This window comes from Rutidosis leptorrhynchoides, chromosome 9 (genome assembly GCF_046630445.1).
Source record: "Rutidosis leptorrhynchoides isolate AG116_Rl617_1_P2 chromosome 9, CSIRO_AGI_Rlap_v1, whole genome shotgun sequence".
Lineage (NCBI taxonomy): Eukaryota > Viridiplantae > Streptophyta > Magnoliopsida > Asterales > Asteraceae > Rutidosis > Rutidosis leptorrhynchoides.
Genome location: NC_092341.1, coordinates 371,474,351 through 371,546,439, shown reverse-complemented (window position 1 = coordinate 371,546,439; position 72,089 = coordinate 371,474,351). Strand labels below are relative to the sequence as shown.

The following is a 72,089-nucleotide window of genomic DNA, read 5'->3' as shown; positions in this document are numbered from 1 at the left end:
TCATATAGTGAATCTTCATAATGAGTTCTTGACAATAAAAAGAATTTCGATCATAAAATGAACAGGAAAGATAAACACATTGTTGACACATCATTTATAATTAAGCTCATCCACATCGAAGGTAAAGCCGCGAATACACACAAACACATCAGAAACTATGAATTATGATACTTGTGTGTACAAATTAAATGGAAACTATCAGATCAGTTAACCACCACAAACACATTCAGTCTGGAATCTGCACCCAATTTGGGCGCAAGGACAGATATGCATCAGCTGCCTTTGCTTTGGGTTTGGGTTTTTGTACACCTAGAATGCAAAAAATGACCATGCACAAAACGAACATAAATTATTCGACCAAATTGAACATAGCATGCCAAGCCCTAAATTCTCAACAATTTCGTAAAGATAAACCCTCATCAGCATGTTCAAATCGACAACAAGAGGCAAAAAAAAAAAACCGTTAATACGCATCGATTACAGCATATCCAGAAACCTAGAAGCTAAAATTTGAAAGAAAAAAAAAAAAAAAAAGTTGAGGAAAATGTTAGAATTGTTGTTAATTATAATTGATGTTTAGTTTTGAATGTATCAAATTAGTGGTGATATTGGTTGAACTATTATAAATGAGGGGATGTTTTGTAGGATATGTAGACTTAGTGTTTTGAAAGGAATGATTTTATTGCTTCAAATTTTTTGGTACTTCTACTTTGCAATACATGGTGGCTATTTATAGCCATCTTAAGTTGGCTAATGATCAAGCTAGAATCTTCTAGCTAATCTAGTGATTTCTACATATTATCACTTACTAAATATCTATACTTAAATATCTACTATCTATAATTAATCTAGACAATTCTAGAAAAACATTACATTTTAACACTCCTCCTTAATGTTTTTCGATGTTACTCCGAGCATGTTGCGTAGGAACTCGAACTTTGATCTTGGGAGTGCTTTGGTGAATATGTCTGCAATTTGCTCTTCAGTCTTGCAGTATTTTAATTCAATCTCTTTCTTAGCGGTGACTTCTCGTAAGAAGTGATATTTGATATCAATGTGTTTTGTTCTTCCATGAAACACAGGATTCTTTGCCATTGCAATTGCAGACTTGTTGTCGCATAATATTTGAGTAGCTTCATCTTGTTTTTCGCACATGTCTTCAAGTATTCTTCTTAGCCATTTAGCTTGATTAGCTGAGTTCGCGGCTGCGATGTACTCGGCTTCGGCTGACGATTGTGCCACCGTTTCTTGTTTCTTTGATGTCCATGAGAATACACCAGATCCAAGTGTGAATGCGTATCCGGAAGTACTTCTCATGTCATCCACAGATCCGGCCCAATCACTATCAGTGTATCCATGAAGCTTCGAGTCTATAGTGGGCTTGTACCATATTCCATAGTCCATGGTACCTTGCAAGTATCTTAAAATTCTTTTAGAAGCTCCGTAATGTATTTGAGTAGGGTTTTTCATGTACCTGGATAATAGACTCGTTGCGTACATAATATCTGGTCTTGTTGCTGTCAGATAAAGTAGACTTCCGATGAGACTTCTGAATCTTGAAGCGTCTGCTTTCTCCGATCCATCTTCTTGTCTCATCTTCTCATTGGCAACTAGTGGCGTCGCGACGGTTTTACAACCGTATAGCTTAAACTTTTTCAGGAGATTTTCTGTATATTTCTTTTGACAAATGAAGATGCCTTCATTTTCTTGACTGATTTCGATGCCAAGAAAATAGCACATCAATCCAAGGTCGCTCATCTCGAACGTTTTCATCATGTCTTCCTTAAACTCTTGTATCATTCTCTCATTGTTTCCCGTATATATAAGATCATCAACATACAAGGAAATAATGAGAGTGTCAGAGTTACCTTGGGTTTTGATATAGAGTGTGGGCTCACTTTGACTCCTCCTGAATCCTGTACTTGTGAAGTAGCTGTCAATGCGGCTATACCAAGCACGTGGTGCTTGTTTAAGTCCATATAGAGCTTTCTTTAGCTTCAGGACTTGGTCTTCTTTTCCTTTCTGAATGAACCCTTGTGGTTGCTCGACGTATATTTCTTCTTCGAGAAATCCATTTAGAAAGGCTGATTTTACATCTAGTTGGTGAATCTTCCACCTTCGTTGAGCTGCTAATGCCACAAGTGCTCTTATAGTGTCTAGTCGAGCTACTGGGGCAAAAGTTTCGTTGTAGTCGACTCCTTGTTGTTGTGAGTAGCCTTTAGCTACTAGCCTTGCTTTGTGTTTTTGTATAGAACCGTCAGGGTTGAGCTTTGTTTTGTAAACCCATTTAACTCCAATGATTTCTTTATTTTCTGGAGGATCAACTAACTCCCATGTGTTGTTTTTCTCAATCATTCTTATTTCTTCATTCATAGCAGCCACCCACTTTTCATCTTTCGATGCAACTTCATAGCTTTCAGGTTCTATAGTTGTGAAGTTGCAAGTCTCGTACACCTCTGCTAACTTTTTAACTCTTCCAGGTGTTGACTCTGGACTTGAATCGTCTTGCGCTAATGGTATTGTTACCGACGGAGAAGTTGGCGTAGCAGGGCTCGTTTCTCCGGTACTTTCATCTTGTTCAGACTGCTCCATTTGTACTGGTTGTTGAGCTGGAGTTTCTATAGATATCCGCGGCAGATATGTTTGCTTTTCAACTTTGTCTTCCTCCCAGTTCCATGAAGCGTCTTCGTCAAACTCCACGTCTCGGCTAATCACGATGTTATTGGTCTTCAGGTTATAGACTCGGTAGCCTTTTGATTGTGTGCTATAGCCCAAGAATATTCCTTTTTCTGATTTTTCTTGGAGTTTGTGACGTTTCTCCTTTGGAATATGAATGTAGCAGATAGATCCAAATACTCGTAAATGTTTTGCCGACGGTTTCCTTCCACTCCATGCCTCAATTGGAGTCTTGTTTTCAACTGCTTTCGTTGGACAACGGTTTAATATATATACAGCCGTGTATACAGCTTCAGCCCAAAAACTGTTTGGAAGGCCTTTTTCATGTATCATTGTTTTGGCCATTTCCATTACAGTTCTGTTTTTGCGTTCAGAGACGCCATTTTGTTCAGGAGCGTAACCAACAGTGAGTTGACGCTTAACTCCTTCATCTTCACAGAATTTATTAAACTGTGTAGAGGTGTATTCTTTTCCTCTATCACTTCTTAGTGTTTTTATATAATGGCCACTAGTCTTTTCTACGTAATTCTTGAACTTCTTGAATATAGTAAATACTTCAGATTTTTCACGCATGAAGTACACCCACGTCATTCTAGAATAGTCATCGATAAAGAGAATAAAGTACCTGTTTTGGTTAAGTGACGGGGTCCTCATTGGTCCACAAACGTCGGTGTGCACCAGCTCCAGTATACCTTTCGCTCTCCAAGCTTTTTCACGAGGGAAAGGTTTTCGATGTTGCTTGCCCATCATACAGCTTTCACACGTGTCAGTGATTTCTTCTATGTTAGGCAAGTCTCTCATCATATTCTTCTGTTGGAGGATTTTTAGTGCGTGAAAGTTAAAGTGGCCAAATCTTCGATGCCATAGCCATGATTCTTCAACTTGAACTTTCATGGCTGTGTCTTGGATATACTGCCAACGAAGCGGAAAGTTGCGGTTCTCCATTGGCACTTCGGCTATTAATTTATAGTTATTTTTCTTATCACGAATAACGCATGATTTGTCTTCGAAGAGTAAAGAGTATCCGTGCTCCATCATTTGACCAACACTTAACAAGTTACTTGCTGGGCTTGGTACTAGAAGAACGTCATTGATAGATCGAGTGACGTTATTAGTTTGAACAGTAATAGTACCTTTGCCTTTAGTATCCACGAGTTCTCCATTCCCTAACTTGACACGGGACTTTACGGAGGTGTTGATACTCTGAAATAGCTTCTCATCTCCTGTCATGTGATTGCTGCACCCACTGTCGATCAACCAAGTATCGTCCCTCTGTTTATTTGCGACATGACAGGCATAGAATAGCTGATTTTTGTTCTCCTGAATATCTTCACTTTCTTCAGTGAAGTTAGCTCGATGATTTTGTTTTAAACGACAATCTTTTTCTATATGCCCAAATCTTTTGCAATTATTGCATTGTGGCTTCCCTTTGTGGAAACAATCTTTCTCCAAGTGGTTTGTCTTTTTGCAGATACCACATGGAGGATAGTTTTTTCTTCTCTGATCAAACCCGGTTCTGGGTTTTTCTCCTCCTCTCGGCTTTTCTTCGAGATTTCTTTTCCCCTCATTATTAGATTTCTGAGACCTTATTTTGAGTTTAGACTGAAAGGCACTTTCTAGTGAGTTTTCACTACGCCGACTCAGTCTAGCCTCATATGCTTCAAGAGAGCCAATTAATTCTGTTACTGACAGAGTCTCAATGTCTTTTGACTCTTCAATAGCGGTAATTACATGATCGTATTTCTCGGTCATACTGATAAGTATCTTTTCTACGATCCTCTTATCAGTTATGTTATCTCCATAGGCTCTCATTTGATTTACTATTTCTTTAATTCTAGAATAGTAATCTTTTACGGTCTCAGTCTCTTTCATATTTAAATTTTCAAAATCTCTTCTGAGAGTTAGAAGTTTGACGGATCTCACCTTGACATTTCCTTGAAATTCTTCCTGAAGGATCTTCCACGCCTCTTTGGCTGTCGTAGCTCCCATGATTCGTGGAAAGATAGACGGTGTCAAGGCTTGTTGAATGTAGCCTAGAGCAGCAGCATTTCTTACAACATTTTTGTTGTATTTTTCTTGTTCTTCTGCGGACAGAGTTTCGACGTCTTTTGGAGTTGTAAACCCGACTTCGACAATATCCCACAAGCTTTGTGCTTGGAAATATGTCTTCATTCGGATACTCCAAAAATCATAGTTGTCGCCATCAAATATGGGGACGGGAATATTATATGCACCAACGGTAGTCATGGTGTATTCGAACAACGCCCAATATGGCTCTTGATACCACTTGTTAGAATTGTTGTTAATTATAATTGATGTTTAGTTTTGAATGTATCAAATTAGTGGTGATATTGGTTGAACTATTATAAATGAGGGGATGTTTTGTAGGATATGTAGACTTAGTGTTTTTAAAGGAATGATTTTATTGCTTCAAATTTTTTGGTACTTCTACTTTGCAATACATGGTGGCTATTTATAGCCATCTTAAGTTGGCTAATGATCAAGCTAGAATCTTCTAGCTAATCTAGTGATTTCTACATATTATCACTTACTAAATATCTATACTTAAATATCTACTATCTATAATTAATCTAGACAATTCTAGAAAAACATTACATTTTAACAGAAAATATGAAAGAACGAAAGATAAGACGTACCACCGTCGGTTGAAGCTTGCCCCGGAAACACCAGTGGAATAAATAATACAGTGATGATCTTTTTATTTTTTGAACTGAATAAAAAATGAATTTGAACGGACAGTGATATTTTTTTTAAGGAATTTTGTGATGAAACTAGGAACTCGGAACAATTGATACATTTCATATAACTAGTGAAATGACCTGTGAAACCACGGGTTTGTTTAAACGAAACAGTTTATTGATATGTTTTAGTTATTAATTAAACGTAAATGCTAAAGTCATTTAATTTAATGACCCGTGAAATCACAGAGTCCGACTAAAAAACTCGTCAGCTGAACATTTCATCAAACACCAATGCATATTAAACAATCCGCATCCAATCATAAGAGATAATATTGATTGTTATTTTATTTTAAAATTGTAAATTAAAATATATATTTAGAATTGATTTTCTTCAACCTAGCTTTTATATCTTCTCATACTCAATTCAAAATAATTAATTAAAATAATTCAAAATTATTTAATTTTAATAATAAAATAATTATTAATAAGATTTAATAATAATAATTAATTAATAAGATTTAATTTTAATTCAAAATTATTTAGATTAATGACATCATCCACCATACTTTGATTTTTTTCTTTTTCTTTTTAATTTTTTCTTAACAAAGGAATTAGCAATAATAATAATTAATTAATAAGATTTAATTTTAATTCAAAATTATTTAGATTAATAACATCATCCACCATACTTTGATTTTTTTCTTTTTTTTTTTAATTTTTTCTTAACAAAGGAATTAGCGATAATAATAATTAATTAATAAGATTTAATTTTAATTCAAAATTATTTAGATTAATGACATCATCCACCATGCTTAGATTTTTTTCTTTTTCTTTTTGATTTTTTCTTAACAAATAAATTAATCTAATTATGACATCATCATTGTAGAATTTTAATATTAACTATAGATGTGAAAAAAATATTTTTTTTCGTTCCATTTATAAAATAAATAAATAGTTATACAAAAAGTTTTAAGCTTTCAATTTTCATTTTTAAACTCGTGTTTCTAATTGAAGTTTTCAGATTCACGAATCGAAAACGCGGTTCGAAAATGCGTGTCTAAAACGCAGTGCGAAAACAAGCATTGAAAACACGCTGCGAAAACGTGATGTGAAAACGCGAGTTGAAAACTCGCATCGAAAACGACCTTAAGAAACGCGCTGCGTAAATGTGCGGCGAAAACGTTTTTCGACGCCCAATTTCGACATGCGTTTTCGACGCGCCTTTTTCGAGGCGCATTTCGACCAGCGTTTTTCGACGCATGTTTTTTGAGGTGCGCTTTTCGACTCTCGTTCTCGATGTGCCTTTTTCGAGGTGCGCTTTCGACCCGCAATTCTCGACGCTCATTTTTTACGCGCGTTTACGACGCATGTTTTCAACCGACATTTCAACACGCGTTTTTGCCCGCATTTTCGACTAGCATTTTCGACGCATGATTGCGATGTGTGGATTCGTCACGAGTTTATTGAGGCACATTTTTCGAGGCGTGTTTTCGACGCACATTTTCGGTGCGCTTCGGAAAAGACACATCAAAAATACAAACAAGAAAATTTTTACTAGCCCAACCCAACCAACTCGGGTCTTGACCCAACCCGACCCGTCTCTCGACCCAACCCGCTCGACCCATTTTAATTCTGACCCATTTCTACCCATAACTGTTTCGACCCAAACCTCTTTGATCTTTGACCCAACCCGACCCATTTACCAGATATAATTAACATAAATGTAAACACTCACACTTTTTAACCTCTTCCACTCGCGACGTATGTAACGACAAGTAAACGTTGATGAACCTTCATCATCTTATCTATTTTCTATATCATCTAACAACTGATGATAGTGTACATTGTAAATTCGTCGTTAGAAGAAGATGGAAAAGACATTGTATTGAAATTTATAAAATTTGATAAAATGTGAATGAGAAAAATATTGAGAGAAAAAGTGTGAAAAAAAGAAATTGTGTGATCTATATAAGAAAAAAAAATGCTTATTTTAAAATTAATTAATATAACCGCTACAAACGGTTATATTTTGAATATACCGGCGTTACCATCGTGGATCACGTCGTTGGCCGAGCAACTTTGGATCCACGACGGCGGAATCGACGCCGGCCAGGTATTGCACCGACGGTCGATCTCGGTGTCTTTGGATGGCAACGACAGAAAGCTCAATGATACCGCGTGCTCTAAGACATAGTTACAAGCACAGTCCCGTGGTTTGCAAGGTACAGAATTGTAACTTCCAGACCGAACTTTCTTTTGACGAAGTCACTAAGTCAGTCACTAATTTACAACTATTGCATAGTCAGTCCTTCATTTGACGGACGTTAAATAATTTCGTTAGTATACACATGCCCTTGCACATGAGAATTTTTTTGCCTTATCTTCATCTTGTCTTTGTGTTCCCATACCAAAATATCCAAACAATAAGTTCAATAATTTATTTTACTTTCCATGCCTTGCACAGTACGCCATTAATCAACCAAGTGATTAAGGGGTGGAATTGAGATCTGAAACTCATTTTGCTAAACACTTCGTCATCATCTTTACGATTTACATTTTTACTTTTTTGTTAGTATTTCAATGCATTTCTTACAGCTATAGTTTGTGTATGGCTTTGAAAACTTAAAGGCGTCATATGTATGAATAGATATTTGATCAGTGTCACAAAAAACACAACCACTCAAGATAACCTAACCATTAACAGGTACTGATCCTATCCGATTATCAATGATTCAATTCTTTATATAGATCAATAATCAAAATTTCGTAAAGGTTAGCATATGCACCATGACTTCAAAAATTGGTGCAACCTCATTAACATCAATATGGTAATCCAATTTTATCAATTACAACACAAGATATGTTGGATCTAATCGGTTAGGGTGTCCCACAAAGGAAGCAGAAAGGATAATATGTATGCATGTAAGGCACTTGGGAACCTCTCTCTATCATCAATTGGTTTTAGAGAAAAGAGGGACTCGTGAGCTTATATGCATGGCATGTTGGTGCACCTAAATCGATCCTACCAATGGTATCAGAGCGGGTGGCACGGGTGTAATCATTGTGGCAGCGGCAGTTCATATCGGGGTGACTGTGGACGTGACCAGGGGAAGAGGTCGGGTGTCCAGAAAAGTCGAGATGTAAAAGTCGAGAGAGACTCATGAGCTTATATGCATGGCATGTTGGTGGACCTAAATCGATCCTACAAGATAGAAGTCTGTTCGGAATTGTAAATTTACAAATACAAGGAATCGTTATCAGGCTTCGCTGTCACTCTTTGCAAATAAATAAAATAAAAAAATTACTGTAATAAATAATACAGTAAAATGAAATAAAATCTACTAGATATAATTTCTCTGTTATGATAATTTATATTTTTAACAACATAAAGAACACGCCGGAAGGGAATCAAGATGTCATCCCAACCAAACAACAATCGTAGACTAAACAAACAAATTTTATAAGGCAAAAAAAAAAAAAAAAAAAAAAAAAACCACTTTTAGACCACAAAGCAAAATTACAAAAATCCGATTAGTCTATTTTGATATATAGATTAATTAATTTTTATAGCTATTCCATAGATGCACCACTTGAGCTTGTGAGAGCGGTCTCAACGGTTGCTTCCTCGATCCCGCCCTGCAGGGCGCTGATGGCACCAAACCGCCTTGCAGGCTGCCCTGCTCCGCCCTGCCCCTTGTTGGGTTTATTAGTGGGTTTCCAATATGATGAAACTTTAACCCAAAGTCTAAAGCCCAACAATTTAGGCCCAAATGGTTGGTTGACTTGGTCAAACATTTGAGGGCATTATTTTGAATTGTGTCCAGCTATCTTCAATTGATACGAGAGAGAGAGATCAGATAGAGATCAAGAAAAAGAGTGAAAAACACATTTACCGTCTACAGTGACAGCAGGCCAGAAAAGAGACGATCCCCGGAGATCTCACCGTTGAATCTTCACGATATTTGGGCTGTGTCTTCCTGACATCAGTGCCAACATTTTCAACCGTTGAATTCGTCTAAAAAGGCTTGTAGCTAGTGATTTTGCTGCTGGAACAGAGGGCAGTTTATTGGTAGTGTTGTTCATCTTTTGTCTTTAATTTCTTCATATACTTGTTGATTATTGTTGTTCAAGAGTATGATGATGTTGTATACCTCTAGTTGATCTAGAGAAGGATTATTGTATTGCTCTCTTTGTTGATGATAGTGGAATTTAAGTGGCTTACGAGTCCCGTGGTTTTTACTCTCGATTTTGAGGGGTTTTCCACGTAAAAAGTCTCGTGTTTTAGTGTGTGCTTGATTATTGTTTAGCTACTGATTTAGAACAGATTTGAGTTGGTTTTGATATAGCTTGTTTGTTAGTTTCCTCACGGGTTCATACGGGTCGAGAAATGCTTGTCAAACGGGTTTGTTTCCGCTTTGTAGATTGCCCGTTGTGACTATTTTCCCATCAAATTGGTATCAAGAGCTAGGTTATTTGATTTGACTTGTGTGAAAGATGGAAGCTAATACAAGTAAAATGATTAGTTTAAATGGTTCAAATTATCATGTTTGGAAAGGCAAGATGGAGGATCTTCTTTATGTGAAAGATTATTATTTGCCTGTTTTTACTGAGGATAAACCTGAGGAAAAATCTGATGCTCAATGGAAAATTTTGCATAGACAAGTATGTGGATATATTCGGCAGTGGGTTGATGATAATGTTGTGAATCATATTACTGGAGAGACTGATGCTAAAGCCTTGTGGAAAAAGCTTGAGCAGTTATATGAGCAAAAGACTGGGAATAACAAGTTGTTCTTAATTAAGCAGATGATGGCTTTGAAGTATCATGATGGGACTCGTATTACAGATCACCTAAACGCATATCAGGGTATTATAAATCAGCTTGCAGGTATGGGTATCAAGTTAGAGGATGAGATTCAGGGTCTCTGGTTACTTGGTACATTACCGGACTCTTGGGAGACTTTTAGGACATCTTTGTCCAACTCTGCACCGAATGGTACTATCACCATGGAATTGGCTAAGGGTAGTATTTTTGTGATGACCCGGAAATTTCTGATCAAATTTAAACTTAATCTTTGTATGATTAACATTTTCGACACGATAAGCAAAGTCTGTAATATTGATTCTCAAAATTTTTGAACTAATGTTATATATTCAGTTAACATTTGACTATTGACCAACGATTCATGAACATCTATTTGAAAATAGATATATATATATATAAATTGGAATATTAATTATTCATAAATAACTTGCAATGTGTATTTAAAAACTGATTTATGTATATTAAAAAGATATATACATATATATAATTTCAAGTTATTTAGTAAACGATAGTAACATTCGTTTATTGATTCGATTGATATTTAGATAAGTTAACTAAAGCGTTTAAGATGAACCAGTAAAACACTAATTTGCTACAGTATTTTCAAATTGCTACAGTACCCAAAATGCTATATTGTTTTCGAAAATCACTATTTGCTACAGTGAAATTGACTTTGCTACAGTAACTTTGCTACATTAAAACACTATTTCAAAATGAAAATGTATGTATTATATGTTAACAAATAGCGAGACGATGATTTATAGAAGTAAATGACCAAAACACTCAAATGTATAAGTTATACCTCGAGTGGTATAGTTTATGGATGATTTAAGACTATATTTTGACAAAGGTACGATTCACGAAACGTAAAGTACAAGTTTTCTCAGTATACGATAGGACGTTCGAAAAACCGGAACCGGGACATAAGTCAAGTGATGACGTACGACTTATCGGAATAAAAATTACAAGTCAACTATGCACGCGAATTTAATATAATATATAATTAATTATATAAATTATATATTATAAATATAATATAAATAAATATGTCGACAAGAGTCATGACAAAATCATATGTGAGCTGGAAAAGCTTCCCATGCGATCGCATGATAATTACACTGTCCAGCCATGCGATCGCATGGCAACCCTGGACAGGCCACATCTATAAAAGCCGATCATTTCTGGTTCTGAATTCATTTAAATTACTCCGTAAGTATTTATTTTATTTATATTATTATTATTATTATTATTATTATTATTATTATTATTATTATTAATAGTCCAATATAGGGTAAAGGAAATCATGTAGGATATTATATTATTATTATTATTATTATTATTATTATTATTATTATTATTATTATTATTATTAATCTTATTATTATTATTATTATTATTATTATTATTATTGTTATTATTATTATTATTATCATTATTATTATTATTATTATTCCTAATATTATTAGTAATATTAGTGTTATTAGTAATATTATACATAAAATACTACGACGAGGTCTTGAGCGTGTCACTTTCAAAATGGTTTTCAAGCGGGATAGAGCTAAGGAAATTATGGGTTATTGCCAAGGAGGTTATGGGTAATGTTCGGGGGTATATTTGTGAATCAAACCTAGTGTTTATCATCTCCGTTACTTCTACGTACTATCCTACAATATTGAATCTCAATATTGATACATAAGCACTCATATTTTATCTTTTATATATTAATTGTGTATCCATGTCTAGTGCTCGAGTATATATATTTATACATACGTGTATGCTAAATTTCGTCGTTAAATAGTTTATAATAGATCACGAATTAAATACATATATTACTGGTAAAAGGTATATGATATACATGTTTTTGGAAAGCTGGTGAAAAATCAATAACTTTTCATTTAGATATCGAATAGTTTCGATGAACGGATTAAAAGATATGATCAACTGAATTATAATTGATGTTAATTGGAATTGCTTTTGAATCTGCAATTAATATTTAAACAACTTGGTTGTAAGATTGATAAATTGAATTTTTGAGTATTACCAACCGAGTAAATGAATCCTTATATAAGATACGTCTCGTTTTGTTGAACTATTGTCAAAATTGACTTTTTGAAACAACTTTGGATAACTTTTGTATGTCGATCTCGAGCATTAGGATTGTGATACACTATGACCTGACCTAACTTGATAGACATTTATTGACCAACATATGTTCTCTAGGTTGAGATCTACGGTTATTTGGTAATCCGTGTTTCGGTCACATTTTGGTGAACGACTTTATATGCTGCTAAGGTGAGTTTCATTTGCTCCCCTTTTACTCTTTACATTTTTGGGCTGAGAATACATGCAAATGCTTTATTAACTGTTTTACAATAATTATATGCGTGAGTTTCATTTGCTCCCTTTTTAAATGATTTTGCAATATATATTTTTGGGCTGAGAATACATGCACTTTATTTTAAAAACAATGGACACAAGTACATACTAAATTCTATACTGAGTTTGAACCGAAAATCCCTTAGCTTTGGTAACTAGTAACTACCAGTTATAAGAACTGGTGGGCGCGAGTAGTAGTATATGGATCCATAGGGCTTGATATCCCCGTTCGAGCTAGAGCACTAGCCTTTTAATGGACGTATGCTATTTGAGAAGCGTACACGTTGGTTTGCGTGTATTATTAAGATGATTATACAAAGGGTACAAATTATATATACGTTAAGTTTAGTTACCAGGGTGCTCAATTTCGTAGAATATTTTGATAAACGTTTCTGGATGAAACAACTGAAATCTTGTGATCCACCTTTATATACAGATTATACGAAACATTAAAACTATGAACTCACCAACCTTTGTGTTGACACTTGTTAGCATGTTTATTCTCAGGTTTCCTAGAAGTCTTCCGCTGTTTGCTTAGATGTTAGACAAGCTATGTGCATGGAGTCTTACATGACATATTTTTCAAGGAAACATTGCATTCACCAAATCATCACCATGTATCTTATTTTGACTGCATTGTCAACGGAAGTACTGTTGTAAACTATTATTTATGGTGATTGTCTATATGTAGAAATCATCAGATGTCGAAAACTTTTGATTTAAATATTCATTTATGGTGTGCCTTTTCAAAAGAATGCAATGATTACAAAACATATCATATAGAGGTCAAATACCTCGCAATGAAATCGATGAATGACGTGTTCGTCCATATGGATTTGGAGCGATCGTCACAATTTTGAATGAAGAGATGAGAAGAAAGTCACAAGGTTCCTCTTCACAGTCAGATATCTTGGTCACAGAAACGCGGGGGAGAAGTCATAGTAGAGGTCAGGGTAAAAGAGGTAATCATCGTAGCAGCTCACGCAAAGGCAAATTTGCTAACATTGAGTGTTATAATTGTCATGAAAAGGGGCACACAAAGTGGTATTGTCCAAAGTTGAAGAATGAGAAGAAAAAGGCATATGACAAGAATAAACAAAAGAAAAGTGATGGTAGTGATGATGATAAGGTTGAAGTTAAAGCTATCACAGATGAGTTCTTTGTTTGTATTGATTATGATATGATCAATCTTACTCATGATGACACGAGTTGGATTGTTGATAGTGGTGCTACATGTCATGTTGCAATTTGTAGAGATCACTTCTCATCTTACACTCCAGGTGACTATGGATTTGCTAGGATGGGTAATGCCGGGTTATCAAAGATCGTTGGTATTGGAGATGTTTGTTTGAAATTTGACACGGGAATGGAGTTAGTTTTGCATAATGTAAAACATGTTCCGGATATGAGACTTAATGTTATTTCAACAGGCATTCTTGATGATGATGGTTATTATAACGGTTTTGGTAATGGTATTTGGAAACTAACTCTTGGTTCTATGATAGTGGGAAGAGGCAAGAAAGACTCGAGATTATACATCACGCGTTCGAAGATCATCCAGAACATTGTTAACGCAGTGGACAATGTTGATTCTACTGAGTTGTGGCATAAAAGACTTGGCCACATGAGTGAAAATGGGATGTCTATCTTGTTCAAGAAGAATGTGTTGTCGGGTGTTAGTGGTATTGATTTGAGTAAGTGTTCTCACTGTTTGGCAGGGAAACAGACCAGAGTTGTGTTTAAGAGTCATTCTTCTTTTCGAATAGATAACGTACTTGATCTAGTTCATTCGGATGTTTGTGGGCCTATGAAGACTAGAACACTTGGTGGATGTTCCTACTTTGTTACATTCATTGATGATCATTCCAGGAAGGTGTGGGTTTACACCTTAAAGTCAAAAGATCAAGTATTTGAGAAGTTTAAGGAATTTCATGCACTAGTTGAAAGGCAAACGGGGAAGAAACTCAAGTGTATTCGGACTGATAATGGCGGTGAATACATTGGCAGATTTGATGCTTACTGTAAGGAGAATGGTATTCGGCATCAAAAGACTCCACCAAAGACACCTCAGTTGAATGGCTTAGCAGAGAGGATGAACAGAACTTTGGTTGAGAGAGTTAGATGTTTGCTTTCACATGCAGGGTTATCCGATTCCTTTTGGGGTGAGGCTTTAAATACGGCAGTTCATATTATTAATCTAACCCCTTGTGTTCCTTTGCGTTTTGATGTTCCTAACAGGGTTTGGAGCGGCAAAGATGTTTCTTACCGCCATTTACGAGTTTTTAGATGTAAAGCTTTTGTTCATGTTCCCAAAGATGAGAGGTCAAAGCTTGATATGAAGACTAAGCCATGTGTATTCCTCGGCTATGGTGAAGATGATTTTGGGTACAGGTTATATGATATAGTTCAGAAGAAACTTGTACGAAGCCGAGATGTTGTTTTTACAGAAGATCAGATGTCAAAAGATGTTGAGAAGACAGATTCAGTTCCTCAACCTAGTACTGATCTTGTTGATTTGGATCCAGTTAGTCCACAACATGTTGGAGATGATGTTCAGAATGATGAACATGGTACTGATGTTGGTGATGCTCCGGAGCAGGTAGAGATTCCAGTACCAGATGTGCCCCCATTTGTCCCACTTAGGCGGTCTACTCGAGACCATCATCCTTCTATTAGATATTCTGCTGATGAGTATGTATTACTCACTGATGGGGGAGAGCCAGAGTGTTATTCAGAAGCAATGAAAGATGAGCATAAGAAAGAGTGGGGTGAAGCTATGCAAGATGAGATGAATTCTTTGTATGAGAACAATACTTATGACCTGGTGAAGTTACCTAAAGGCAAAAGAGCTTTGAGAAACAAATGGGTATTCAAAGTGAAGACAGATGAGCTTACTTCACAACCAAGGTACAAAGCTAGGTTAGTCGTTAAAGGATTCAGCCAGAAAAAGGGTATTGATTTTGATGAGATTTTCTCACCGGTTGTGAAGATGTGATCTATTCGAGTGGTTCTTGAGTTAGCTGCTAGTCTTGATCTTGAGGTTGAACAGATGGATGTCAAGACTGCTTTTCTTCACATTGATTTAGATAAGGAAATCTACATGATGCAACCTGAAGGTTTTCGGGTTGAGGGTAAAGAAAATTATGTTTGTAGACTTCAGAAAAGTCTATATGGGTTGAAGCAAGCACCGAGACAGTGGTATAAGAAGTTTGAGTCGGTTATAGGAAAGCAAGGCTACCGAAAGACAACTTCATATCATTGTGTTTTCTTTCAGAGGTTTGGTGATGATGATTTCATCATATTGTTGTTATACGTTGATGATATGTTGATTGTTGGTAAAAATATTAAAAGAATTGCGCAGTTGAAGCGAGAATTGAGCAAGTCTTTTGCTATGAAAGACTTAGGGCCAGCAAAATAAATTCTTGGCATTCGGATTTATAGAGATAGAGGTGCTAAGACGTTACATATATCACAAGAGCAATACATTGAAAAGGTGCTTAGTAGATTCAACATGGAGAATGCTAAAGTGGTTAGTTCCCCTCTTACTAACAACTTTAGGCTAACAGATAGAGATTGCCCTTCTTCAAAGGAGGATGTTGAGGAGATGGATAAAGTTCCATATGCTTCAGCGGTTGGTAGCTTGATGTATGATATGGTGTGTACTAGGCCTGATATAGCTCATGCGGTAGGTGTTGTTAGTCGGTTTATGTCAAATCCGGGTAAGAAGCATTGGGAAGCGGTTAAATGGATTATGAGATACTTACGAGGTACTTCAAAGTTAGGTATCACATTCGGAAATGGAGAGCCGATGCTTGTTGGTTATACAGACTCAGATATGGCAGGAAACAAAGATAACATGAAATCCACTTCTGGATATTTGATGACTTTCGCAGGGGGAGCAGTTTCATGGCAATCAAGGTTACAAAAGTGTGTTGCATTGTCTACAACCGAGGCTGAGTATATGGCAGCAACAGAAGCGTGCAAAGAACTATTGTGGATGAAAAGGTTTCTACAAGACCTTGGGTTTAAGCAACCACGATATGTGGTTCTTTGTGATAATGAGAGTGCGATTCATTTGGCTAGAAATTCTATGTATCATAAGCGGACAAAACATATAGATGTGCGGTATCATTGGATTAGAGAACGTCTTGAAGATGGTTCGTTTGAACTTGATAAAGTTCACACCGATGATAATGGTTCCGACATGTTCACAAAGGCTTTAGCAAGTGAGAAGCTCAAGGTATGTTACTCGATCGCCGGGATGGCGATTCCTTCCTCATAATTGGAAAGGGGGAGATTTGTTGGGTTTTATTATATGTTTCCAAATATGAGGAAACTTATCTCTAGCCCAAGCCCAACAAATTTAGGCCCAAGACGAAGTTTGACCTGGTCAACATCTGGGTGCATTATTTGAATCAGTTGTGTGTAGCTGTTCTTTATCTATCAAGAGGGAGAGAGATCAAAAAGTAATCAAGAAAAAGAGAGAAACCTCAAATTCCCGTTTTTATGTACAACAGCTCAGAAAAGAGACGATCCCCGAAGATCCGACCGTTGAATCTTCTCCAATTTTGGAATGTGTCTTCCTGACATCAGTGCCAAGGTTTTCAACCGTTGAATTCGTCTAAAAAGGTCTGTAGCTCGTATTTTCGCTGCTGGAACAGTAGCAGTTTTTGGGGTAGTGTTGTTCATCTTTTGTCTTTAATTTCTTCATATACTTGTTGATTATTATTGTTCAAGAGTATGATGATGTTGTATGCCTCTAGTTGATCTAGAGAAGGATTATTGTATTGCTCTCCTTGTTGATGATAGTGAAGTTTAAGTGGCTTACGAGTCTCGTGGTTTTTACTCTCGATTTTGAGGGGTTTTTCACGTAAAAAGTCTCGTGTGTATTGTGTGTGCTTGATTATTGCTTAGCTACTGATTTGCTACTGATTTGGTATTGTTTAGCTACTGATTTGGGTTGGATTTGGTATAGCTTGTTTGTTAGCATCCTCACGGGTTCATACGAGTCGGGAAAGTATTGGTCAAACGGGTTTGTTTCCGCTTTGTAGATTGTCCGTTGTGATTATTTTCCCATCAAATAGTAGGCTGTAGAGAAAATGCAAAATAAAATAAGAGAAAAAACAAAGGTTATTATAATATGAAATAATTAAATACGTAAACGTAATTTAAATTGACATGAAAATGCCAATTGACCATTGGCATAATCTAAACATCACACGGCTCAAGAAAACGGAGTCAAAGTGATTATACTTAAGCATGCACATACGGAGTAATACAAATAAGAGAGCAAATAAGGTTTTTCTGTTCACGCTACCCGAAAAGGGAAATACTTTTACTTAGATGTATGTAGTCTAAGCGAGTTATTCTGTGAACCCCGACCACTCAAAGTATGCTGCTAGTGAGATTTGAACAAGGAGTTGTTTGGACTAATTACGTGATTATCACGACTTGAGCCATGGGTGTATTGTGTACTGGATTAACATATTGTGTCTATGATCATGGGACCTAGCTAGCGACAACAACCTAATGATCCCTGGGCAATATATAACTACATTAACATGATTTGCTTTGTCCGATTCACGCAATTAGTGACTCATGATTAAAAATGGTGCTCGTGATTAAAGAACACAATGATTGGAGTCACATAAGCTTACAAGAGTTTTAAAACACGGAAATCTTGAAAATTATTCATTTCAATAAATATATATTAAAAATTAATATTAATATTATTATTATGATGTGTGTATATTATTATACTGCGCACACAATTCTTCACCTTGTAACAATTACCACCCAATGCAAGGTCAAAGCTTTGCACATCCAATTCATCAAAAATTATACGGAGTAAATAATAATATCGATAAATTGATATACAAGATTTCAATTATATGTGTCATACATACCTATCTAATGATGAGTCATCTTCAATTGCATACAAATCACGAATAAATCAACACAAAAAAAAATCTAGGCAGAATTAATCTAAAAAATAGAATTGTATACCTGATAAATGGTATCGAATTTGTCATACATGAATTTGGTAATGATACTGGTTTTACCAACGGCTTGATCGCCCAAAAATACAAGTTTGTATTTAGCAAGAGGTGTTACCTGCGCCATTATTTTTATATTTAATTTATTATTAATTATTACATAAAATAGTTAATAATAATGATGAATTTTGTAGCACTCGTTTCGCTAAATAACCGTTTCAGTTGGCCCAAAATTACACCAGAACCTACTATGAAAACTTTTGTTCTTTCGTGTGTGTTCAAAAATTGTCTGTAATGCTGTACCACTTAAAATAGCATATAAATAGATAAAAATCAATTAAATTGAGAAGTGAATTTTTAACCATTAATAACAAATTTTGATCCTAAGATCAATGATTCAATTCTATAAATAGATTAATCATGAAAATTTCGAGGTTGCATATGAAGCATGGGTTCGAAAATTGGTCATAGCTCATTAACATGAATATAGTAACCCAATATTATCAATTACAACACGAGATAGATGTCTGCTCCGCATACGAATATCCAAATTGCAAATTTACAAATACAAGGAATCTTTGTCAGGGTTCACTGTCACTCTTTGTGCAAAATTATACAATAATACTGTAATACATGAAAACTTGCTATAATTTATCTGTTACGATAATTTGAACTCTTGAAGCTCATAGTTACATCACTTAGAGCTTGTAAAATATATACTAGATAATAATGAGACGTAATAAAAAAAAGTAGCAAAAGGCTACTTTTTTTAATGAGCTATGACAAATGATAATTGTGAAGCCAAAAAAGGTATACCGATAAATGTGTTGCTCTATAGAAATAAAAAGTGAAGCCAAAAAGGTATACCGAAGATAAATCATATCTTGTGACTCTCATGCCAATTACAAATGATAATTATCAACAAATAAAGCATACCAACCAACCAATTACACAATCCATTCTCTTTCTATAATCTTGACGTCGAAATCTCCATCACGCACAACCTCCAGCTTGCTGTTGTGACCTGTGGAGCATTACCTAAAGACTTCAAATTCAAATCAACCATGTCTTCTTGTTTTGTGGAGTAAAGAGTCTCCATTCCGGGCAATTCATAAGCGATCTTTAGAAATAAATGCTACAAGGATGATAAATATTTCGGTGAGAGATTGTTTGATGATGAGGTCAGACATGCAATGCAAACTTTTAACTAGATGATCACCGTTGAGATATAAAAACAATGATCTCAAAGATAACTTCATTTGACCCATTCATGTCACCTCTGGTTCAAAGCATGGTTAAACATATGTGACAGACGGATTCAATTGCATACATAAGTTTTAAACATATGTGATTGTAGATGTAAATACGGATCTTACACAAAACGTGTACTCAATCTAGAAGCGGAAACACTAGAACAAGCTTTAATTGAATAAACTTAACCTTTCAAGAATTCGGGATCGAAGTAACAAGCCTACAAGAGATTAGATCGGCACCTGCAGTTGCTATTCGTGTTGGGTATATTGGGGATCTAAACCCAGAGATAATACACGGCTAGGGTATGTGCAAAGTGTGTAATCTCTCAATATAACCCGTATTCAATATTTATAGGGTCTGCAGCGACAGTCGATCGACAAACTCCGTCAGTCAGTCATGTCTCCCTCAGTCGACTAGATAGTCAACATCCACCGACTTTCTCTGGCTACCGACAGAAGCTTCTCTCGATCGACCGAATTTTCAAACTTAAACAATCTCGTTGCATGACACAGGATTATCAGACCTAAACAATCAATAACCAAAAGTTAATGTACCATTACAAATGTTAAGTAGCAAATGACTGAAATAAACAAACAATACGATTAAAACTAGAGATTTACATTTATGCACCAATAGTGATTAACCCAATTATATTTTATCAATTACATAGGAGATAAATGCCTGCTCGGAAACACATATTACAAATAAAGGGAATCATTGTCACTTATCAGGCTTCACTGTCACTTATTGCTAAGAGTAGTGATAAATCTATTACTTTTATGCATTAACCAGTTGTACTTACAATTCGTTAATGTATAAATGTAGTGGATTTATCAAATTTCAAAGTGAAAATATCAACTTCCTTTTGAAAAATAAAATAAAATAAAATAATAATGTAATATGTAATAAATAATTAAATAATAAAGTAAACAAAATTTACTTGGTATGATTTATCTGTTATGTAATTTAATTTCTTATAGATATTCCGTAAATATATCACTTGAGATAGTAATAAATAATACAGAGTACTCCGTAATAATGAGACGTAACAATAATAGGAAAAAGAAAAATAAGATTATAAGAGTAAGAACACCAGGCACGCACACCCTCAAAGAATAAAACCGTCAGGGGGATTATGGTCACTTTGTTGCACATAACAGGGACCAACCTCATCATGACCGATGTTGCCTCTGTAGCTCTGCCAATGCGGCTTCCCGATCATAGTGTTGAGGTGGGTGATCGGCTCCACGAGTGTCCGAGTAATTAGGTGGATGATATGGTGTTGTCTCAAATCCCTGTTGTATCGCGAAGAAACGCTCCTGATTATGTTGGGTCCAGTCAAACTGATAAAGTATAGCTCTCATATCATTCCCCATAGCTCTTATATTATTCTCTATACGAGTCAATTGAGAGGTCAACTCTTCTTGTCGTGCATGAATGTCCTCTAAGGAAGGTTTTCTCCCAGCACCCTTGTTTGTTGAAGACTTCGGATTCTCATCAACCACATCTTCTTGTTTGTTGGAGGAAATAGTCTCCATTCCCGGCAATGCACAACATATCTTTCGGAATAAAAGCTACATATATGATAAATAAATGTTTTGATAAAAGATGTACATTTTGAGAGATAATGGTGAAATATAGATGGATGTAATATAAAAGTATTGAATTAAACCTTGACGTTTGCGCCGGTTTTCGCATCAGTTTCAACAAATATGGCTGTTAGAATGTAGTTGTTTTAGATTAGTTTAATGTGATAAAATAATGTATTGGTTTTAATTGATTAGATGACTTGTTGTTGTAAGTGAGGGGATGTTTTGAAGTATTACAAGTTGAAGACTTAGATTTAGAAATGAAAGCTTTTTATTACTTGAGTTTTTGGTGCATCAAATTTGGAAGACATCAAGCCTATTTATAGGCTTCAATGGAGGCTTCTAGCATTTTCTTGATATTTTTGACTAGCTAAACATCTACAAACTTCTAGCTATTATCTTCTTGAATATCTACTAATAAATATCTTACTCACTAATTAATTCTAGAATTATCTAGAAATACATTAACTTTTAACACTCCTCCTTAATGTATTTCGTCGTTACTCACAGCATGTTGCGTAAGAGCTCGAACTTGGGTCTTGGCAACGCTTTAGTGAAAATATCTGCAATCTGCTCTTCGGTCTTGTAGTATTTTAATTCAATATCTTTCTTGGCGGTGACTTCTCGTAAGAAGTGATATTTGATATCAATGTGTTTTGTTCTTCCATGAAACACAGGATTCTTTGCCATTGCAATTGCAGACTTGTTGTCGCATAATATTTGAGTAGCTTCATCTTGTTTTTCGCCCATGTCTTCAAGTATTCTTCTTAGCCATTTAGCTTGATTAGCTGAGTTAGCGGCTGCGATGTACTCAGCTTCGGGTGACGATTGTGCCACCGTTTATTGTTTCTTTGATGTCCATGAGAATGCACCAGATCCAAGTGTGAATGTGTATCCGGAAGTACTTCTCATGTCATCCACCGATCCGGCCCAATCACTGTCAGTGTATCCATGAAGCTTCGAATCTATAGTGGGCTTGTACCATATTCCATAGTCCATGGTACCTTGCAAGTACCTTAATATTCTTTTAGAAGCTCCGTAATGTATTTGAGTAGGATTTTCATGTACCTGGATAGTAGACGCGTTGCGTACATTATGTCAGGTCTTGTTGCTGTTAGATAAAGTAGGCTTCCAATGAGACTTCTGAATCTCGAAGCGTCCGCTTTCTCCGATCCATCTTCTTGTCTCATCTTCTCATTGGCAACTAATGGTGTGGCGACGGTTTTGCAACCGTATAGTTTAAATTTCTTCAGGAGATTTTCTGTGTATTTCTTTTGACATATGAAGATGCCTTCATTTTCTTGACTAATTTCAATGCCAAGAAAATAACGCATCAAACCAAGGTCACTCATCTCGAACGTTTTCATCATGTCTTGTTTAAACTCTTGTATCATCCTCTCGTTGTTTCCCGTATATATAAGATCATCGATATACAAGGAAATAATGAGAGTGTCAGAGTTACCTTGGGTTTTAATGTAGAGTGTGGGCTCACTTTGACTCCTCCTGAATCCTGAACTTGTGAAGTAGCTATCAATGTGGCTATACCAAGCACGTGGTGCTTGTTTAAGTCCATATAAGGCTTTCTTCAACTTTAGAACTTGATCTTCCTTTCCTTTCTGGATGAACCCTTGTGGTTGCTCTAAGTATATTTCTTCTTCGAGAAATCCATTTAGAAAGGCAGATTTCACATCTAGTTGGTGAATCTTCCACCTTCGTTGAGCTGCTAGTGCCACAAGTGCTCTTATAGTATCCAGTCGTGCTACAGGTGCGAAAGTTTCGGTGTAGTCGACTCCAGGCTATTGCGAGTAGCCTTTAGCTACTAGCCTTGCTTTGTGTTTTTGTATAGAACCATCAGGGTTGAGCTTTGTTTTGTAAACCCACTTAACTCCAATGATTTCTTTATTTTCTGGAGGATCAACTAACTCCCATGTGTTGTTTTTCTCGATCATTCTGATTTCTTCGTTCATAGCAGCCACCCACTTTTCATCTTTGGCTGCAACTTCATAGCTTTCGGGTTCTATAGTTGTGAAGTTGCAAGTCTCATATACCTCTGTTAACTTTTTAACTCTTCCAGGTGTTGACTCTGGACTTGACTCGTCTTGTGCCATAGGTATTGTTGCTGATGGAGAAGTTGGTGTAGTAGGGCTCGTTTCTCCAGTACTTTCATGAATAGGATGCTCCGTTTGTAGTGGTTGTTGAGCTGGAGTTTCTATAGATATCCGTGGCAGATATGTTTGTTTTTCAACTTTGTCCTTCTCCCAGTTCCAAGAAGCGTCTTCATCAAACTCCACGTCTCGGCTAATCACGATGTTATTAGTCTTTAAGTTGTAGACTCGGTAACCTTTTGATTGTGTGCTATAGCCCAAGAATATTCCTTTTTCTAATTTTTCTTGGAGCTTGTGACGTTTCTCCTTAGGAACATGGATGTAGCAAATACTCCCAAATACTCGCAGATGTTTCGCCGCAGTTTCCTTCCACTCCATGCCTCTATTGGAGTCTTGTTTTCTACGACTTTTGTGGGACATCGATTTAGTATATATACAGCCGTGTATACAACTTCAGCCCAAAAACTGTTTGGAAGGCCTTTTTCATGTATCATCGTTTTGGCCATTTCCATTACAGTTCTATTTTTGCGTTCAGAGACGCCATTTTGCTCAGGAGCGTAACCAACAGTGAGTTGGCATTTAACTCCTTCATCTTCGCAAAATTTATTGAATTGTGTAGAGGTGTATTCTTTTCCTCTATCACTCCTTAGTGTTTTTATATAATGGCCACTAGTCTTTTCTACGTAATTTTTGAATTTCTTGAATATCGTGAAGACTTCTGATTTTTCACGCATGAAATAAACCCACGTCATTCTAGAATAATCATCGATGAAGAGAATAAAGTACCTGTTTTGGTTAAGAGACGGGGTCCTCATTGGTCCACATACATCAGTGTGCACCAACTCTAGTATACCTTTCGCTCTCCAAGCTTTGTCACGAGGAAAAGGTTTTCGATGTTGCTTGCCCATCATACAGCTTTCACACGTGTCGGTGATCTCTTCTATGTTAGGCAAGTCTTTCATCATATTCTTCTGTTGGAGGATTTTTAGTGCGTGAAAGTTAAAGTGGCCAAATCTTCGATGCCATAGCCATGATTCTTCAACTTGAACTTTCATGGCTGTGTCTTGGATATACTGCCAACGAAGCGAAAAGTTGCGGTTCTCCATTGGCACTTCGGCTATTAATTTATAGTTATTTTTCTTGTCTCGTATAACACATGTTTTATCTTCGAAGAGTAAAGAGTATCCGTGCTCCATCATTTGTCCAACACTTAGCAATGTTACTTGCAAGGCTTGGTACTAAAAGAACGTCATTAACAGATCGAGTGACGTTATTAGTTTGAACAGTTATCGTACCTTTGCCTTTAGTGTCAACAAGCGCTCCATTCCCTAGTTTGACGCGGGACTTTACGGAGGTGTTGATACTATCAAATAACTTTTCATCTCCTGTCATGTGGTTGCTGCACCCACTGTCGATCAACCAAGTATCGTCCCTCTGTTTATTTGCGACATGGCAGGCATAGAATAACTGATTTTTGTTCTCCGGTATATCTTCACTTTCTTCCGTGAAGTTCGCTCGATGATTTTGTTTTAAACGACAATCTTTTTCTAGATGCCCAAATCTTTTACAGTTATTGCATTGCGGCTTTCCTTTGTGAAAACAATCTTTTTCCAAGTGGTTTGTCCTTTTGCAAATACCACATGGAGGGTAGCTTTTTCTTTTTTGATCGGACCCGGTTCTGGGTTTATCTCCTCCTCTCGAATTTTCTTCAAGATTTCTTTTCCCCCCATTGTTTGATTTTTGAGACCGTAATTTGAGTTTAGACTGAAAGGCACTTTCAAGTGAGTTTTCACTACGCCGACTCAGTCTAGCCTCATATGCTTCAAGAGAGCCAATTAATTCTGGTACCGACAGAGTCTCGATGTCTTTCGACTCTTCGATAGCAGTAATGACATGATCGTATTTTTCGGTCATACTGATAAGTATCTTTTCTACGATCCTTTTGTCAGTTATATTATCTCCATAGGCTCTCATTTGATTTACTATTTCTTTGATTCTAGAATAGTAATCTTTTACGGTCTCAGTCTCTTTCATATTAAAATTTTCAAAATCTCGTCTGAGAGTTAGAAGTTTGACGGATCTCACCTTGACATTTCCTTGAAATTCTTCTTGAAGGATCTTCCACGCCTCCTTAGCTGTCGTAGCTCCCATGATTCTTGGAAAGATAGACGGTGTCAAGGCTTGTTGAATGCAGCCTAGAGCAGCAACATTTCTTACAACATTTTTGTTGTATTTTTCTTGTTCTTCCGCGGACAGAGTTTCAACGTCTTTTGGAGTTGTAAACCCGACTTCGACAATATCCCACAAGCTTTGTGCTTGGAAATATGTCTTCATTCGAATACTCCAAAAATCATAGTTGTCGCCATCAAAGATGGGGACGGAAATATTATATGCACCAACGGTAGTCATGGTGTACACGAACGAACGCCCAAAATGGCTCTTGATACCACTTGTTAAAATGTAGTTGTTTTAGATTAGTTTAATGTGATAAAATAATGTATTGGTTTTAATTGATTAGATGACTTGTTGTTGTAAGTGAGGGGATGTTTTGAAGTATTACAAGTTGAAGACTTAGATTTAGAAATGAAAGCTTTTTATTACTTGAGTTTTTGGTGCATCAAATTTGGAAGACATCAAGCCTATTTATAGGCTTCAATGGAGGCTTCTAGCATTTTCTTGATATTTTTGACTAGCTAAACATCTACAAACTTCTAGCTATTATCTTCTTAAATATCTACTAATAAATATCTTACTCACTAATTAATTCTAGAATTATCTAGAAATACATTAACTTTTAACAATGACTCCACATTCTTTAGCTTTGGCATCTCCTTCGTCCGTTGAAACTTGCCTGTTTAATGATAAAATATTATATTAGACACATAATTAATTAGAGCTCCATTATATCAGACATATATGGTTCTAGTGAAACATCTAATGAGACAAACTAATTAAAATTCCAGATTGAATATACCGTAAAAAGTAAAACAAGATCACCAAATAAAAAAAAGTTGGTGTATTACTAGTTTAAAGATAACACCGAATTGAAGCTTAAAGTTCGAGTAATGCTCAAACAGTAAATCACACCTTTTGTCAACAAGTTCGGCTTTGTTCCCAACCAGAACTATTATGGCATCAATGCCTTGTTCATTACGTACTTGTTCTATCCAATTTGCAGTATTCATAAATGACTGCCAACCTGAACAATCACAAATTCATTTAGGAAACCGGCTATACCAGCATCAAAAATACATATTTTATATGAATGAAATCCTGTTTCAACCAATAATAAAGGTAGGTAAAAATTTTATGTACTAACTCCTTTGTCACCTTGTTCCGCCCATTTGAAATTGTAGTGATATCATCATTTTATATAATTTTATCAAGTGTGCGTTAACAATTATAAATTTGTGGTGGATATATATATATATATATATATATATATATATATATATATATATATGAGAAATGGTGATAGTTGTCATTCCTCGTATGAAAATTTCTACTAATAGAAAAAACGAGCGGAATATGACTTGTGCGTTGCTGCGGAAAAACTTTTTAATATATGTTTTATATTATAATATTTTACACGTAGTGTGCATAACGAAGAAAAACGGAGAGACTTCTCTATCATTTAACCTTATCTTTACTTAATAATTATGAAATGTAAATGTAAATGTAAATGTAAATGTAAATGTAATAGTAATAGTAATAGTAATAGTAATAGTAATAATAATAGTAATAGTAATAACCGAATGATATAGAAGTGTACAACGTCATTATGAATTAGATGTATCTTTACTTATTAAATATTTCTTTAACAAAAAATTTTAAAATTTTATCTATTTTAATATTATCATAAAGTGAAGACATATAGTAGTATAAATAATTGTAAATAAAATAAATAATAAAGAAAAGTCACCTATCATGCATTAGAATTGCTATACAACTTAAAGGAAAACTATAATGGATAGAGAGTGAAGAGAGAAAAAATGGAGAGAGAGTGCAGCAGGTTATGGCGCGGCGAGGAGTACGGAGGCGAAGCATGGAGGCTATGGCGGCAACGACTATGGGTATCGTTTCGAGAGAGTTTACGGTCACGGAATTACATCCTTCCTTTTCTTCAACTTCCCCTTAACGTGGGTAGTTGCAGACTTGTGGAGATTCTTTAAGAAACATGGTGTGGTCAAGGAAATCTACATGGCTAGAAAGTCGCTGGCAAGCGGATAGAAATTCGGGTTTGTAAGGTATGAAAAGATTAAAGATACAGAATCATTTGCGAAGAATCTGGGTAACATTCTAACAAGGGATGCTAAGGTGAGGGTTTATAAAGGTAGAGAAAGGGTTACCAACAATAATCGTGAATACGAAACAAGATTTCTTGATACAACAACCACCAACAACCACACAAACCGAGCGAATAACAGCAACCTCGACGGCAACAGGTCACCTTACGACCAATATAGAGATGGTAGAAGTTTTCGGGATGTAATTGGTAAAGGCATATCGAACGCAGAAAGTTCCCCCCATGGATGAAGGTAGAATATTAATAGGAGACAACAATCAAATGGTCAAGGAGAGATTGAACAAGGCCCTAATCGGTGAATTTTCATCAACCAACATCCTGTAACAACTACCGTTTCTATGTGAGGAAGAAGGCCTAGACAACTGCAAGATAAAGTATCTGGGAGGTTTAAATGTCTTGCTAATTTTTGATTCGATTGCAGCAATTGAAAATATTTTGAAAAATGAAAATCATAACATTAAACACTAGATCAAAAACCTAAAAAATTTGGGACAATCGTTCACTCAACCCAGGGAGACTAATATGGTTAATTATCAAAGGTGTACCGGTAAAATGTTGGCATGAAGATACTTTCATAAACATTGCAAGGTGGTGGGGTCCCGTTATGGATACCAAAAATTGTTCGTTCAATGAAGATGACCAAAACCTAATTTCTGGGAAGGTATTAATCAAAGTCAGATGTAACAGCCCGTTGAGTGCAGATGTCAAAGTAAAGGTGGACTCCAATATAATATATGTCAATGTAACAGAGGATATCCTGTATACTGTCGAAATTGATCTATACAATGATGATAAAAATAGTATTTGGAAATCCGAGAGAACTGATGAAAACATCATCAACTCGGAAGACGAAGATCTACCAGAATGACAATATTCCGGTAAACCAAGGCGACTCACCGGCGAACCTTGGTAATCCAAAGGAGGTAGAAGATCAATCTTTTAGATGCCTTGAAAAGGGTGAATATTTTAAACACAACAACAAAGAAGACGTTTTGATAACCCCAATGTAACACCCTCAGATCGGGCCTAGCTGTAAGATTAATATTTTGCCCTTAAGTTTGTATACGTGTTATTATGTGCTTTTATTTTAATAAAATTTTATTATTATTTGATTATGTGGTTAAGACCAGTTTGTACAAGGGTCATAGTACAAGTTTTTTCTTTAAATTGGACTCCGTTAGGGCCGCCTAACGATGCACGAAACTAATTAGATAACTGGTAACTACACGTGTGTTGTAAGGAATGAGTTTTTAACCCTTATTTGATGTTCATATCTGCTTTTTCTTTCATTTTTTAGAGATTTCACCAACACTCCGTATGTTTTTCATCTTCACCTACCAAACCCTAATTGCTAGATCTTGTTCTTGAGCTCAAATTAGTTACTTCAACTTATTTTTTTATCATCTACTGATTCTATTAAGGTAAGAATCATGAGATTTCATGCTTGAATCTTTTTCAAAAATTGAGTTTTTGAGTTAGTTTTTTATCGGTGTGATTTTGGGTCAAAACCTTTGATTTTGATGTTAAAGTTGTGGGTATGTGGTCTAAACTATGTTGTAGTCAAGTTGTGGTTAGTTTTGAGGTCAGAAACGAGCTCTAGATCAAGAGTTGGTGATTTTAGCTTGAAACCCGCCACTTTTACAGCTGCAACTGCTGATGAACACAGTCGGTCGATGGTCGTTGACCATCGACCGAGGGTCATTAACAGTCGGCCGATATACTAAGATGGTCGACTGTTGGTGTATGTTCTTTGACCGATGGAGTTTCATACAATCGATCGACAGGGATACCATCGACCGATGGTGTGTTGACAGTCGGTCGACTGTCTCTAATAGCCTACCAATGGTGTATGACAGTTGTAATTTTTCTAAGTGTTGTTTTCTAGTCGTTATGCTTCACGTGTGTCTAATTTTAATAAGAACACCTTAGCAGCTTGGATTGTAATTTTAACCTAATTTTGTATTATGTATGTCATTCATGTGTGCGTGCAATACCATTCTTTTGAATGAAAATGTGACTTCGTAAGGGGTCGATAGATGTAGACCTTTTTGTTAGTGATTCAATATTATCATCATTATTCTTGGAATAAGGTTACTGACTAGTGTTGTCTTTGCTCAAGTGATAAAGACAGTGAGAAGGCTCAGAAAGATTAGACCTATGAGAACCTTCTATTGCTGGTATTTGGTGAGTGGGACTAGCCGTTATAGATATAGTAGCTAGTTATCCTTGTGCCATGCTAGTTAGGATTGACATGCTACTTTTGTTGTTGGATATTGAATGCTAGAGTATATGTTGATACGTGTTGGCTTTCTGTGTGATAACCCTAGTACATCCCTATCAAGTTAGCGGTAGGTAGAGATCAACGGGTTCAGTGGTTGGGTTCCTTAAGGTAGAGGGATCTTTATAAATTTGAACGATGCATTCGCTGCGTATGGAGGACTTATACGATTCGTTATGGGCGGAACTTTTGGTAAACCTAGTCTGATCAACTGTGGTTAATGGCTTGGCCAGGAAGCCAGAGTCTCTTGTGACAACACTAGTGGTTTGTGTGCTTTAGTTGTATGACGGTATTGTATACTATTGTTAATTGTTAGTGCCATTCACTTAGCTTTGTGTTAAACCCTCCATCTCCTCCCTGTAGGTTGTTAGATTATCTGGTGGTATATTTTGGGGAGTTGACGGGCGTGTTGGTGTTATGTTTGTCATGAAGTCAAACCTGATGTGAATTTTGTAAATTCATGTATTTTGTAAACTGTATTTAAGTGACACTCGGATGTTTGTAATGATATAATAATCTTAATGGTCGTGTCGGTTAATTAATCATGCTTATTACTTCCGCTCTGTATTTATAAAAAATGGTCGGTGTCACACCTAATTGCTGTAATTTCGGCTGACAAATCAGTTGAAAAAACATGCTCATTGGATATCACAAAAAAGGAAGAGGATAATACTGATCCCAGTAAATTGACGAATGCTAACCAACAAGATCAACAAAAGACAAAGTCAAAGACTGCAGAGCCCAATATTGAGCCATTTAATGTCAACGACCAGGTATCGCCCACACTCGCAAATAGCCCAATCAAAGTCTCGAATATTTTTAAACCTTTTGATCTTGATAACCCAATAACCCCAAACTCAGAAGCCCGCATAGTATCCGGCCCAAATACCTCGGACTTAAAAGACTTCTCCCCCAGCCCAATACGAATTACCAGATTATTTGATGCAAATGATAACCCAATCGAGCCCATCAATGAACCTAACCCTAGCCCAAAACATAAAACCCATTCACATACTTCGAAATCTAATGGCCCATCTACCTTAAACGAGTCCATAAGTAAAGCTCTAGAAAATTTCGTTCACTCCCAACTAATCATGTCAAACACCAGGCCCCCCCATAAACTTTCCTGATATAACTACCCTCGATGCCCACTCTCAGCCCATGGGGAACGTACCCAACCCTAATAAATTATCCTCTTCACCTACACAATCATCCCCAAACTTTCGACCTCTTCCGGTGAATCACAAACCATCAACCCAACCTCCCTTCAAATCAAAACCCATAAATATTCTCATCCCTTCTAACACATATCACGATTCCCAACCAAACCCTTCCATTACCCAATCCAAGCATGCTAATCCAAAACCCTCCAAAGCTACGGTTTCTATTGTTAATCCAAAACACTCATACACAAATAAAAAATCGTCCCAAAACCATATCCCTTCGAAACATGACACTCTGTGGAACTCTTCGATTAAATGGAAAACATAATCAAGGATGCTCAGACTCAAACAATTGGCCTGAACTAAAGGAAAACCACCCCAAAGCCATAAAAATAACCATAGCAAGTGAACCGAAAGCAATTTGAAACCTTATAAAAACATGCGTGCGTCCAAAGCTAATTCCATATCCAAACTCATCAGTAGCGTGGGAGTTAATGAATTTTGTGATAGATTGGGATTACATGTCCCCAATAAATCTTTGATCAGTGTTCGATTTTTTCTATATTAATTATGAAGATATTGTCACTGAATATAAGAGGTTTCGTTCGAGATGATAAGTTGGGAAGAAAAATCGGTTGGTTCAGGAAATTAAGGTTAATGGAAACAATTGATGTGGTCGCGGTCCAAGAAACAAAATGTAAAGAAATTAATGACAGTTTGATGGAATTTATTCGGGGTTCTCCAAACTTCGATTATATACAAAAACCCATGATAGGAAAGGCAGGAGGAATGTTTTGTGCTGAGATTTAAATGAGGGTAAATACCCGTGCGAAAGACAGAATTTTGTTTTTAATGAAAGAAGAGCTAAGCTTTTCAATAGCTTCATCGATGACATGCAATTGCTTGAAATACCATTGACTGGAAAAAAATCACACGAATACGCGACGATGGTGGACTAAAACTTAGCAAACTTGATCATTTTTAGTTACCGAAAGCTTTCTCCAATCATGGGGTGATATCACAACAATTGCTTTAGGTCATGGAAGATCAGATCACTGCCCCATTATCCTGCGTGATGGTAATGTTGATTTTGGACCCAAGCCATTTAAAATCTTCTATGTATGATTCTAAAACAATGATATAGAGGCGATGATAGTTAAAGCTTAGAACAAGGAAGTTAGAGGAACAAGACCAGACTGTTAATTCCGAAATAAACTGAAAAATGTAAAAGAGGCTCTAAGAAATTGGAGCAAGAATCAGTATGGTGACATTGATAAGGAGATCGAGATGGCCAAGTCACATACCCTCGAACTGGTAAACAAAGCTGAAAACCATGAACTGTCTGAAGCTGAAAGATCTTCATGAATTAATGCTCGAAACAAGTGGATGAGAAAATAAAAAGAGAAAATATTAATGCTAAAGCAAAAGGCCAAGGCAGTGTGGGCTAGTAAAGGTAATGATAACCCGAAATTCTTTCATTCGTACATCAAAAGAAAACACTATAAAATTAACATACGAGGTCTGAATATCAAAGGAAGTTGGCAGGAAAATCCCTCATTCATTAAAAGTGTCATTTTAGATTTTTATAAAAAAAATTCTCAAAAGATCAGCAAGTTTCGTCTAGAGTACATGGACTTGAAAACCTAAATTTTAACATGATAACACGCTCAGATGTTTCCAGTTTGGAGGTTCCTTTTAGCGAGAATGAAATATGGAATGCAGTTAAGGATTGCGGGGGATCCAAAGCACCGGGACCGGATGGATTCAATTTATGTTTTTATAAAAAGTTTTGGTGGATAATTAAGGATGATCTAATTGAATTGATTGATTGGTTTTGGGAGAGAAAATGCATCTCAAAAGGATGTAACGCGTCGTTCATATCTCTAATCCTTAAAAGGAAATATGCCAGTAGTTTAAATGACTTCCGACCAATTAGTTTGATCGGAAGTTATTACAAGATCATATCTAATTACTAGCAAACCGAATCGGTAGGGTTATTCACAAGATTGTGGGGTTGGAACAAAGTGCCTTTATTAAAGGGTGACAAATTCTCGACGGAATTCTAATTGCAAGTGAGATGGTTGAAGAGCTTAAAAGTATTAAAAAGTTGGTCGGTTGGTTGAGGATTTTCTTTTACTTAACCGTTTTATTATTTCCCCCACCGGTTCTATTTCTTCATCCGGTTCCGATTCTTCTTCCGGTTCCGATTCTTCTTCCGGTTCCGACTCTTCTTCCGGTTCCTCTTCGGGAACTTGTGAATCAGTCCACGAATCATTCCAATTTACATTTGATTCTTCATTATTATTAGGTGAGTCAATGGGACTTGTTCTAGAGGTAGACATCTATCACATAATATCAAACGCGTTAAGAGATTAATATATCACATAATATTCACATGTTAAAAATATATAGTTTCCAACAAAATTTGTTAAGCAATCATTTTTCAAGTAAACACGGTCGAAGTCCAGACTCACTAATGCATCCTAACAAACTCGATAAGACACACTAATGCAAAATTCTGGTTCTCTAAGACCAACGCTCGGATACCAACTGAAATGTCCCGTTCTTATTGATTAAAAACGTTCCATATTAATTGATTTCGTTGCGAGGTTTTGACCTCTATATGAGACGTTTTTCAAAGACTGCATTCATTTTAAAACAAACCATAACCTTTATTTCATAAATAAAGGTTTAAAAAGCTTTACGTAGATTATCAAATAATGATAATCTAAAATATCATGTTTACACACGACCATTACATAATGGTTTACAATACAAATATGTTACATCGAAATCAGTTTCTTGAATGCAGTTTTTACACAATATCATACAAACATGGACTCCAAATCTTGTCCTTATTTTAGTATGCAACAGCGGAAGCTCTTAGTATTCACCTGAGAATAAACATGCTTTAAACGTCAACAAAAATGTTGGTGAGTTATAGGTTTAACCTATATATATCAAATCGTAACAATAGACCACAAGATTTCATATTTCAATACACATCCCATACATAGAGATAAAAATCATTCATATGGTGAACACCTGGTAACCGACATTAACAAGATGCATATGTAAGAATATCCCCATCATTCCGGGACACCCTTCGGATATGATATAAATTTCGAAGTACTAAAGCATCCGGTACTTTGGATGGGGTTTGTTAGGCCCAATAGATCTATCTTTAGGATTCGCGTCAATTAGGGTGTCTGTTCCCTAATTCTTAGATTACCAGACTTAATAAAAAGGGGCATATTCGATTTCGATAATTCAACCATAGAATGTAGTTTCACGTACTTGTGTCTATTTTGTAAATCATTTATAAAACCTGCATGTATTCTCATCCCAAAAATATTAGATTTTAAAAGTGGGACTATAACTCACTTTCACAGATTTTTACTTCGTCGGGAAGTAAGACTTGGCCACTGGTTGATTCACGAACCTATAACAATATATACATATATATCAAAGTATGTTCAAAATATATTTACAACACTTTTAATATATTTTGATGTTTTAAGTTTATTAAGTCAGCTGTCCTCGTTAGTAACCTACAACTAGTTGTCCACAGTTAGATATACAGAAATAAATCGATAAATATTATCTTGAATCAATCCACGACCCAGTGTATATGTATCTCAGTATTGATCACAACTCAAACTATATATATTTTGGAATCAACCTCAACCCTGTATAGCTAACTCCAACATTCACATATAGAGTGTCTATGGTTGTTCCGAAATATATATAGATGTGTCGACATGATAGGTCGAAACATTGTATACGTGTCTATGGTATCTCAAGATTACATAATATATAATACAAGTTGATTAAGTTATGGTTGGAATAGATTTGTTACCAATTTTCACGTAGCTAAAATGAGAAAAATTATCCAATCTTGTTTTACCCATAATTTCTTCATTTTAAATCCGTTTTGAGTGAATCAAATTGCTATGGTTTCATATTGAACTCTATTTTATGAATCTAAACAGAAAAAGTATAGGTTTATAGTCGGAAAAATAAGTTACAAGTCATTTTTGTAAAGGTAGTCATTTCAGTCGAAAGAACGACGTCTAGATGACCATTTTAGAAAACATACTTCCACTTTGAGTTTAACTATAATTTTTGGATATAGTTTCATGTTCATAATAAAAATCATTTTCTCAGAATAAAAACTTTTAAATCAAAGTTTATCATAGTTTTTAATTAACTAACCCAAAACAGCCCGCGGTGTTACTACGACGGCGTAAATCCGATTTTACGGTGTTTTTCGTGTTTCCAGGTTTTAAATCATTAAGTTAGCATATCATATAGATATAGAACATGTGTTTAGTTGATTTTAAAAGTCAAGTTAGAAGGATTAACTTTTGTTTGCGAACAAGTTTAGAATTAACTAAACTATGTTCTAGTGATTACAAGTTTAAACCTTCGAATAAGATAGCTTTATATGTATGAATCGAATGATGTTATGAACATCATTACTACCTTAAGTTCCTTGGATAAACCTACTGGAAAAGAGAAAAATGGATATAGCTTCAACGTATCCTTGGATGGCTCGAAGTTCTTGAAGCAGAATCATGACACGAAAACAAGTTCAAGTAAGATCATCACTTGAAATAAGATTGTTATAGTTATATAAATTGAACCAAAGTTTGAATATGATTATTACCTTGTATTAGAATGATAACCTACTGTAAGAAACAAAGATTTCTTGAGGTTGGATGATCACCTTACAAGATTGGAAGTGAGCTAGCAAACTTGAAAGTATTCTTGATTTTATGAAACTAGAACTTTTGGAATTTATGAAGAACACTTAGAACTTGAAGATAGAACTTGAGAGAGATCAATTAGATGAAGAAAATTGAAGAATGAAAGTGTTTGTAGGTGTTTTTGGTCGTTGGTGTATGGATTAGATATAAGGATATGTAATTTTGTTTTCATGTAAATAAGTCATGAATGATTACTCATATTTTTGTAATTTTATGAGATATTTCATGCTAGTTGCCAAATGATGGTTCCCACATGTGTTAGGTGACTCACATGGGCTGCTAAGAGCTGATCATTGGAGTGTATATACCAATAGTACATACATCTAAAAGCTGTGTATTGTACGAATACGGGTGCATACGAGTAGAATTGTTGATGAAACTGAACGAGGATGTAATTGTAAGCATTTTTGTTAAGTAGAAGTATTTTGATAAGTGTCTTGAAGTCTTTCAAAAGTGTATAAATACATATTAAAACACTACATGTATATACATTTTAACTGAGTCGTTAAGTCATCGTTAGTCGTTACATGTAAATGTTGTTTTGAAACCTTTAGGTTAACGATCTTGTTAAATGTTGTTAACCCAATGTTTATAATATCAAAAGAGATTTTAAATTATTATATTATCATGATATTATGATGTACGAATATCTCTTAATATGATATATATACATTAAATGTCGTTACAACGATAATCGTTACATATATGTCTCGTTTCAAAATCATTAAGTTAGTAGTCTTGTTTTTACATATGTAGTTCATTGTTAATATACTTAATGATATGTTTACTTATCATAATATCATGTTAACTATATATATAACCATATATATGTCATCATATAGTTTTTACAAGTTTTAACGTTCGTGAATCACCGGTCAACTTGGGTGGTCAATTGTCTATATGAAACCTATTTCAATTAATCAAGTCTTACCAGGTTTGATTGCTTAACATGTTGGAAACATTTAATCATGTAAATATCAATCTCAATTAATATATATAAACATGGAAAAGTTCGGGTCACTACATAGCCCCTGGGGTCACGGGACCCACTACTGATTTATTTATTTTTTAGAAAATATTCTTTAAATTAAATTATATAGGACACTACTAAATTTAACTATATGACCCATATATTTTTCGAGTATACAGGTTTTCTTTTAAGTTGTATATTACACCACTAAATTTAACTACTTGTATCTCATATATTTTTCGAATTTGTAGTTTTTTGAAGGTAAACAATCACTAAATAATATTCAGATATAATAAGTAATGAAAAAAACTTTCAGGTTCCCATTGAGTTATGATCCTGGAATCGCCGGTGATTGTTAGATATATAAACAGTGATCTCGAAACACGTAAGTTGTATGCATGCAATTTTTACCCATTTGCCTTCTAGCACAACTTACTGAATTCTCCCTTTTGACCCTATTTTGATAGAAGATAACTTTATTTGACTCACCCATGCATGCCACCTCTAATGTTAAGCACAATTATACATTGTAACTTTTTCCAACATTAGCATGAAACTTGTGAGCTAATAGAGTGAGTACAATTATTGGGGAAGTTAATGTGCAACTCTGCACAACTTTTTGTATATAACAAGATGGTGGTGAGACATAGATGAATGTAATATAAAGGTAATGTATTGAATTATATTATACCTTGACGTTCGCACCAGTTTTCGCATCAGTTTCAACAAATATGACTCCACATTCATTAGCTTTGGCATCTCCTTCGCCAGTTAAAACTTGCCTGTTTGATGACAAAATATTATATTTGACACATCGTTACAATTACTTCATCGCCTCACGCAAATTTCAACTTCATATATGGTTCTACTAGTGTATCATCTAACGAGACAAATTAATGAAATTTCCAGATTTAATGTACCGTAAAAAGTTTAAAAGATCACAAAATAAAAAATGTTGGTGTATAACTAGTTTCAAGATACCACCGAATCTTTGGATTGAGTGGTATGGGGTGAGATTCAAAATTTGGGGTACATCCCAGGTTCGATTCTCACTCCAAGCGGGGTTTCCAACATTTAATGGTTTTGTCAACATCAATGCGATTTGGGAAGGTGGGTTTTCTCAACCTTCGATGATACTGTCCACATTGTCGCGAATTGGGTTTCTTACTAACATGTGTGCGGGTGGCATATGATTACAAAGGTGGTTAAGTCCCCTCAGGATAACGTCGATATCACCGTTCGAACAAAAAAAACTAGTTTCAAGACTGAAGCTTAAAGTTCGAGTAGTGTTCAAATTGTAAATTGTAAATTGTAAATTGTAAATAACACACCTTTTGTCAACAAGATCGGTTTTGTTCCCAACCAGAACTATTATATGGGCACGAGTGCCTACTTCATTACGTACATGTTCTATCCACTTTGTAGTATCCAAGAATGAGTGTCGATCTGAATAATTACAAATCCAATTAGAAGCACGGCTATACCAGTACAAGGGTGAGAAGTTTCAAGCAATAATAAATGTAGGAGAAAAAATTATGTACTAACTCCTTTATCACCTTGTTCCGCCCATTAGAAATGGTGGTGATATCATCATTGTGCATTAACAATTTTACATTTGCGGTGGATTTATATGAAATGATGATAGTCATATCATTCCTCATATGAAAAATTCAACTATTTGCAATACTAATAGGAAAATGCCCCATAAGGGCGAGAAGTTTTTGTATTTATGAAATGCACCGTACCATATGTTTTACTTACTAGTAACGTCATAGACAATGACTGCAACCGTTGAATCTCTCGTATAGCATGGAATCAGACTCCTGAATCTTTCATGTCCTGCAGTATCCCTAAAATGTTACGAGACAAAATGTTAAAAGAAAGCACATGACCTCATCTTTATCAAAAAAGAGAGAAATTTAGAAGCTTGTGTTTAGTATACATCATGTATTTGTATTATAAGGTATTAATTGTAGTTGTTGGGCTCAATGAAAAGTAGAAGCTTCTACGTATCAAACAAGATAACCTACCAAAGTTGTAATCGTAATATTTTATCTTCAATGGACATTGTTTTACTCACGAAATCAATTCCAATAGTAGCCTGTAGATAACATCCAAAATTAGTTACCCCGTAAGAAAAAAAAAAAAAAAAAAAAAAACAAAGGTTGATTAGAATATCAAAAAATTAAAAGCTTAAATTGACATGAAGAACGTAAAAATGCCAACGACCATTAGACTAAGCTAAACATCACTCGTATCAAGTTAGGGGAATCCCAAGGGCTTATACTAAAGCAAACTAATAATATAGATAACCAAGTAAGTAGATAAAGTTTTTCATGTTCATGTTGGTAAGTACTTTTTACTCATATGTACACTGTTTAACCGAATTATCTCATGACCCTCGAAGTATGCTACTACTGAGATTTAAACATAATACGAGTAATAAGGAGTTGTTTGGACTACTTACGTAATTATCACGACTAGAGCCTCTAGTGTACTGGATTAACCGTTTGTGTCTGTCATCCTGGGACCTAGCTAGTTACAACAACCTAGTGATCCATGGGCAAAATATAACTACATTCAATTGATTGCTTTGACTCATTCACACAATAAGTGACTCATAATTACAAATGATACTCGTGTATTAAGAAGTTAACGTAGTGGTAGTGACTTGTCTTCCTATATGGGAGGTCAAGGTTCGAATCTCACTCGCTGCAAAATTTTCCTTATTGTTACCCGCCAATTTCATGGGCCTCAGAGGTCGTGGACGTCTTGCGTTCGAGCTTCACTCGAGGGGGAAATGATCGGGGTGGGTGGGTGTCGACATCGCATTCGGTCCCCCGTCAGTAACTCCTAACCGCCGTTAAAAAAATTAAAACGTTTAAAGCACTGAATTTAAGCACTCCAATTCTTCACCGATATAATTGTAACAATTACCACATACCCAATGAAAGGTCAAAGCTTTCCACATTCAATTCATCATAAATCATAAATTATAAATAATAATATCAATATATTGATAGACAAAATTTCATTAATATGTCTCATACACACCGATCTAATGATGAATCTTCTTCAATTGCATACAAATCACAAATAAATTAACAAAAAAATAAGAAAGAAAAATATCCAAGCAGAATTAATCCAAACAAATAAAATTGTATACCTGATATGTGGTATCGAATTTGTCATACAAGAATCTGGTAATGATACTGGTTTTACCAACGGATTGATCGCCCAAAAATACAAGTTTGTGCTTAGGTGGCTGTTGTTTTGTGGAGGAAAGAGTCTCCATTCCCGGCAATGCAAAACTGATCTTTTGAAATAAAGGCTACACGGATGATAAATAAATGTTTTGGTAAGAGTTTTTTTTTTATGATGAGGTTAAATATGCAAACTTTTAACTAGATGATTATTGTTAGATATAAAACCAGTGATCTCGAAACATGTGATGTGCAAGTGTGCAACTACGCACATCTTTATTGTATATAACGAGAATGGTGGTGAGATATAAATGGATGTCATATAAAGGTATTGAATTAGACCTTGATATTAAATCCAGTTTTCGCACCGATTTCAACAAATATGACTCCACATTCATTAGCTTTGTCATCTCCTTCGCCTTTTGAAACTTGTCTGTTTATTGGTAATTATTATATCAGACACATTATTAGAGCTTCATTACGTCTTAGTTCTCGCACGCAAAATTCAACTTTCATATATAGTTCTAGCTAGCATATCATCTGACGAGACAAACTACCAAATATTCCAAATTTAATATGCCGTAAAAAGTACAACAAGATCAGCAATAGAAAGTGTTGGTGTATAAAGAGTTTTAAGATGACATCTAAGCTTAAAATTCGAGTAATGTTCAATACGTAAACCACGCACCTTTTGTCAACAAGATCGGTTTTGTTCCCAACCAGAACTATTTTGGCATCAGTGCCTAATACAGTACGCACTTCTTCTATCCATTTCGCGGTATTCAAGAATGACTGTCGATCTGAATAATCACAAAAAATCCATTTAGGAAAGCGGCTATACCAGCACCAAAAATACATGTTATATATGAATGAAATCCTGTTTCAAGCAATAATAAATTTAGGAGAAAAAAAATGTAACTCCTTTGTCACCTTGTTCACCCCATTTGAAATAGTTGTGATATCCTCATTTTGATAATTTTACCAAGTGTGCATTAATTAATTATACATATATTTGGTGGATTTATATGACATGATGATAGGGGAGGGTTCAACCGAGAACCAATAAAAGGTACAGAATTGCGAGAACCAATAACAACCCTTAGATTGATTAAGATCAATGACTCACAGTTTTTTTGGTTTTTTTTTTTTTTTTTTTTTTTTTGAGCAAAAAGAAAATTTTATTAAACGATAAACAAAATAAGTCAGGGGATAGCCTAACCCAATACAAACAAATCAAAAACCAAGGAAATAAACCCTAACAAACAAGGCACCATAAACCCATTATGGACCCAAAACACAAAGTGACTTAGATCAAGCTGTCTCATCTTTCACGACACGCTAACACTAAGCCACTACACCCCAGCAAACATCCACATCAGTCATTTCCACTTAATTTTCCAAATTTCCTCAGCTTTTTGCACATTCTTGGACTGTTTGACTTTCAGAGTCAAAAGTTTGACTCGGATAAACTCAATAGCTAAATCAGCTAAATCCTTTTCAATCTTCTTTTCACCCTTGAAGATCCTCTTATTCCTTTCTTGCCAAATATAATAAACAGCTGCAGCAATTACCAGCCTTGTAATTACGCTCCAGATTTGATTTTTAAAAGGATAATTGGACATACTTATGATAATATCACCAATTTTATAAGTCAAACCCTGAAACATAATCATTGACTTCATAATCTTCCATACATTCCTGGAATAGCAACACTTAAAGAATAGGTGATCAATTGAATCAGGGGTCCTTCCACATAAAGGGCACAACAAATTACACGAAGGATTCCACTTGAATATTCTATCTTAAGTAGGTAACCTATTCCATATCACCAACCACAAAATAAAGGCATGTTTAGGCACAAGTTGCTTGAACCATACAACATGATACCAATCTTTGAAACTGCCATTAGTTCTTAAATCCCTCCAGACTTGTTTGGTGGAATATTCAACCCTACTATTATCATTAGTAATCCATTTAACCGAATCTACATTATCAGAGATAACAGGGATATGAATGTAATTAACCATAGGGTACCTGGTCCTCCACTCATTAGGCCATTGGTCTCCATAAATCTGCTTGAATTCATGAACAGAAATATGATCATTAATCCCAGAACAATATCTTTCTCTTCTAGGGATAATCAATTGCAAAGGCCCATTAACATCCCATTTATCATACCAAAAAAAGGTCTGCTGCCCATTGCCAACACAATAATAGACATGATCTCTAATTTTCTCTCTTAATTTCAGTAATTGTCCCCAATTCCAGCTATCTTTATAATCACTTTGTATGTCCCATATACTTCTACCTTTCAATTTAACAGTATTCACCCATTTATACCCCAAGGATTCCTTTCTTTCAATAATCTTCCATAATTGCTTTAAAATAAGGACCTCATTCCATTCCTTCATTGGCTTTAACCCTAGACCTCCCTCATCCTTAGGAGTGCACACAAATTTCCATGCCACCTTAGCTTTCCCTCTAGCACTATCCTCCTGACACCACAAGAATCCTTTTAGCAATTTTTCAATATCATGGATGATTGCATCTGGAAGTATAAACACAGAAGCCCAGTAAACATGCATTGAGCTTAAAACAGAATTAACTAACAACAGCCTCCCAGCATATGACAGTTTTCTGTTTCTCCAATTGTTGACTTTGACTTTGACCTTATCAATCAAACTTTTACAGTCACTAACACTCAACTTTTTTGCCAACAATGGTATTCCCAAGTATCTCATAGGTAATTTACCAACAGGGAATGGCATAATCTGCATAATTTTCAATCTATTCCCATAATTCACACTTCCAAAGAATAAAGTGCTTTTTACTGCAGTTAGGGTATAAACCAGACATTTGGCTAAAGCTATCAATAGAATCCTTAATCACCTTGACTGAGTACTCATCACCATGACACAAGACTAGAAGATCATCTGCAAAGCTTACATGTGTCAACTCCATATTTTTACACCCATGATGATATTTAAAGTGCTTTTTTTGTTTTTTTTCTATTTATTAAAAATCCAAAACACGCTGATTTAGAGTAAAAGGGTATATTGGTCCAAGTTTTTTTTTAATCATGCGTCCAAAATCCAAATATCTACTATTTTCACTTCAACAGTTATATCAATTGAGATATTATAGGGATTCATATCCAGAATTAAATAACCGTATGAATTTGGAGGAATTCAAGGAATTGTTATTTATTTATTTTTTTAACGGCATTGATATTAAAATTGATATATGCATATTAATATTAAAATTTATGATTTGAATTCCATATTAACAATTTTAGGAAGAAATTAAACCTACTCTATATATGCATCAAGTATGTACGTCATCAAGATCAAGTGTAATATTTGACCATCAAATCTGAAGCACGACACCAACCTTTTTTTAATAAAAAACCGAACAATATTTTGAATAAATTGTTAACACGACTAAGAGAAATATTTTGAACATATTGAACTACTTGACTTGAACAATTGCACACCTGAACATGTGAACATTTGAGCATATCAAAACCCGGTGAAAAAACTAATTAATACACGTGAATTTAATAATGTGAACAATTGCACTTTTGGACATCTGAACATACATATTGATTTGGGTTATCTCCATTTTAATTCACATGCTCTTGTGAACAACTGCACATTTGATCATGAATTAACTAATGAATAAGTTAACATATATACTGACTTGTGTTATCATCTTAACTCACATGGTCATGGGAACAACCTCATTTTGGATATGTAACATATCTTCATAAGTATGTTAATAACATGAACTTGAACATGAACATGAACATGTGGAATAATAGCATCGAGTTGATCTGGGTTATAAAGAATATAGAGTTCGTCATCTTGCAGTTTAATTCACTCTGTAATTCATATCTGAATCTGGATCACTAGGACATAAGATAATTGATAATAATGATGCAATCATGCAAATGAAAAATGGGAGTTATCCAATTCATGTGATGGAATGACCACTTATACGTTTGATGAGATAATGGGATTTTGTTTAAGAAAATCACGATCATGTTCATGTACATCAGCCATTTGGATTAGATGAATATTTAATAATAAAAAGTAGTGTTGAAGAAATCGTGTGTTTAATTAAAGATTAAAATTTGAAATAGATGTGTATCAGATTAAAAATGATGAAATGAGAAATTGTAGATGATGGTGGCGATATTGTAGGGTTGTACCAAAATCATGAATTTCAAATAGTAACCTATCACCACAAATTGAATTTAGTAATTTAAAATTTAAATCAAAAATAAAATAGAAGTATTTAATTACAGAATTACTCCCATGTCTTTTGGTTCTCGCAGTTCTGTACATTTTGTTGGTTCTCGTTTGAACTTTTATCCCTCGCTAATGAAGAGCAAACGGATCAACCTCGTTGCCGACTTCACTTCAGAAAGATGAGGGGCTGATCCAAGAAGCCAATGACAACAAGTGGTTCCATGATGATAATCCTATCATTGCTCATATAAAAGTTCTACTCTTTCATAATACTCATAGGAAAACTGCCCCACGAGGGTGAGAAGTTCCTTTGTATTTATAAAATAAACTTAAACCATAAACTAGTAAAGCGAAGAAGTAAAAAGTTGTGGATGATATCGTTTTTAATTTCATACGTGTTTACTTACTAGTAACGTCATAGACAATGACTGCAACTACTGAATCTCTAATATAGCCTGGCATCATACTCCTGAATCTTTCCTGCCCCGCAGTATCCCTGAAATATACCCCATGTATCTGTATTTGTAGTTGTAGTTGTAGTTGTAGTTGTATTTGTATTATAAGCAAGGTAATAAACACAGTTGTTACGCTAAATGAAAAGAAGAAGCTTCGAGTGTCAAACAAGGCAACCTACCAAAGTTGTAATCGAAATGTTCTGTCTTCAAGGTATATTGTTTTACTTAGGAAATCAACTCCAATTGTAGACTGCAGATTAATTCCAAAACAAATAAATGAGTAAGCTGAAAAAACAGAATTGTATACAATTTCATACACACCAATCCAATGATGAATCTTTTTCAATGGCATACAAATCACTAATAAATGAACACAAAATTTAAAAAAAAGGGGGAAGGGGGGGAGGGGGAGGGGTGGGTTAGAATTAATGAAAAACAGAATTGTATACCTGATAGGTGGTATCGAATTTGTCATACATGAACTTGGTAATGATACTGGTTTTACCAACGGATTGATCGCCCAAAAATACAATTTTGTTTTTAGCAAGACGTGGATCCTGTGCCATTATTAATTGCAAAAATAGTTGAAAATTATGAATTACGCCGCACTTTTGTTTCGCTAATGCATCAATAATCGTTTCAGTTGACCCATAATATGAAAACTTGTGTTTTTTTTTTATGTGTTCGAAAATTTTCCTATATGCTGCACCGCTTAAAACAACATATGAATAGATACAAAATCGATTAAATTTAACTAGACCAAATTGGAACAGAAGGCTGGAAATAACAGCAATACGTATTTGACGAGTTCAACACCTAAGACAGCCATTCAAGATTACTAATTTTAACCATTTAACATATATTGATCATACGGTCAGGGATTCAATTCTATAAATAGATCAATAATCAAAATTTCGATCACTCCGAAAAGGTAGCATATGCAGCATGGCTTTAAAAATTGGTTAAAGCTCATTAACATCAATATGTTAACCCATTTTTATCAACTAGAACACGAGACTTATGTCTGCTCATCATACTAATATCCGAATTACAAATTTAGAGTAACAAGGAATCGTTATTTGGCTTCACTGTTACTCTTTGCGCACAAACAAAAAATAACACTTTAATAAATAATACAGTAAAATAAAATAAACTTGGTATAATTTATCTCTCATGATAATTATAACTCTTATAACCATTCCATAGATAGATACGTCACTTGAGCTTGTAAAAAATAACAATAATGAGACGTAATTAAAAAAGTACTCCCTAGCAAAAAGCTCTGTTTTGTCAACCATTAATGTCTTGCTCTATAGAGATAAAAAATATAGTGAAGCTAAAAAGGTATAGTGAAGATACATAATATCTTCCAAGTCTCGTGCCAATTACAAATGATAATTATCAACAAATAAAGCATACCAACCAATTACAAAATCCATTCTCTTTTCTATATTCTTCCTTTTTTAAAGTCTCTAGCACGCACAGCCTCCACCTTGTTGTTCTGCCTGTGGAGCATTACCCGAAGACTTCAAATTCACATCAACCATGTCTTCTTGTTTCGTAGAGGAAAGTGTCTCCATTCCCGGCAATGCAGCAGCGATCTTTCGGAATAAAGGCTACAAGGATGATTAATTGTTTCGGTGAGATCAAGATTGTTTAATGATGAGGTCAGACATGCAAACTTTTAACTACATGATCACTGTTAGATATAGAGACAGTGATCTCAAAACAGATAAGTTGATTGGATGGAGAGGCGTATCTACATTGAACATTGAAGGGTGTGGGCCCACTATTTTTAATTTCAATTTACAAAATACTACTAAAATTTCAAAGGACACCACTAAATTTGAAGATAAGACCCCGTATGTTTTTATGAAGTAAACAATCATATTTTAGAAAGAAAAAAAATTATAAAGTACCACTCAAATTGTATAGGACACCTTTGAGTTTTGATCCTAGATTCGCGAGTGGTTGGATGCAATTTTTGACCCACTTTACATGTTTGCCTTCTAGCCCAACTTATTAAATTCACCCTTTTGACCCTACTATACCTATAAACGATAACTTCATTTAACCCATCCATGAAATGAAGATGTACAACTATGCACATCCTTATTGTATATAATGAAATTGTGGTGAGATATAGATAGATGCAATATAAAGGTATTAAAATAAACCTTGATGTTAAATCCAGCTTTTGCACTGGTTTCAATAAATAAAACTCCAGAATCACGAGCTTTAGCATCTCCGTCTTCAATTGAAACTTGCCTGTTCAATAATAAAAATAATTACATTATACACTTTATTAAGTCTTCATTACTTCTCAGTACTCACATGCAAAACATTATTCCAACTTCATTCTAATCTGACAAGACAAACTACTTAAAATTCCAGATTAAATACACATTAAAGGTAAAACAAGATAACCAAATAAATAAGTTAGTGTATAACTAGTTTCATTGGAGCTTAAAGTAAGAGTAATGTTCAAACTGTAAATGTCACACCTTTTGTCAACAAGATCGGTTTTGTTCCCAACCAGGACTATAATGACATCAGTTCCTCGCTCAGTACGTACTTCTTCTATCCACTTTGCAGTGTTCAAGAATGACTGTCGATCTGCATAATTACAAATCCATTTAGGACAAGGGCCATACCAACACACACACACACAAAAAAGAGTGGTGTATTCTATATCATTATAATCCTGTTTGCAGCAATAATAAGTGTAGAAGCAGAAGTAATTAAAGCTCCTTTGTGACCCCGTTCAGGCCATTTGGATAGGATGGTAATATTTTCACCATTATTTTTTTATAAATCCACCACAAGTGTGCATTCAAGTGTGGATTATCATTGCTTGTATGGAAAGTTCTACTGTTCAAAATTATCATAGGAAAAATGTCCCACAAGAGTAAGAAGATTTTGGTAATTCTGAAATGCACCATAAACTAGTAAAGGCGTTTGCTTTTTCCAAATATATCAAATTTCAAAAACTAAAGAAGTAAAAAAATTGTGGATGAGATAATTTGTAACTTCAAAAGGTTTTACTTACTAGCAACATCATAAACGATGACTGCAACTGATGAATCTCTTATATAGCTTGGAATCAGACTCCTGAATCTTTCCTGCCCTGCAGTATCCCTGAAAAGTTACGAGACAAAATGATAAAAGAAACACTTGAGATCTCAATTTTCTATCAGAAAAAAGAAATTTAGAAGTTTGTAGCTAGTATACATCATTGTTATATAAACAAGGTAATAACTAGATATGATAGCAGTTAGTTGCCGGGCTAACTGAAAAGAAGAAGCCGTAAGTATCAAACATGACAACCTACCAAAGTTGTAATCGAACTGTTCGATCTTCGAGGTACATTGTTTTAGACAGGAAATCAATGCCAATAGTAGCCTGCATATAACATTCCAACACAAATCAAGTCGTAGGTTTTAGTCTATCTGATATCTCAAAACATAAAATAGAGTATTTGAGCACGCAGTTGATCGACTGATTCACATCAACAATAATTGTACTGAGAACCAAATGATGATATTATAAGAAAGAATTAAATTGTTGACTTAAAGGGACATTTAGAACGAGAAAATGCCAATTGACAACTAAACTAAGCTAATAATCACTTGGCTTAAGGAAAGGGAATTACAAGCAATAATACTTGTGCAAGCAAAAAACCAATTAGGATATACCATTCATTCATCTTGACATAAAAATAGTTTTGCTCTCGAATATTAGACATTTTAATGTATTGATTAGATCAACCACTGAGTTGTATGTACGTGCATACAGACATCAAGATCAGAACTTAAGAGGTCTGTTACTTTTAGTTTGTCTTTGGTATATGGTTAATTGGTTACTAAATGTACATTGAGGAGCTGTTGGACTAGTTATGTGATTATCACGACTTCGGCTTGTACTGTAGTGGATCAACATCGTGTGTCTATGATCATGGGACCTAGCTAGCTACAACAACCTAATGATCAATGGGCAAAATATAACTTCATTAAGATGATTTGCTTTGCCTCATTCACACAATTAGTGATCAAGGTACTCCACATGATTACAAATGGTGCTTTTGTATTAAGGAGCACGATGACTGGAATGATACAAGCTTGGAGTGTTTTATAATTCAAAATTAAATTCACCTCAATAAAGATAGTATAAATATATTAAAATGTATAGATTAGTACACACAATTCTTCATTTCTTTAGTTATGTAACTGTAACAATTAGCACCCTACGTAAGGTTAAAGCTTTACACGTTGAATTTATCAATAATTATAGATAGCACATCGATCAATTGATAGACATGATTTAAATACTATTCTACACGTCCATTAATTTCATACACACCGATCCAATGATGAATCTTCTTCAATTGAATACAAATCACGAATAAATTAACACACACACAAAAATCAGGGCAGAATAAATTTAAAAAAATAGAATTGTGTACCTGATAAGTGGTATCGAATTTGTCATACATGAATCTGGTGATGATACTGGTTTTACCAACGGATTGATCGCCCAAAAATACAAGTTTGTATTTAGCAAGAGGTGATACCTGCGCCATTATTATTTAATTATGAATTGAGCAGCAGTTGTGTTTCGATAACTATCTGTCTTCTTCGCAAACACAAACAGATCAGATCTGAATCTGTAAAAAAAATGTTTTAGAGAGAGAATGGTAACAGAGACAATTTCGGGGGAAAATTAGAGAGAGAAAGGGGAGAAATCAAGAAATTGGGTTTTAGGTTTGGTTTGATTTTTCAATCGGGTTACGTATTTATATGGCGCGTTGATCAAACCGCCAACTTTTTATTCTAACTTCTATTCTATTTATTTCATTTTTTTTTTTTTTTTTTCGGAAATGTAGCGTTCAGTCACATTTTACATTTCTCAATCAAATAAAACTAGTACATTAAAATTCAGTCATATTAATTGTCACGTTAACTTTCATTGTCAATTGATTTTGAACCATTTGTAAGCTTACTTATTTGATTTCTTTGTTTCTCGCCGCTACATAATCAACATTGATGGCGTCCTAAGAGCATGGTTGCAAAAATTGGAAAAATCGGCCGAGAACTCGGTGATAACTCGTTTCCAGTAGGCTGCCGAGTTATCGTTTCAAAAAATCGGTCAACTTTCGATTTTATTGGTCAAAGACCGATAAATTGAGTTTATCGGTCTAATCTCCCGTCAATGCCCGATAAATTGAATATCTCAATCAAATCTCGACCAACATTTGTTTGTAGCTATATATTATATTATGTATCATAAAAATTATCTCAAAAGTCTACTTTTTGTACACACACACACACACACACACACACACATATATATATATATATATATATATGTATGTACGTATGTGTATATATATATATATATATATATATATATATATATATATATATATATATATATATATATATTCGAAAATATATATTTATATTAGAAAGTCAACGTTAGTCAACAACCGAGTTCTCCGAGAACTCCCAAAAATTGTCCCGCCAAGAACTCTCCGAATTTCAAGTTCTTCAACCTTGCCTAAGAGTGAAACCAATGGATATGATGTTGTTGTCAATCAACTTAGTCCGATCTATAACCGAGCACCATAACAACTGTTCTTATTACGATCCGAGGACATCATCAACTACTTCCTACCTCAATTCCTTGAACATAAATTATTGAAATATACAAAGATGAAAGTATATGAACGAAAATGATAACAAAGTGGATTTCAATTCGATTTAGAAGTTAGGGGTGTTCAACACACCCTTGGTTTTCAAGTTTAATTAACGATCATGTACAAACTTTTGATATTAAAACGTTTGTTAGCACTTGTACTAATATGTACTGTATCAAATTAGGACTTAATTAGTTTAATGTGATTTGATGTAAAAAGTGAATATTAAGTGAATTATAAGTAACAAACACACACATATATGTTTATTAGTTTCGAGATTTAATTAATAACTAGTAGATGGGCCCGCGCTTCGCAGCGGAAGTCCAAAACAGATCCTAAGGGAGAACCCAATATGTATATATCGCGGTGCGTCGAGTTCTTGAGTCAGAGATAGTTTGCGTTTTCTATTACTTTGTGTTTTAATTTTGAGGATAAGGTTTGCTAGTGGCATATTTACATTACAAAAGCTTAATCATGTTATGGTTATTGGTTACATTATATAGGTAGTGTTTATATACAATGATACAAAACGTGTGTTGTTTTCCTCTTGCCTTTCAAAATATATAGTTGCTGATTTTGTTCATGATGTAAAAAGTTGATGAAGTAAATTACCCGCACTTTGTTATGTGTTAGTGGCAAATTATCATTATCATTTTACTCTTAAAGTTAGTGCTAATTACAACTATTCAACTTTGGACAGTCACTTATGGAAAATAGTACGTATATAGTATTAATATATTAATATTAATTAGTATTAATACTCCGTATATGTTTACAGTAATTAATACTCCCTCCGTCCCAATTTAATAGTCCACAGACAAAAAACACACAGTTTTAGAAAAAGTGACTGATACATGTACTTTTGTGATGACCCGGAAATTTCTGACCAAATTTAAACTTTATCTTTAAATGATTTAATGTTTCCGACACGATAAGCAAAGTCTATGAAGTTGAATCTTAAAATTTTAGAACTGTTTCATGTATTAAATTACATTTGACTGCTCTCGACGATTCATGAACAATTATATGTATGTATATATATATGTACAAGTAAAAACGACTTTCCTACCGTAAAACACTATTTGCTACAGTAAAATGACTTTCCTACCGTAAAACACTATTTGCTACAGTAAAACACTATTTGCTACGGTGAAACCGTATTTTGCTACAGTGCTACAGTGAAAACGACTTTGCTACGGTGATTTGCTCCAGTAAAACACTATTTGCTACAGTAACACACTATTTGATGTCGGCGAATTATCAAACAAAAACAGGATAAGGCGGCCATGCGATCGCATGGCAAAAACACTGAAAACTCATGCGATCGCATGAGGTACTGTAGCAGGCCACATACTATAAAAGCTCGATTCATTCCTCTGTATTATTATTTTTTTATATTATTATTATTATTATTATTATTATTATTATTATTATTATTATTATTAAGATTAATATTATTATTATTATTAATCTTATTATAATATTATTATTAGTAGTATATATACCTAAAATACTACGACGAGGTTATGAGCGTGTCACCTTCAAAATGGGTTTTTGAGCGGGATAGAGCTAAGAAAATTATGGGTTATTGTCAAGGAGGTTATGGGTAATGTTCGAGGGTATATTTGTGAATCAAATCTAGTGTTTATCATCTCTGTTGCGTCTACGTACTTTCCTACAATATTGAATCTCAATATTGATACGTAAGCACTCATATTTTATCTTTTATACATTAATTGTGTATCAATGTCTAGTGCTCGAGTGTATATATTTATGCATGCTTGTATGCTAAATTTTATCGTTAAACAGTTATGATGAATCACGAAGTAAATACATATATTACTGGTAAAAGGTATATGATATACATGTTTTTGGAAAGCTGACGAAAAATCAATAACTTTTCATTTAGATATCGAATAATTTCGATGAACGGTTTAAAAGATGTGAGCAACTGAATTATGATTGAAGTTAATTGAAATTGCTTTTGAATCTACAATTAAGATTTAAACAACTTGTTTACGAGATTGATAAATTGGATTTTTGAATATTACCAACCGAGTAAATGAATCCTTATATAAGGTATGTCTCGTTTTGTTGAACTATTGTCAAAATTGACTTTTTGAAACGACTTTGGATAACTTTTGTATGTCGATCTCGAGCATTAGGATTGTTATACACTATGACCTGACCTAGCTTGATAGACATTTATTGACCAACATATGTTCTCTAGGTTGAAATCTACGTTTATTTGATATTCCGAGTTTCGGTCACGTTTTGGTGAACAACTTTATGTGCTGCTAAGGTGAGTTTCATTTGCTCCCTTTTTTAATTGGTTTTGCAATATATATTTTTGGGCTGAGAATACATGCACTTAATTTAAAACGCAATGGATACAAGTACATACTAAATTCTACACTGAGTTTGAACCGAAAATCCCTTAGCTTTGGTAACTAGTAACTGCCAGTTATAAGAACTGGTGGGCGCGAGTAGTAGTATATGGATCCATAGGGCTTGATATCCCCGTCCGAGCTAGAGCGCTAGCCTTTGAACGGACGTATGCTATTTGAGAAGCGTACACGTTGGTTTACGTGTACTATTAAGATGATTATACAAAAGGGTACAAATTATATATACGTTAAGTTTAGTTACCAGGGAGCTCAATCTTGTAGAATATTTTGATAAACGTTTCTGGATGAAACAACTGAAATCTTGTGATCCACCTTTATACACAGATTATGCGAAACATTAAAACTATGAACTCACCAACCTTTGTGTTGACACTTGTTAGCATGTTTATTCTCAGGTTTCCTAGAAGTCTTCCGCTGTTGCTTATATGTTAGACAAGCTATGTGCATGGAGTCTTACATGACATACTTTTCAAGGAAACGTTGCATTCACCAAATTATCACCATGTATCTTATTTTGACTGCATTGTCAACGGAAGTACTATTGTAAACTATTATTTACGGTGATTGTCTATATGTAGAAATCATCAGATGTCGAAAACCTTTGATTTAAATATTCATTTATGGTGTGCCTTTTCAAAAGAATGCAATGTTTACAAAACGTATCATATAGAGGTCAAATACCTCGCAATGAAATCAATGAATGACGTATTGTCCATATGGATTTGGAGCGATCGTCACAACTTTCTTGTCTACTTTTCAGTTTTACTCCTTACTTTTTACCTACATTTTTGTTTTACTTAAGAAAGTAATGTTATAAAGGTACTAAAATAAAAAGGAAACATGGACTATATAATTGGGACGGAATGAGTACGTGTTTAGAATGCTAAAATCAAAGGCAAAATGAGTTCTTAAATATCTTTTTAGATTTCTTAGAAGTTTCTATCGATTATCCGTGAGACCCATGTAAGCCCACAATTTTATACCATTCATTTGATTTAAGTTGAAGCCCATGGTTTTTAAATGTTGACTTTAACTGCTTACAAAATACGTAAAACCTCTAATATCGTAGATCTAATTTTATCCCCCAATTTCAGCCTCTCTCTCCTCTGTTTAGGGGTTCTCTTACGTTATCTTTCACCCTAACCTTAATTTATTAATTCATGGAGTTCGGCATCGGCAGAAAACATGAGTGGAAGGCTTCAAGATTTAATGGAAACGGCGGATTAAATGGAAAATCTATATGTCCTCGGTTGGTGTGCTGCTATCTTCCTCCTTGTTTGTAGCTAATTTGAGAGGATGACAGTTATCAAAAGAAGAAATTGGGAAATAGAATTTTGTAAACCGCCGGTACCTTTTCTTTTTTCGATCAAACCGCCGCATGTCATTCGCACTTCCACGCCCACGGTCAGATCTGTTATTATGCTTATATGTTTGAAAAATATTTTTTTTATAAGTGTAGTTGAAAAGGGATGGATGGTGATGGTTCTTGGATGTGAAATTAAAACATAGATATGAATTATTGTGTTTAAGATGTAATTTAAAATATTACAGATTTATAGATTGAAAGATGTTTCTATATTTTTGTTATATTCATTTATAATTTTTTTATTATAAATTTTTAACATAGGATTTTTTGTATCTTTTAGTTCTGTTTTTTTTTTATTTATAAGATTTGTTTGTATTTTATATCTGATGTCACCATCCTTCTGTTCTAATTTTTTTTCACTGTTTTAACAGCGCATATTTTTCTTCAGATTTGGGCGGTGGTGGTAGTTACCGAGGGTTGTTGCCGGAAGTCGCGGGCGTTGATGGCGGAGATTATTGATAGAAGTTTGTTTTTTTTTGTTCAATTTAGTAAGTTGTTAATTTCTGGTGTATGATTTTGTTTGTCGTTTTTTTTTTGCGGGTGTAAAAAGACTAAAATACCCCTGGTTACTGGTGTAACTGTAGTTACTGGTATACTGTAGCGAAGGTGATAATGTGGTGGAATATGATTGGTTGGCGTTGTCCATAGTTAGTATATATATAAATAAATATAAATTAATACTCCACTAGCTAGTTTACAGTAATGAATCGTAACATTATAACCAATCAATCAACTTTATAGATTGATTCGTGGTTTTATTATGTACACGAATCATCTTTTACTTGATTCGTAGTTATATTATGTAGACTATGCATCCAGTCAACAATCTCTAATTGAAGAAAAGTGGTAGCCACATGTAGTGTACTCGTTTGTTTTTATTCTAAGTTTTGTATCAATTTAGTACCTTAGTCTTATTTAATTCCTAGCTGTATATATGAACTTTCATCACACAGACCACAATCAAACAACGTAGCAGTTCACATGCGAATGCATACTACGTTTATGGTTATGGATTACTCATAAAAGTAAATGTAGGATATTAATTATTGAGCTAAAAGAGAGAATATACAGCAAGTTACAATCTATTTAATTTCTATGGAATATTGGTATAAAATACATGGCCTGCTATATAATAAAATACATGGCCTGCTACATCTTATAGTACAAGTTTTTAATATCACAATGGCTTACTATATGCTGCATATATACATTTAATCAAAACTTCACAACCAACATTGAAATTCTTCTTACAGTTCACACTTGACAATATGTTGGTCAAAATTGAAGCTCGCATGATGTCAAGATTATAATGTAGCGTCCTTATAACAGAAGTTGCAATTGCAACAATTAGATGGGTCACTTGACCTAAATTTCATTGATAATGGTTTGTAAAGAGAACTAGATTATATGGGATTATACTAGCTACAAAGAGAATGGATAAATATAATCAAAGATGGCAGATGTTATAAAATACTAATAAAGTGTTTTCATATGTTTCAAACATCTATAACTGTTCAATTAAAAGAATATTTGTAATTATATATCAAGCAACTATTTTATAAAAGAAAAAAACAACGTTGAACTAAAAAGCATTAAAGGAACCCAACATGTTCGACACTAACCCTTTCCCCAGCCCACCCAATTAGCCACCTATATTCATAGTGTATATACAACTTCCTTTGAACCCAAATACTTTACCATTACCAATAACCTACTTATCCCTTATCTTTCACACATGATTCTAGGGAATACCTGCAAAACGCTACAACTTGAATATATTTAGTAGATACCTCAAGCATCACTATTTTGATGAACATACAAAATTCATTTAGTGAACTGTTGGTTTCAATCTTGTCACAACATAATAATGATTCATGATACATCTTATAACAAGATGAGAGAATATGAAAAATAGCAATTAAGAAAACCTCAGTGTCATGAATCAAGTAACATCATCCCTGAACTTACTGAGCAACTAACGTAAGTTCTTTATGTAAAACTCCCAAAGACAAAATCGACCAAAAACATCAAAACAGAACAAAAAACTGAATGGCGTCTAATTAACTAATTACTATATCAATTTCTCAAAAAACTATATATATTCAATAAAGTAAACTAAGAGCTCCAATGACCTCAATAAAGTAAGATCATCCCTGAACTTATTGAGTTGATGAAAGTAATTCATTTATAAGAAATTCCCAAACAAAATAACTCAGAATACTACAAAACACAGCATATAGTAATTTTTGCAGCCATTTCAAACCACCTAGAGAACACATTAGTCAATAAAAACCAAGGGACAACAAACATCTACCTAGCAGAAGATCGCATGTTAGTCCAAGGAAACTTGGATGTTGGAGTGGTACTGGAAGATCCAAAACTTCCGCGGCGGTCTGTCACTGTGCGCCGCTCCCTGCCACCGTAACCTGTCGGCTTCTTAACCCCGCTTCCATCAAGCCAATGTGTCTTAGTTGTTTCATCACCTTCAACAATAGTGGACTTAGACTGCTTGCTCATGTTCTTCTTTTCCTCTTCAATCACACGAATGGGGTACAAATCTGGGGATATTGAAAGTGGGTTCCTTAAAGTAACATATGCCTTTTTGTAATCAGGTTTTGTAATCAAAAGTCCGCCTCTCTTCTTCCTCTTTCCGTCCATATTAAGGGTTCTAACCTCATCGACTTCGAATCCATATAGCGACTCCAAAACTCTCTTGATTTCAATCTAAAACCAGAATTAGAAGGAAACGGAGACATAAATTGATGGTAACGTACAACACGGTATTAAATACGCGAAAAAAATACTACTTATGTGTTAGAAGAGGAGTACCTTAGATGCAGAGGGGATAGTTTTGAGAGCAATTTCAGTGATGTTGGAGAAAGAAGTAGGCATAAGAAGCTTGATAGGAATATTAGCAAAGTTAACAACTCTTCTTCCCAATCGACTCCCCATGTTTTAAGTTGGACGCCCTAAATCCAATATATGAAGAAAAAGAAAATCAGTTGATCATATAGTAAGAGAGATAACTACTTTATCTTCAACAGAGAATCTACATACGAAATTAACAGTGAGGTCGGACAGATCTGATAATGGGATTGGTAATCTAATGGGCAGGTCATATGGGTGATAGCAACGGGTCAAATAGGTTGGGTTGTGTTGACCTGCTAACTCTCTTATTGTCCAGAATTAATCAAATGTAGATGTGAACTATACTACAGTAAAAAGTTATACAATCATATCAAGTAAACATTCAATTATACATACAAATATTTGCCTAACGTGTGCAAAGCTCTACAATGAAGCAACTAAGTAGAAGTTATCATGAAGCATGTTAGAATTATGTAGTCAATAACGGGTCAAGGCAAAACTGCATTTATGGGCCAATGATGGGATTATTCATTTTTGCAGGTGGTTCTGTTTTAACAGTTGCAGCTCACATATGAAAATGGGATTCAATTAATGAATGCAACGTTGATGGGAAATAATAATAATAATAATAATAATATATTTACACTCAATTTACCAAAAAGCAATCCAATAAGAACCAATGCAACCCTCGTATAACCTATAAATATCGGTCAATTTAAACCGAAACTGCGACATTAGAGAAGCAAACGAACGAAACCCTAAACATGATATTGAAGAAATCATAAGAGACGAATATGAGATACAACTAATTATTAAAAGATTATGGCGATACCTAATTAAAGCGAATACAAGTTGCAAACAAATGGAACCCTACTTAAAGATAAAAAGGAAGCTGACCTGAAACAATAACACTGATATTCGTAGACCTGCAATAACCTGATTTTGAGACAATTGAAGCAAATGATTCAGTCAATCGAATTACTTTCGTGGTTTCTGTTTTAGTAATTGGGCCTATTGGGCCAGTAGTAATAATAATATAATAATAATAATATAATAATAATAATAATAATAATAATAATAATAATAATAATAATAATAATAATAATAATAATAATAATAATAATAATAATAATAATAATAGTAATAACTAGTCCGGTCCGGCCCGCGCGATGCGGCGGGGGCTTTCGGCCAGCGTATTCATATTTAGTGCAATTTTATTTACAGAATGAAAAACGGCACATGTGTTACGCGTCGTTAAAATTTAACTCGCGGCAAGCAGGAAGATACGGGCTGTCGTTGTGTGCGTTTTTAAAAAGTGTTCAGTTCGGACGTGCTTAGTATCGTTTCGTTGGTAATATTATTTCGAGTTTGACGGTTGTTGATACGTATTTTCGACTGAGAAGTAGAAAATACATACCAGTGCAAGATAAGATGTACTACATGAGGAGTAGTTTGCCGATTGACGTTTACCCTCGGGACGAATCCCTGCAGACGCGGATCATGGTCTAAAACCATGGCGTGGCTTAAGTCAATCTTAGAATAGGGCTTACGTATGTTTTGCCTGTATACTTGGAGCTGGGCGGATGAAGTCATGCCTTGGAGCTGGGCGGATGAAGTCATGCCTTGGAGCTGGGCGGAAGAAGTCATGCCTTGGAGCTGGGCGGAGGAAGTCATGCCTTGGAGCTGGGCGAAAGAAGTCATGCCTTGGAGCTGGGCGGATGAAGTCATGCCTTGGAGCTGGGCGGAGGACAGATGAAGTCTAGAGAGAGAAAGCGTGTATGAGAGAGAAAATCTAGAGAAAGAGTAGTATGCTGCCCAGAAATTGGGACCCGAAGTCATGGAGAGTGGAGAGTGGAGACTGGAGACTGGAGAGTGGAGAGTAGAGGGAAAGTGTGTGAGAGAGAAAGTGAAATGGCTGCTCCTCTTTTCTTGTGTCAAATGAGGTGGGGAGCTCTTCTATTTATAGGCAAAGTTTGGGCTAGTGGTAAGCTTCTTGGGCTTAATTAATGGGAAAGCCCAATAACTTGCATGTCTTCACTAATTTGGGCATAACTTTCTCATACGAACTCCGATTGAGGTGATTCAAAAGCCAAAACTTCCGTAACTCAGAGCTCCACATCTTTCATTTTATGCGTGTAGACCATAAGGTACACCATTAAGTCCCCCAGTTTGATGACTTTAGTTTTGCCAAAAAATGAAGTCATTAAACTATAAAAAAGAAATCAAGTGCCTCCCTGCCTTAGGAACATATAGTTGCTGTTATCTGCTACTGAAATGATATGTTTTCTAATGATTCTCCAAATAACTCGATTTTGATTATGGAGCCTGTTTTAGAATGTTTGAAAATCTCGCCATGTATATATTTGTCATGTTATAATTGCTTGACTTCATGCGAAGATTATGTGATTAAACTTTTGCTTTTTACGGACGTAGCATATGTGATGCTCACGCAATTTGTATAAGGGCTTAAGCATAGAAAGCTGCCTTCAGGGCTTACGCATAACGGAGAGCGGCCTGATTGATGTCTTAGATTGCTTGTGTTAGTCGGAAAACTCTGAACGGGTATATATTAACATTTCCAGGATGCTTTTGTTCATTGTGTATTTTACACTTACGCATTGTGCGGCTTAAAAAGTAGTACTTTGAATTATTGACAAAGCTTTATTTGCTCGACTTTAAGTCGAAAGAACTAGTTCTTGTAATATTGTTTATCGTCGACATTCCGTAGGTTCTAAACTACGATCACTTTGCCGGCTATGTGACGGTGGTTAAACCGTTGCCTTTTCAATCTTTTGTTTACGATTGAACTTCTGCCAGCGAGACTAGATATCTCTTATGAGGGCAGGGATGACACACAGCTATGTGACACCTGGGCTAAAAAATCCTTGGCCGGATAAAAATATGAATATTTTGCCGTAAGAATAATTGTTTTATTTCTTACTCTTAAATAAATTTTTACGTTTACGACCGTATCTCATGTTCTAGATAGTTGATCGGGCTATCTGAACATACAGTACTACGCATAAAATTTCTTTAAATTTATTGCCTTTCAAAGTCTTCTCGGTTCTTCTCCGGTTGGCATTGAGAGCATATATAATCCATTATCATTTGCCTTTATTGTTCGATATGATCTTTCCCATCATGGTCTTAATCTTAAATCTTTAGCAAATATCTTGCATATGATGCGATGGGCTTACGCAAATGCAGCAATATGGGCTTATGCAAGAAGCGGCCATGAATATATAAAGATGAGCCATGGATCAACGAATGTGACCATGAACTTATAATGTGTCTTCTCTCAAATGATATTGATAATAAAAATATCCTTTTGATAAATATCGCTTGAAGTTTTGAGATTGTACCTTGTACTTGAGATGATGAGTCATGTTGCATATGGTTGATAAATATATAAACAGATATTAAGCTTGTTGTTATTCCTTATGCATCCTTCTAGCGTGCTCCATTATTTTTGTGTACGATTCGCATGCCTTGAAGTTGTTGTAATAAAAATTCCTTGATATGTATAAATGCTTCTTATTTTCACATGCTCTTCTTGAAATATGTCGATATGATATTTTAACGCTAGACGGTGAGAATGCTTCTTTTTCTCTATACTATCTGGAGTATGTCTTCAATATATATGTTATATCTTCCACTTGAATTGTTGTACGGTTACTTGACACAATGTTATTTGAAAATGTACTTTGAGGATAAAATGTCACTCTTCTGATTTGTTTGAAAAGCTGCCCCACTGAGTTTGTTTTTTTTATATTTGATAATAGGCTTGCCTAAAACTTGTAGGCATACTCTACTGTGTACGCATGCCATATCTTGAAAATTGTGAACAACACTTTTATCTTCACACATGTTTACTTTTACTGATGTAGTTTTTTGGATAAATCATGTTGCTTTCAACAGGGATAATCGCTTTTCCTTCTTTTAGTTCTAACACGCTTTTATGAATGGTGGACGGATTCTATTGACAGCTGGTGGTGAACGGTAAACGGTGAACGATGACTTAGTGAATCTAGATTTATATCCTGGTAGCACAACGGAGCAAGAAGAAAATGGTATCAGAAATGGCTATGGGAAATTTATCAAGTATGTATCGATGAGGTCATTGTAACTTCTGTTTGACGGACTCCAATGATAATATTAATGGTCATATGTAGTTTCCTTCCGCCTTCGTAATTTGTTAAATGGAGCTCTCGAAATGAAACTTTAACTGAAGTTCAATGTTGAATAATTTCCAGGATGGTGAATGTAATATAATAACATAATTTTGAACAAGTTATCGATCGTCCGAGGTGCGAAATGAGTTTTTCATAATAATCACTTGCATAGTTGTAGTTTGTAAATCTGGCAGCAAGTTCTTGTCGGCATGAGAGTGATCGAAATTCTTAGATTTCAGATGTTTTTAACTCAAAGCCCTCATTGGTGCTAAAAAGGGTTTGAACTAAACTGAATCACTGAACACATTTCATGTTGTCGTTGATTAATTGAAGGCGGGTACCGTCATTATACATTTCTTGTTTAAACGGAGTGCGAAGTTGAAAGGACCCGTTCATATACATTATAAACGATTCACAATAGTTGTTTACGTCGCGAGGTATTTGACCTCTATATGATACATTTTACAAACATTGCATTCGTTTTTAAAAGATAATCTTTCTTTACATTGAAAATTGACAGGCATGCATACCATTTCATAATATCCACTATCCAACTATAAATTAATTTAATAATAATCCTTGATGAACTCAATGACTCGAATGCAACGTCCTTCGAAATATGCTATGAAAGACTCCAAGTAATATCTTTAAAATGAGCAAATGCACAACGTTCTTCACAGCGGAAGATTTCTTTAACACCTGAGAATAAACATGCTTTAAAGTGTCAACCAAAAGGTTGGTGAGTTCATTAGTTTATCATAATCATTTATTTCCATCATTTTAATAGACCACAAGAATTTCATTTCCAGTTCTCATAAATATACGTCCCATGCATAGAGACAAAAATAATCATTCATATGGTGAACACCTGGTAACCGACATTAACTAGATACATATAAGAATATCCCCTATCATTCCGGGATCCTCCTTCGGACATGATATAAATTTTGAAGTACTAAAGCATCCGGTACTTTGGATGGGGTTTGTTAGGCCCAATAGATCTATCTTTAGGATTCGCGTCAATTAGGGTGTATGTTCCCTAATTCTTAGATTACCAGACTTTAATAAAAAAGGGCATATTCGATTTTGATAATTCAACCATAGAATGTAGTTTCAATTACCTGTGTCTATTTCGTCAAACATTTATAAAAGCGCATGTATTCTCAGTCCCAAAAATATAAAGGGTAAAAAGGCAAATGAAACTCACCATACTGTATTTCGTAGTAAAAATACATATAACGTCATTGAACAAGTGCAAGGTTGGCCTCGGATTCACGAACCTAAATTAATTATATATATTTATGTGTTGGTCAATATTTGTCTAACAAATTAGGTCAAGTCATAGTATACCACAATCCTAATGCTCGAGACTAATATGCAAAAGTGAACAGAAGTAAATTTGACTCAAAATAATTTCCAAAAATCTATACATGATTAATATATAGTTTAAATATCGTCGTTTTATCTTTTTAAATATTTTTAAAAGATTTATTAGAGTAAATAATATAATTTATTTATTAATAAATAAAATTTTATATTAAATTTATATAATAAAATATACTTTTATATATATTAAGTAATAAAATTTATAGGGTTCATTTAATATCATAAAGATAATATGATAGGTATTATTAAAGTAAGTTATTACACGTAGTAAAATATGTTTGTATCACATATTTATTTGATAAAATAATATCTATAATGATAGTAAGTAAAAGTTGTATTATTTTGTAATAATAATTATTATTATAAAAATATCAATATTTATAATTACTAAGATGACATTATGATAAAACGATAATTCTAATTATGATAACTTTAATATTTACGATAATTTTTAATATTATCTTTAAAATAATAATTCTATTTAAAATAATAATAATAATAATGATATTTTATAGTAACAATGACATTTCTATTAAAATGATAATTTTTGTTAAAATGATAGTTTTAATACTAACGATACTTTTAATAATAATAGTAATGATAAGAACGATAATTTTATCTAAATCAATATCTTATAATATTTTAATTTCATCATGATACTCTTACCCATTATTTCCTAATCGTTTTGTTTAATAGCTTTTAATCGTCTTTTATATCGTGTTCATAATAATGATAATAATAGGAATCAAAATAATTAGATGTTACAAATATTTGTTTTAATTAAACTAATATTAATAATGATAGTTACTATAACATTATTAACGATAATACTAATAATTATCTTAATGATAATATAGTAATAATAATAATAATAACAATAACAATAATCATTTTTAAATAATGATATATATATTAATAATGATAATAATAATAATAATACCAATAATAATAATAATAATAATAATAATAATAATAATAATAATAATAATAATAATTGGATAATAATAATAATAATACTAATTATAATTTTAACGATAATAAAGATAGTAATAATAAAAAAAACAATTTTTAATGATAAATCCCTTTTATTGATAATGATAATAATAATAAGATAAAACTAGAACAACGATAAAAATGACGATAATAATAATAATCATTTTTAATAAAAATATCAAAAATTTAATCGATTATAACTTCTAATCCGTTCATCGAAACCATTCGATATCTAAAGGAAAAGTTCTTAATTTTTCGCTAGCTTTCCAAGGACATGCATATCTTATACCTTATCTTAACCGCAAGTGTAACTAATTCAAGATTTAACCTAACCTGTCTAAGGGCAATATCAAAAGTACAAGCATGCATAATCCTAAATACTCGAGCACTAGTCAGGGATACACTATTAGTATGTAAAAGTTAAATTATGAGTACTCAAGTATCAATATTGAGATTCAATATTGCAGGAAAGGTAGGTAGACGCAACGGAAATGATAAACACTATATTGACCTCACGAGCATACCCATGAACCATACTCAATCACCTCCATAGCTATAACCCATAATTTCCTTAATCCTATCCCACTCGAAAAACAATTTCGAAATCACTCGGACAGCACTCCGTCGTAATATTTTATGTATACTAATAACATCTTGAAATAATACGGAGTAAATATATATATGTAAATCGATTGAGAGAGTTTAGAGAAAAATATTTTCAAGTTTCTATGAAATAATGAAACCTATTGAATTCTATTTATAATAGATTTTTAAATTATTAAAGTGAATTATTAAAGTATGAATTATTAAAGTATGAATTATTAAAGTGAATTATTAAAGTATGAATTATTAAAGTGAATTATTAAAGTATGAATTATTAAAGTGAATTATTAAAGTAAATTATTAAAGTTAAAGTAAAGTAAAAATAAAATAAAGGTAAAGTTTAAGTATAGTAAAAGTATAAAACTATGTATGTATAATAAGCGTATAAATATATATAATATTAATTTAAATCGTTATATATATTTAATAAAATAAAATATAAATATCGTTATCTTTATCATACTAGTTAAGTAATGAGTTGTCAAAAGTGGTTCTAGATATTTATAAAAGTTATATACATTTTAATAATAAAGTTCTTTTTAAACTGAAAACATTTTTGTACGTTTGAAACTAAATAGATCAATCGAGTCTTAATGAGATTCAATATTCCACTAACCTTTGTCTAGTTCTCAATGATTGACAATTTGTTCTTATTTATAAATCACTTTACCATTTTCCGAATATTGTTAAAATGGAAAGATTTCTCAAATCAACGTGGGCCTTTCAACAGAGACTTGTAATCATAATTCAATATATCTGATAATTCAATCATTTGATCTTATCTTCTAATTCCATTGATAAACATTTTGAAACAGATACAATCATATAAAGTATTTAATCTAATATTTTGTTTACGTTTCAAGTTATAATATATATACACATATACATATATAATCATATTCGTTTAATGGTTCGTGAATCGTTGGAACTTGGTCGAGGTTGGATGAATGTATGAACATAGTTTAAAATTTTTGAAATTTAACTTAACAAATATTGCTTATCGTGTCGGAAACATATAAAGATTAAAGTTTAAATTTGGTTGGAAATTTCCGGGTTGTCACAGTACCTACCCGTTAAAGAAATTTCATCCCGAAATTTGAGTGGAAAGGTCGTGAATGATAATAAGTATGTTTTCATGATGCATACGGGCTGAAAATTAGAGTTTTATCATCAGCGAATAATTTGGATAAACAATCCATTTATATGAAGAGTACGAATGAATCTAACATAGAAGAGTGAAATGAGTAAGTGTAGATTCATCTTATCATTTGACGTAGATATGATTGATTTCCAGATTTCAAGGGATTTGAAGAAAATCTTCTTAATAAGATTTGACTCTCCGGTAATCAAGGGAATTAGGATCCGCTTTAAATGCGATCGTCCATTTTAATTGTTTTGTCGGAGATTTTCTTATAAATTCACCTCCTTCGTTTCCTTACAACTCACACCTTCTGTTGATGCATTTTATGCAAGTCCCTAGACATCTACCCACGTCCATTGCAGGTACAACAGTTTACAGGCCACCATGATTGCTCGTTATTATCCTATATGTGTTTGTATGTGGTTACAGGAACTGCAGGAACGAGATTTAGATGTTTGACTATGTTAGACTTAGTCAGACGTACGAGTGAAGCCTCACTAGTACGGCTGACAGGCTCATACGCACGGTTGATGCTGAGTCACAATTACAACCTAAATGAGAAGACACAAGTGAGTGATCACCCGTACGGCTGATGAAGCCAACTCATACGTATGATGAATGAATCGTATGGGTGAGTCAACAGCAGGGGTATATAAAGTCTTATGTTCTTCATTTTAGGTTAAGCCTCTAATTTGATACACACACTCAGATCTAGTGAGCTCCTCCGATTCTCTCTCAGTCCAAATCACCCAGGTAGTGAATAATAGCTCTAGGTGTTGATCTAATCACACTTGATTTAGTTATGGTTTGACTAAATTAATCAAAAGAAAAAACTTAACCTATTCACTAGAGGGTTTGATTCACTTATTTCGCCATTGTGTGAGTTAAATCTGTTGATTTCTAAGTTCCTAGTCATGTTTCATCACCTTCTATTCTTTCCCCCTCAACTCATATTTTAAAGTATTCATCAATATGTTCCATCCAGTTCTGATTCTCGATATACTTCTAACTTTCATATCGGTCATTCTTCTTTTTCATCTACCGCCGGAAGAATCTATTTACTTCTACTATACTCTTGGGTTTATAGTATTTCTAGTTCTCCCGTGTCTTTATATTGCTATATGCATCGATATATATGGTTTATAATTTCTGGTTTATCGTTGGGCTTTATATGTTCCCTTATATTTCAAAGTCTCTGCTTCTGTCTTCTATAATCATTATCATTCACAGTTAATGCTCTCTTTTATTTACTGCAATTTATACCCCAATTTCTATTTCGGAGTTTTGTTCTTTCGTTTCTTCTTCTTGCGATTAAGCACCGCTTGTAATGGTCCAGAATTCACAGATATGAATTTCGGAATGAACATTGTTAATATTCTAGGAAGGAAATTGTGATGGCACGATCTTGACTTGTCAAATTACTAGAATACCTTGGAAAAGGCCGAATCATCAAGAAATATTTTCTTGATATTTTAGAGGTTAAATAGAATACAAGATTCGTATAACATGGCACATGATGATGTTATGATCTGTGAATCATCACGTTCCATTTAGAAACTCAGCATGACTTACTGTAATATAATCACGTTGATCAAGTGTCATTATATTATACTAATTCATGCTTCAGTTCCCAACACTACTTCAAAATATTCCTATTTTAAACTTGAATGTTTTAAAATTTAGAAACTAAAATAGTTTCTTTTATGATGTAATACAAATAGCGCGAAGAGGTAAATAAGAAAAATTAAGAAAATATCTTCAGAAATATGGAGGATATTTATAATGAAAGATATGATGATATTTTAGAATTTCTAATATCAGAGGATGATGAAGAATATTGTCCGCAGGGGTTTAGAGTCAGGAGCAAGGTATTCGTTAATGACTTCAGCAGGTACTGAATCATTTGGATCCTTTGAAGTCAGGTTCAGTCTTTGTAATTTGTCCACAGCCTCCTTCCTACTTTGCTCAATCCGTTTTCCAGTTCCAAAACTTCTCTTTTTCTGCGCTTTGCCAGCACACTTCATCATTATCATCCAGCTTTTACCATTTAAAGTCGTTTATAGTTTTTGCTGCCTCATCAGCATTTTTTCCATTTTCGGAGAACCAATTCGTAGTTCGGAGTGTTTTTCAAAAACTTCACATTCAAATTAAGTTCGGAAGATAGACGTTATATATACACATATAACTGTTGGCATAGACATGCTGCGAGATTTCAACATACTGATTGCTAATTCCCAATGATTCGTATGGCAATTCTCATTACAAGATGCGAATGAGTAAATGATGGGGTTTCAATAAATAATTATAATGACTTTTTGGAGAGGCTAAAGTCAAAGGGTAATGAAGTTGTTGGTACATCTGCTAATAATGTGGTGGAATATAAAAGGTTCCCTGGTAACGATGGTGTATATCTCAAGGTTATAATAAGGTTAGTCTGACTGAAAAGTCGAAGTTGACTTGCTGGAGCTGTGACAAAACTGGCTACTTTGAATAGGAGTCGCAAAGTTATTTTTGCTAATAAATGCCAAAGAATCTGACGCGGATACGTTGTTTAAACTTTTACTTTGGTTTCAAGAGTTTTTCAGGTACATAACTGTGGGTAACATGTGGTTGGATCATCATCTCGATTGCTCATCATTCGAAGTGTCTTCAAAAATTTTCGAAGGGTTTGAACACAGATTATAACCGTTAACATACATTTGATGTTCTAACACAGTTTTGAAGTCAAAATATAGCTTGTGAAAGATGTAAGGATCTAAGAGTGATGATTTTGGTCATATCTCGAGTTGAATTTTGAGATTTCAAAATCAGAATATGTAATTAAATTTCGAATGAGTATGGTTGTTTTGATTTCTATAAAAGAATGTATATTGTTGTGAAAGTAGGGAGTATAATGGATGATTTGCTGAATCAGATTCGAAGAATGTAACATATTATTTGTGAATTTATATATCTCTCGGGTATTACCTACCCGTTAATTTTTTTTTTCACAATTAATGTTTTGTACAAAAGAATTTTATTACAGTCTTTATGAAAATATATATATGTATATTTTCTTCAGATGTAACATAGATTTAATGAGTTAATATTAAATTAAACTCATTTGATTTACGGTTGAAACTAGAATTGAATAATCCCTAAAGGCTTTAAAAAGTACATAACTTTTACGCAGTATTTCTTTAATGACATGAAAATTATGAATCAATACTTCGTTATTTGTTGATGTATGATGTTCGATTCGTGGAATTCTTGTGAATTTCACAAAGTACGAATGATGTTATCTGAAAAGTTTCGGGTACATCGATGATGAAAGTGTAAAATCAAATATATACTTGATTTATTATGAATTGGAATTTGTTGAATTGCGACAGAGATTGTAGTTAATGCTGGTTAAGTTGTGGCCGAAGGACGTACATTATTGCATATTTGTAATATGAATTAACCGAGTAGTTAAGATTCACACACAATAGCTTAGCACGAAAAGATTTATTTCAATATATATATATATATATATATATATATATATATATATATATATATATATATATATATATATATATAATATACATATAATTTCTTCAGAGGGAATGAGTTAATTCTTCATAACTCGTTGATACAATATACACGTTATTGATTCGTAATGATGTCCACAGTGATTCTTGAACTGACGGAGTTTGTGATGTTATCGGTGTTGTTGATTCGGATGTTGACTGTACTGACGATGCTGGTAACGCTGACGGTACTGTTGATGCTGTTGGTAAAGCAAGTTTAGCTTGTTAATCACACACCATTTTTGTCAGGGTTTCTACTCTTCCTTCTATCATTTTGGTTCGCTTAACTGATTTATGGTTAGGGCAAGATTAGATAATCTCTAAGACTTTAGAGATTACATAATCGCCGCGGAATGTTTCTCCAATGAAGTTATGAATTAATACTTCGTTAGTTATTGTTGTTGGTACTCCTTGGTATCTATTGTGCGTATGACGTTGATGCTCGTGGGACAGATTGTGAAGTTGAGGTTTACGACGCGGTTGTGGTTGGAGGTGGTAATGGTACTGTTGGCGTTGATGATGGTGGTACTGGTTATGATGCTGATGCTGCTGCTGGTGTTTGTAATCTCTGCACCATATTCTCCAAAGCCACTACCCGAGCGCGAAGTTCGTTGACTTCTTCTATTACACCGGGGTGATTGTCGGTTCGGACGAGCGGATAAATAAAATCTAAAATTTGATGTAATATATAATCATGACGAGATACTCTGGAAATGAGCGAGAACATGGTGTTTCCGACAGGTTCACCGGTAAGTGCTTCAGGTTCTTCGTCAAGAGGGCAATGTGGTGGATGGAAGGGATCACCTTCTTCTTGTCTCCAATGATTGAGGAGGTTACGAACCCATCCCCAATTCATCCAGAATAGGTGATGACTGATTGGTTGATCTATTCCGGTCACATTGCTTTCGGAGCTTGAATGGGATTCCATTTCGGAATCTGAGTGACTTGAACTGATGACGAATTCCATTTCGTACGATTGGATAAAGGATTTTTTTTTTCGATATGAAATGATTTTGGCTAACGGATGGTATTCTAATTACATAGAATATATATACATATATATATACATATATATATATATACATATATATATATACATATATATATACATATATATATATATATATATATATATATATATATATATATATATATATACATATATATATAGATCAAAAGATTTCGTAGATTACGGAGGACTTTGCGGGATATGTCAGGCAAAGTTTAAAGTAACAGATACGATAAGATATGATTTAGCAGATATGCTAAGATATGAATTTTTGCCTATACACTATTCATGCAATCAATGCAGCAAGACGTGTCTTAGACTAAAAATGATAAGCAGGTAATTTCCTGAGGATGATAAGTAGTTAATTTTCGACACAAAATGATAAGCAAAACTTTTGACATGCAGACACGGTCGAAGTCCAGACTCACTAATGCATCATATCGACTTATCAGTTAGACACACTAATGCAGACCTGGTTCGCTAAGACCACCGCTCTGATACCAACTGAAAGGACCCGTTCATATACATTATAAACGATTCACAATAGTTGTTTACATTGCGAGGTATTTGACCTCTATATGATACATTTTACAAACATTGCATTCGTTTTTAAAAGATAATCTTTCTTTACATCGAAAATTGACAGGCATGCATACCATTTCATAATATCCACTATCCAACTATAAATTGATTTAATAATAATCTTTGATGAACTCAATGACTCGAATGCAGCGTTCTTCGAAATATGCTATGAAAGATTCCAAGTAATATCTTTAAAATGAGCAAATGCACAACGGAAGATTTCTTTAACACCTGAGAATAAACATGCTTTAAAGTGTCAACCAAAAGGTTGGTGAGTTCATTAGTTTATCATAATCATTTATTTCCATCATTTTAATAGACCACAAGAATTTCATTTCCAGTTCTCATAAATATACGTCCCATGCATAGAGACAAAAATAATCATTCATATGGTGAACACCTGGTAACCAACATTAACTTGATACATATAAGAATATCCCCTATCATTCCGGGATCCTCCTTCGGACATGATATAAATTTCGAAGTACTAAAGCATCCGGTACTTTGGATGGGGTTTGTTAGGCCCAATAGATCTATCTTTAGGATTCGCGTCAATTAGGGTGTCTATTCCCTAATTCTTAGATTACCAGACTTTAATAAAAAAGGGCATATTTGATTTTGATAATTCAACCATAGAATGTAGTTTCAATTACTTGTGTCTATTTCGTCACATGTATTCTCAGTCCAGAAAATATAAAGGGTAAAAAGGCAAATGAAACTCACCATACTGTATTTCGTAGTAAAAATACATATAACGTCATTGAACAAGTGCAAGGTTGGCCTCGGATTCACGAACCTAAATTAATTATATATATTTATGTGTTGGTCAATATTTGTCTAACAAATTAGGTCAAGTCATAGTATACCACAATCCTAATGCTCGAGACTAATATGCAAAAGTGAACAGATGTAAATTTGACTCAAAATAATTTTCAAAAATCTATACATGATTAATATATAGTTTAAATATCGTCGTTTTATCTTTTTAAATATTTTTAAAAGATTTATTAGAGTAAATAATATAATTTATTTATTAATAAATAAAATTTTATATTAAATTTATATAATAAAATATACTTTTATATATATTAAGTAATAAAATTTATAGGGTTCATTTAATATCATAAAGATAATATGATAGGTATTATTAAAGTAAGTTATTACACGTAGTAAAATATGTTTGTATCACATATTTATTTGATAAAATAATATCTATAATGATAGTAAGTAAAAGTTGTATTATTTTGTAATAATAATTATTATTATAAAAATATCAATATTTATAATTACTAAGATGACATTATGATAAAACGATAATTCTAATTATGATAACTTTAATATTTACGATAATTTTTAATATTATCTTTAAAATAATAATTCTATTTAAAATAATAATAA

General features: G+C 34.0%; 4 protein-coding genes and 1 pseudogene across 5 annotated transcripts in view; all 5 read right to left on the bottom strand.

Moving 5' to 3' along the window:
- LOC139869326 (kinesin-like protein NACK2) overlaps nucleotides 1-5,441 on the bottom strand; it is an 8,303-nt gene extending 2,862 nt beyond the window's left edge. Inside the window, exon 1 of the mRNA XM_071857640.1 lies at nucleotides 5,334-5,441. The gene's annotated coding sequence lies outside the window, so the exon portion shown is untranslated. The remainder of the gene's footprint in view (nucleotides 1-5,333) is intronic.
- A 14,127-nt stretch (nucleotides 5,442-19,568) lies between these two features.
- LOC139865754 (ras-related protein RABH1e-like) lies at nucleotides 19,569-45,483 on the bottom strand (annotated as a pseudogene).
- LOC139866559 (ras-related protein RABH1e-like) lies at nucleotides 21,002-40,304 on the bottom strand. The gene is made up of 8 exons (XM_071854830.1): nucleotides 40,176-40,304; nucleotides 39,040-39,110; nucleotides 38,771-38,859; nucleotides 26,611-26,722; nucleotides 26,334-26,374; nucleotides 26,240-26,245; nucleotides 21,502-21,545; nucleotides 21,002-21,403 (listed from the first exon to the last, which is right to left on the bottom strand). The coding sequence occupies exons 1-8, from the start codon at nucleotides 40,302-40,304 to the stop codon at nucleotides 21,002-21,004; spliced, it is 894 nt and encodes a 297-aa protein (XP_071710931.1).
- A 614-nt stretch (nucleotides 45,484-46,097) lies between the features above and the next one.
- On the bottom strand, nucleotides 46,098-49,671 carry LOC139866004 (ras-related protein RABH1e). Its single transcript, XM_071854133.1, has 6 exons — nucleotides 49,380-49,671; nucleotides 48,249-48,319; nucleotides 47,967-48,055; nucleotides 47,422-47,533; nucleotides 47,095-47,185; nucleotides 46,098-46,533 (listed from the first exon to the last, which is right to left on the bottom strand). Exons 1-6 carry the CDS (start codon nucleotides 49,494-49,496, stop codon nucleotides 46,390-46,392), a joined length of 624 nt encoding a protein of 207 aa, XP_071710234.1. The 5' UTR covers nucleotides 49,497-49,671; the 3' UTR covers nucleotides 46,098-46,389.
- Nucleotides 49,672-56,466: 6,795 nt separating this feature from the next.
- Nucleotides 56,467-58,241, bottom strand: LOC139867292 (uncharacterized). 2 transcript variants are annotated; one of them, XM_071855643.1, is made up of 3 exons: nucleotides 58,152-58,241; nucleotides 57,216-57,355; nucleotides 56,467-57,110 (listed from the first exon to the last, which is right to left on the bottom strand). In XM_071855643.1, the coding sequence occupies exons 2-3, from the start codon at nucleotides 57,336-57,338 to the stop codon at nucleotides 56,697-56,699; spliced, it is 537 nt and encodes a 178-aa protein (XP_071711744.1). In that variant the 5' UTR covers nucleotides 57,339-57,355; nucleotides 58,152-58,241; the 3' UTR covers nucleotides 56,467-56,696. The 2 variants fall into 2 exon arrangements, with proteins under 2 accessions (XP_071711744.1, XP_071711745.1); XM_071855644.1 differs by lacking the exon at nucleotides 58,152-58,241 and adding an exon at nucleotides 58,087-58,107.
- Between the last annotated feature and the right edge of the window lie 13,848 nt (nucleotides 58,242-72,089).

Excerpts from the sequence above, each read along its gene's own strand:
- LOC139866559 (XM_071854830.1), bottom strand. The coding sequence starts at position 40,304 with ATGGAGACTCTTTCCTCCACAAAACAACAGCCACCTAAGCACAAACTT. Across the intron at positions 39,111-40,175 it reads AATTCGATACCACATATCAG|GCTACTATTGGAATTGATTT; the intron begins GTATACAATTTT and ends TGTTATCTACAG. Across the intron at positions 21,404-21,501 it reads AAACCGGCGCAAACGTCAAG|CTTTTATTCCGAAAGATATG; the intron begins GTTTAATTCAAT and ends TCATATATGTAG.
- LOC139867292 (XM_071855643.1), bottom strand. The coding sequence starts at position 57,338 with ATGGGGAGTCGATTGGGAAGAAGAGTTGTTAACTTTGCTAATATTCCT. Across the intron at positions 57,111-57,215 it reads CTATCCCCTCTGCATCTAAG|ATTGAAATCAAGAGAGTTTT; the intron begins GTACTCCTCTTC and ends TTCTGGTTTTAG.
- LOC139866004 (XM_071854133.1), bottom strand. The coding sequence starts at position 49,496 with ATGGCGCAGGTATCACCTCTTGCTAAATACAAACTTGTATTTTTGGGC. Across the intron at positions 48,320-49,379 it reads AATTCGATACCACTTATCAG|GCTACTATTGGCATTGATTT; the intron begins GTACACAATTCT and ends TGTTATATGCAG. Across the intron at positions 47,534-47,966 it reads CATCGTTTATGATGTTGCTA|ATCGACAGTCATTCTTGAAC; the intron begins GTAAGTAAAACC and ends GTAATTATGCAG.